Source organism: Mytilus galloprovincialis, chromosome 2 (assembly GCF_965363235.1).
Source record: "Mytilus galloprovincialis chromosome 2, xbMytGall1.hap1.1, whole genome shotgun sequence".
Taxonomy (NCBI): Eukaryota; Metazoa; Mollusca; class Bivalvia; order Mytilida; family Mytilidae; genus Mytilus; species Mytilus galloprovincialis.
The window spans coordinates 3,765,689-3,837,777 of NC_134839.1; the positions used below are offsets into that span (position 1 = coordinate 3,765,689).

At 31.3% G+C, this 72,089-nt stretch overlaps 1 protein-coding gene across 1 annotated transcript; it reads left to right on the forward strand.

The window, feature by feature from the left end:
• The first annotated feature begins 11,943 nt into the window (after positions 1-11,943).
• Positions 11,944-44,900, forward strand: LOC143062702 (uncharacterized). The gene is made up of 2 exons (XM_076234459.1): positions 11,944-12,586; positions 41,018-44,900. Exons 1-2 carry the CDS (start codon positions 12,094-12,096, stop codon positions 41,305-41,307), a joined length of 783 nt encoding a protein of 260 aa, XP_076090574.1. The 5' UTR covers positions 11,944-12,093; the 3' UTR covers positions 41,308-44,900.
• The last annotated feature ends 27,189 nt before the right edge of the window (positions 44,901-72,089 follow it).

Below are 72,089 nucleotides of genomic sequence, written 5' to 3' on the forward strand. Positions count from 1 at the left end.
TACAGTATCGCTAACATATTAACACTATTTTAAAGTTAAAGCTATTTTATGTTTAGTGTCTAGATTACTCAAAATTTATCTTGTAAATAGTCTTTTTTCCCCTTCGGGACGACACATTTGTACCCTGATTTCAGATGGTTATGTCATTTCAGAAATCTTTAATTTAACAAACTACAATATAATTTCACAGAAGTCTTCCTCTTTCTTGGTTAATAGAATATAGTTACAGCACTTGTTAGCTGCTACAAAGAGCAAAGCTGAGAGGCAGATAGATATTCCGTGTTAAATTTTCATGTATTTTTTATAACTACAAAAGTTCCCTTACTTCTTGCAACCTCTGTATTCCCAACGAATTTCAGCTAAATGTAGCCGTTTATATCGTTTGTAGATTTATGTAACGAGTACTTTGTATTGTCGTATTGTCGTAAGAGCATGTCCGGGGGCTTCCGGTATTTTTTTGCTAGCCGGGAAGATTGGAAACTTGAATTAAGTCAAATCCATCTTTTCGAAAACAAACTTGTTCCGACTAGATCGAGTTACATCAGATTCATACTTTAATTTTGAAAATTAAGTTGGAGGAAATATTTTATTTATATTATCGTTTTCGTTTTCTTCTTGTTCCTTCATCATACTTATTTCCACAGGAAAATTCTAAAACGAGTCCTACATGTATATATATATATATATATATTATACTAAAGAGAAAGTTTACCTCCCCTTCTAGGTGATTTGATTGGTTACTTTGGCGGATATATGAGCACATCACTGAATGTGAGCAAATACGAGTTTGATGTGATTATTAGTGGTGCTTTAGATCATATTCCCTGTCAGTAACCTAATCGCCTATTCTAATCGCCTGGCATCTCATTCGATGCTTTAGCATTGACAGAGAGTTATTTCCCATATACCAAGTAACATATTTATGCACCAGCACGAGATTGGAATAGATTGAATTGCATATATTTCATCCCTGTTCAGGACGAGAACATACAATAGGTAAGTTCTGTAATAGAGGTCGTCCGGATGAAGGTCGAGGAATTTGGACTACCACTGGAAAATGAGAGTATTTTAGATAATAACAGCCCTCTCCCCTAACATAGTTGATGCAAAGTTTCCTTACGTGCAAAAGAGCGTGTCATTCTATTTAAACGAGGCATCTGATTTAATGTCTCCATTCTGATAGGTCGTGGCTGTGTGCTTGGTCATCCCGTACAGTCAAACGGACGCCACACTGCCAGTCGGTAGACCAAAGTGACGTTATTATAATCCACAGTCACCGTTGAGATCTTTTTGTATACAAGTACTCACAGTATTATGTTCAAGATTATGACCAGTAGATGACACCATACCGCTTCCTGTTCAGATTTTATGAATTCAAGATCATTCAAACGTTTTACATCTTACTAAACTCAGTATGTTTTATGAAGATTAATATATTAAGTATCTTATGTTCTTACTCATTTGAATCAGGGGATCTCAATGGGACAACTAATGTCAGTGTTAATCATTGTATCTCTTACAAAATAATATCCAGAAATGTTTAAAACGTAACATTTAATTGGTTGTTTTTCGTCCTGACTTTAATACAACTCTTCTTCTGCTATACATGCTATATATTCGATAAATTTAAGCTGTGTATTATCCAGATATCATCGAAGTTTAAGGGAACATCATATTAAGTTGGATAGTGTTCTGGAATACGAACAATTATTGGTTCTTTGTGCCTTCAAATTATTAGATACTGTCTTAAAGTGTAATAACAGCAGTTGGTCTGATTTTATTCAGGCACTTAAAAAATTCAAGAATTCATACATCAATAATATTTTTTTTTCTTTTACATTAAATAAAAATTGACTCAACAGTCTGTGTGGTATCACCGTCCTTCAAAAATTCTTTGCTATACCTAGTTGATATATATATATATTGGTGAGTTGTCCTTAATTGTAATATCCATGTACTTCCGAACATTTTGGTCAGTGATAAGTAATTTTGATGAAAGATAAGCAACAAATATTTCGAAAACAATCAAAGTATCTTTAATGTCAATACAAAAATAGGGAGATGTGGTATGATTGCCAGTGAGACCACTATCCACCAGAGTTCAAATGAAATGGATATAAACAATTATAGACAACCATGCGTCATCCCGCTGGTACTTTTCTGCCTAATTAATATTATTGGAATCTTGCCATTTGTTTACCACTTAATGTTCATACGGTTGAGACTGGAAACGGGGAATGTTTCAAAGAGGCAACAACCTGACCAAAAAGCAGAACACAGCCTAAGGCCACCAATTAATTGGTCTTTAACATGGGCGAAAAAAATCCGCATCCGGAGGCGAGCATCAGTTGGTCCCTAAACAAAAATCCTTTTTACAGCGGATGACCGTGAGGCCATTCCGGTGTATTGCTATCGTCTGTATTTCCATTACGTAATATTCGTTTTGGTTTTTTAACCGATCTATAAACATGATGAATACGTAGACATCACCAAGTCCAAACTACAATTACTTATCGCTTGTAATAAATTCATTTCTTCAATGAATACTCATCAAATACCTTTTAAAGAAGATAAATTATAAAATTAAAATGTTATGTTATATGTATATACATATAAGTAAAAAATCATTAATATCTTTGCACACGCATGCGAAGAATATCTCAAGAAGGTTTGCAATATAAAGGAACGATAGCTTTGCATGGATGATTAAATATTTTTGCAGGAAAATACGAATGCCTACTCAAATCCACTCTGTTAGAAAAATCGAATTATTACAGAAGAGTGACGAATCCATCATGCACTTGCATTGCACTATTATTAATATAGTAGAATAGAATGATATACAATTGCATGAAAATTATATATACCTGTAACTGTAGTATATAAGTATTAATATAATATGTAACAATAAACCAGATTATTCTGATTTGTATCACTACAATATAATAGTCATTACGGTGAGGATGAATTCCCTGTCAATAATTTATCACCCACACACGAAATTGCCCCAGAAAAAATTATATCTTTACACTAACCTCACTTGCAGGTATAAGATATTTGGTTTTTTTCTGGGACAAGTGCTTGTCGGACCATCCACAAGAACTTGCGGTCATCCGATGTTCAGTACTTCAGTACTTTGATTTTTAACGTAAAAAGCGTCATCGATGGGTTAACAATTTTACGTACGTGCAGGTTTCTTCGTCTTTTAAATTCAAAATACAATAATCGTTGACTGACACAAATTAGATAGCGGTGAATGTTATAAAGGGACATAATAAGGTCTAATAATGGTATGAGTGATGCTATCTGAATTTACATTTGATCAGAGTTTTGTGGTAATACGCATCATGTATGAGTTTCAAAACATTTGGTTGAGGAAAACTTAAGTTAGAAAACGGAAGAGAAAAATTCATCAATTTTCCCATTTGTTCAGGGGCATAACTGTAGAACGATAAACGTAACTATATTCACTCTAAAAATTGTGTTTAGGCCTTGCATGAACACTTTTTGTAACATGTTATACCTAAATATGTATAGGATAATGTTGTAATCCTGTACACATAAAATAGGTACACGTGCTATGGCTAAACATGTTTATCCTCAGAACATGATAGGGGATTAGTGTGAAGGATTAGAACATGTATAAATCATACATGTATCTATCCCTGATAGGGGATTAGTGTGAAGGATTAGAACATGTATAAATCATACATGTATCTATCAGATCTATAATAGTAACACCACCTATTTCAAATTACATCTTTTGTGTGTGGTAATAAGCATTGTGGATAAGTTTCATAATATTTGTTTGATGCAAATTATGTTAGAAAACGGATTGAAAAATTCAGCATGTTTTTCCATTTGTAAAGGGCATTATAGATCAAGAACGGTAAAAGTGACACCAACAAGAAATAAATTTGTTCTGGGTTTTGTGGTACATTGTGTTTAAGCTTCATAACATTTTGTAGAGGAAAACTAAAGTAAGCGAACGAAACCAATTGTGGGACGTACGTACAGACAGACGGACAAAATTACAGGTTAATGTGCCCTGCTCTACGGCGGGGGCTTTAAACTAAACTGACAAAATATTATTGATTTGGATATATTGATGAACTCCTGGTGTATGTAATCGACATTTTAACGAGCATTATTAAACCAGTACGCGTTATATCGGTGCCTTTTATAGTACACTAGACGGTATGAATTTTTCTCATTGTTGAAGGCAGTCGAATCTGATTTAATGATTTTTCAAGGGACTTAACTCTTATTTATTTAAACGGATACTAACTTAATTAGAAGTCAAAATATATAAGTTTTTTTTAGGTTTACAAATTAGTTTTCTTTCTATATAGTATTTAACAAACTTGTATTACATTCTAACTGCATATACTGGCTATGTTTTTTTTTATAAATGTGTGTTCATGCATTACATTAATTGTTTATGATGTTTATATTTTTACTAGCATGCTTCGTGTGATGTCTTAAGTTATGGAAAAGTTAACAAAGTTTCTAACCGCAAAAACTGAATTTAATTCTCTTTTTTTTATGTTTTTTCAGTATAAGCCTATTCATATTCCATACTTTTCGAACAACATTTTTTTTTGAATTTGAATAAAGTGCTCTGTTACAACTTAAAATACATTTAACATTTGACCAGAATATTGAATATAAACATGGGTCCGTCTTGAAACAAATACAGCCAATTCATATTTACCAATTTATTTAAACAAACGGAACCCACTGGTCAGACTGGTGGCTGAATTGGCAATAAAGAACAAGAAACATTTTTTTAATCTGAGTAAAAACATGAAGATTGGATATTCAAAGAATTTCTTTACTTTATTGTATCGGAAATGTAGAATTTCGATAAGAAACCTCTCTAAGTATTTTATTTTTAAATTGTTCCAAAAAGTTTTTTTGTCTGCAGTTACATGTGAACGCACTACCCTGTATCGCCCTGCTGATCCTTTGACTTTTATACAGAACTATATCATAAATAGCAAAGCTTAGAAATAGTAAAAAAAAATTGAAGATTTTACACACGATTTTGGGAGACAGATAACGTCATCAAAATACTGTATCAGGTTTTTAATTAATATTGGCGAAAAAAATGCCAAAATATGAAGCCTTGTATAACATAAACAATTCTATATCATTCATTTTTACTGACTTATCTATTACTTTTATCAAAATATAATATTTCTTTTAATAAATCTTTGTACAGTGTATTATGATGATCACACCTACTTGTAAATATGAGATTGTTGAAATACCGCCTGATTGCCCCGAGGCGAAATTAGTATTCTCAATACACATTTTGAGGTCTGTAATACATTTGTGTGGCCTTTGGTTTGGCCTGTGGGAGATCCACAAGAATTTATTCATGACTTGAAAATTAAAACAACAGAATAAGTTTCATTTTACATAACATTACCTTGAAATAAAGATCAATTCATCAAATTTCCGTTTGTTTTATTAATTTTTTACGATCATTGCATATTTTTCTTGAATCACAGCTAAAGTAATGAATAGCCAACGGGCTCTTATTGAAGAAGCACTTATTTCCCGATCGGTTTTAGCTTATTTATCTTTATTTTTGGGAGAAAGAGTGACCCTTTTCTTCTGTGGGAGGGTGTTAATGACAGCAAAATGAGTTACATTTTACATGTCATGCATTGTTCTGATATAAATACGAATTCATCAAATGTTCGTTTGTTTTATTCAATTTTTACAATATTTTGGTATACTTTTCTGTTAAAGTATTTGAATATCAAACGATCTTTTATTGAACAAAAATCGCTTTCGAAGATTTGTTTTAACTGGCAAAATCAGTTGTTTGAAATACAAAAAAAAGCTTGACAAGTATGCTTTATTTTGTTTGGATGGAGGGAGAAAGAAAAAGGGGAGGGGAACTTTGCCTGTTTTGGAGTATAGATATACACGATTCCTACATGACTTGAAATCATTATTATACATAATAAGACTTTTCTAAAATTGGAATGCTTTGTAATGCAGATGAATTAATCACATTTCCGTCGACATTGATATTTTTTTATCATTTTGAGTACTTCTTTTTTCTTTAAAGCTAACAGTAAACAGGATAGATATTGTAGAAACGATACTTTGCTTTTTGTAGATTTGCTTTAATACATGTACAGTTAAGTCTAGTGTTTACAATCAAATCAAAGAACTTTTAGAAGAGAGTAAGAAAGAGAAAGGGTTTCAAAGAGTTAAAGTTGTTTTTGTACTGTACCTTTTAAACAGAGTTACAATTTGAATGTGTATATGTAGTTTTGGAGGAAATATTTAAACAAAATTTTAACATGGATAGTTTTTTTTTCAAATCTGTTATAAACTACAGTTTTAATACATATTTCATACTATGTTTACAAAGGCGACAGAGGATACAAAAATCATTGTATCAAAATAAAATCTTACTTTTTGGAGAATTAAGAAAATGGAAGGTAAAAACGATTTTTGTAGTACCATTTAAGAAATTAATCTTTAGAATAATTAATATCAATAGAATAACTAGAAATTTGTGATAGAATTTTCGCCATATAGAAAAAGTATCTTGCTTCATATTGTTTACCAAGACCCATTTATACGAGTGTTAATTATGTTATCATATTAATAAAGTTGATTTTCATTAAAAAAGGCACTTTGAAAAAAAAGTGTTTTGCTGAGTTCTCTTGCTTAATTTTATTGAAAATATTGTATAAAATAAAAAAAAAAAAAAAAAAAAATAAAAATAAAAGCGGTTTTGTTAGCATTAAAGCCATATCTTGGAATAAGATTTATCAAGATGTATACACATTTTATTTTAACGTGAATCCATAATAAATAATTGAAGTTAGACATTCAAGAATATTTTAAATAAATTTCAATCCATTACAACAATGAAATAAATACTTATAAATTTATTTATTTTAACCGAAAAATCATCAACCAATTATTGAATTTACAAATTAAATCCATATGCAATTATCATGAAAGAAAATAAAATATTAAATTTTCATTTGATATCGACAGCGTATGAATACAATCTGCCGAACTCGTTAACCAATATGATTGTGTGTGTTCTTCTTTATTCAACGTGGTATGTCATCGTGTTTATGAATACATTGTTGGAATTTGTCCTAAATAAACATCATAATGGCTACCTGGCGAAAAGGTGAATTATCAATAATGTTCCGAGTTTATTAAGATAAATTGTATTTATATTAAGATATACTTAATCGGCAAAGTATCCAAATGGCTTATAAACGAGGCAATCATTACATATAAGATTAATGTGAAGTTCGCGAGCTCTCCGCAGTAGCGAGTGACCCCAGTAGTGGCGTTATGACTTTTTCTTTATACATTTTGTACAATTGAGTAATTTCTTTGTGCAAAACGTGTAATAAAGGGTTCGACCTTAATCTCTAAAACCATAGCGTGTTACAAACTTCAAAACATACTTTGTCATTCGGTTATAATTATGAAATAAAGCGTTACTACCTACAAGATACGTACTAACATGTATCAATAATTTTATTTGATCTTTTGTTTCAAATGTCACGAACCTTTAACTCTTTTAAAATTATGATATACGTATATTTAATTTGACTAATTTCTTTGATCTTTTTAAAAATTTGACTACTGGTATCGTCTTAATCAAAATGTTTATTATATTTTATTTTGTTTATAAGTAATAAATAATATAATTTTAACCTTGTCAAAGTTCTTTGTCTGTGTCTAACAATCGTATAGGAATTAATGTTTTATATGATATTTTAATCTATTATTTACACATCTTTAGTGTTTGATTTATTCATTTAAATTACATATTTTATTTACATGTTTAATACTGTGTCCGATCTTTTTCCATTTTACCCTTTTGAACATCTTACTAATATTTTAGCCAATTTTAATTTTGAAAGCTTCCGATTTCATATTTTTATTACTTAAAGTACTTAAAAAGTAAATAAAAATATGACTTTGCAAGCTAATCAAAATTAAAATAAATATAAAATAAAATACTTTTTATTTATACTCCAAAAAAGCAGTTATAATACCAAACTATGGACGCATGTTTGTTTGTTCATTTTACAACCCACTCCACTGAAGGAGCTGATTGAAAAATATTCTATAAACATAGTTCAAACATCATTTACAAATAATATACAACAGGCATTTGTTGAAAGAAAAACCAAATTACTTGTAAACTTCTTCAATATAATAAAAATTCTCAATAAAGACATTAAATAAATATGTTTAATGATATATATATATAAAGCCGACATAAAAAAATATACATATTTATTTTTTATTTGTTGACCCATTTGAACTCATTGATTTACTTGTGAAAGAAGACAAAAAAGAAGCGAAGGTGTGTAAAAATATATTCGTTTTTAATATATGCGTAGGTTCCTATTAACCAAGTTCATCAAATACTTATATACATGCATTTATTCAGCAATTATTGAATATACCTCCTGATTTCACTTTAACATTAGAAAATCCTTTTTCTTTCAATCCTTCTTAAATCTCCATAAAAGTAGAATGAATACTCATAAATCCGAACGGTCAATTCATTTTTCCCACACATCTTGAAGAGAATCAAGGAAAGATATTTTTTAAGCACACTGAAACAGGTAAAACAAAATATGAAAATGATTTTGAAAACAACAAGCCGCCATATTTAAATCCATTTCAATCTTCCGGACCACCACAAGAGGGAAGGTATAAGTAATTTCTATGTACACAAAAACACAGAAACAAACAAATATTCCTTGGATTAGAAGACAAAATAAAAATGAAGAGGGATTTTCACTCTACACAGTATAAAATCGTTCTGAGGGCAGGTGCGTTCGTTTTCTTCTTATATCTACCGCAGACAAAGTTTTATTACTCTTTCATTCTTGTATCCTGACCCGTTTTTGTCGTAAAGACATAAACTTTCTAGTCGGCTCACATAATTATGGAAATATAACCTTCCTTTTAATTCTAAGCTCTTAAAACGAAACAACAAACGAATCTTGATACTAAACCACTTTAATTTTACAAAATTACGACTTTCTTTAGGGGGATATGACCACGCAGGGATGTTTTATTGTTATACATATACTTGGTTTATAGCCTTTCTGGTTATTTGCTGTTTTGTACCAAAAAGCATAAAAAACTTGGCATAGTCATTTGAACAAACTTGAGGCGTTTCACATTGCTAGCAAAATAAGAAGAAAATATGGCTTTTTCCACCGAGATGCATAATTTCAAGTCAATTTTATGAGTATTTATGTGTATCAAGATGAATAAATCAGACTTGGTTTATTGTCTTCGTTGAGCTGAAGTCTTCACAACCAATTGTGATCTTTATTAAAGAAGGTATTAGGCTTAATCTTTCTACCATTAAATTCTCCATTTTGTTCCACCACGTGCAGGGCTGTAACTCAAACAATGACAGTAAAACTTGGAACAATCTCACAAACTGATTTCACTCAAGAAGCCATATTTTTATCATTAATTTTGGATAAAAGAATGATCTTTTTCATTTTGTTTGGTTTAAAATGTACATTTGCTGTGAAATTAGTTTTTTGTTGCGTATCAAAATTCTCATTTCTCCTCAATTAGTAGAAAGCTTATTTATGGCGCAACAGAAGTTATCCATTGTTTTGATTTATTATAATTGAGTTTCTCTCCTTTTCTTTGTGTTTGAGGTGTGGTCTATGTCAAGAAATCTTTTGGGTTTTGTATTTTTTCACAGAAAAAAGCGATATAGGATAAATCCAGCAACTATACGAAACTAATTGAAGGTATAATGTATCAAAACTGTTTGTACTCCCCCGTTTGATTTTTATATCGACATTGTTCTTTCTTATTTATTTAAGGAGAGGGGTGCAAGCTTTTTTAATAGTATCTAATGTGCTTATTGATAAATTTTATCATAGACAAGGTTTTTTTTAATTTGAAACATGCATAGATATTCAAACTATAGCCTAATACTTGTGTGGAGAAACTGAAACTTTCTGTCACCAAGAAGATGTGGGTGCTATTTAAGACAAAACTTTCTACGACAAACCCATTGAAATTTTAAAAGAAATTATTTTTCTTTTGTTGTAAAGAGCCTTTGAGAGAAAAGTCTAGTCTGCCAACGAAGCGTGCCTAACAATTAAGAACAATTAGTTTTTCACTGAATGGATTTGGTTACTCAATCCACAACTATTAGTCCTAGATAAATGTCCCTCATATCCTGTCCAGCAACGCATTAATTATAGAATGATATTAAACAAATATCTCTTCGACCCTTTGACCAATAGATAAAATTATACATCAAATAATACATAGAGGAAACAGTCTATGTAAGGACATGACAGGCTCCGGACAAAACTAAATCAAAAACTTATTGAACCCTCTAATTTGTACGTATTATCTGCTAAGATTTATTTCTAATATAAAATACCAGGTGTTGCATTAAATTACTGTCTCTTAAATGAAAAGAAAACTATACATGAACTTATCCATGTCTTAATTATAGACAAGAAATTCATATAGACTTTCAACCTAGTGAAAAGATATTTTCAAACTGGTTTGGATGTCAAAAGGAGTGAGGTTTTAAATTTTCTTGGCTTGTCAACCTTCTAAAACATAGTTTGTTCTGTAATAATAGGGTTGTAGCATCTTTGTGACAAAGTAATTGTCCACGAAGTCATTTTAGAATGGTTCCCAGTTGAGTACACAATACCCACAGGTTCCTCGAATTTCAATGTTTATACATAAGCAATTTCGGTGAAGAAAAACGTACAGGATTGGCTGGGGTGCTGGGTAATCGTTCCCTAAATCAATCTGTTAATATCATACGAAATTAATATGTTTTCTTTTCACATTAAGAAACACATTTATTTTTTTCGCTAAATTTGTTTCGTCAATGGTATAATGTGTGTTCTAAATTGTGTGGTCTTCCACAAAAGACATTTATATTAATTTGAGCTGTTTCATTTTATTTTGATATATTTACTAGGTCCCGTTACTAAATTAACACGTGTTATATTGGAAAAATATGGAAAATAACTCGTAGGGTTATGTGGAATTAAATTAACATAAATAGGTTTCTGATATTGTTTATGCGGTATTTCAATTAATTAATACATTTCCCATTATTTCGCATATTCTGTTCTTGTTGTAGCACTTAATGTTGCTATCTGAAAAATATAATCAAGTGAAAAATATTAATTAAATGAATATAATTTACATTATTTTCCATAAAATTCTACCATTACAGAAAAAAAAACTATATTTTCAAGAATAAGGTGCAATAAAAATATACAATTTTTTATTAGTATTTTTTTCTCTCGGCTGAATATTTTTTTTTATAGTTTTGTTTATTCGTCATGACAAACGCCGATAAAATCCTAAATTAACCAGATTTCTTTATCAAAAAGGTTTGTATATTTGGTTCATTTCTCTCTTCGCCACCTGAACAAAGATTAAAATAAAGAAGCCATAAACACACCATTATTCTTTTGTAATTAGGACGGTAACAGAACCCAATCATATTTCAATTCCGTCAGACAAGGCCTTAGCTTGTATCTATTTATCACTTATATAAATTTACTCAGTGCAAAGAAAGATCTCTTTGACTTAATCCATGTATTTACAGAAAAACAGATTGAAAAATATCTTTGACAGAATTTTTGAAAAATTTCTAAATAATGGGATATGTAGAGATAAGTGCCTTTGATCTTGTTATTAGACTTTTTAAACAAATTACAGTGATAGTGAACACCTTCTTTCTCACTTACCCAAATATTTACAACGCTCCGATGAATTAATTTAGAATAAGTTTCACTAAGCTATTTGTTTATATAATCAACATAATTTAAAAATATAAACAGGCGGGTTGTTCAAATCATCTATGCAACGAAAACCGAGGAACTGCTTTACGCAGCGGAGGAAATCCAGACTCAAAGCTGTGAAGAATTAGGGTCACCAGAGGTCAAAACCGTTGAAATGTGATTGGTTGAGTATTAAATGTGTCAGTTATCTGTTGAAAGGGCTACAGGGTCCCTGAGACATCTCAAACAAATTTCTGGAACTGAAATAATATTTTCGTAGATGGTGTCCTCACAACAAAACACTGTGAACGGCTCTCACACTTACAAACATTTTGGAATGAGCTCGTATTTGCCCTTACGACATACGGCGTCGACAAGAGGTGATGATCTACATGGTACAACAGAAAATTCATCATACATGGATCATTTTTTGAACATCCCCGATATTTGTCCAACAGGGGCTGATTATAGGTCCCAACGGTACTATATGGGATATAACCAGGCCGAAGCATGTCGTATGGAGGCTCTACAACGGACTCATGATCTCAGCCAAAGAATGGGTATGCACGCGGGACGTCCATCGTTTTATCCCAATATGAGTGTTTCTGGGAATTTACGTTATAGGGAAACTTGTCCGGAAAATATTCCTACAAGTAATAATATAAATAATGGAACCAGTAAAGATCCAATTAGTCCGTTGACACCAGGGACCCCATCTGGAAATGAGGACGGGGAGCCACCACCACCGTTCTATCCGTGGATGTCAATTGTAGGTTAGTAGCCTTGTTTTATTTCATTTTACAAATAAAATACACATAAAACTAATGATTGGGCAGTAAAAATGGATATATGACCCCTCATCTGGGAGATTGTTTGTCCAATATAGTTATAGAAACTTATTAATACAAATGTCAAAATGTATTATTTATTAGTGTCCGGAAAATAATAATAAAGATTTTTTAACCACACAGAACATCAATTTTATCTTGCGGCATTTTATAAATAAATTTTTCTAGTGCATACTGATTTAAGGATAAACATGTATTTATTTTTACGATATGTTTACGTCCTTAAATTTATTGCTTGCATTTGATATTGAAAAATTTCCCTATTTTATTACAAAATTTATTACTAAGTAACGCTAGGTTTCAGATATCAAATTCATTTCTGTTTGACATTTAGAACTTGTTCTATAAGCACAAGCATTTTCTTTTGCCATAACATTTTCTTTTTATTTCTTTTGCCCTTAGAAACCCTCAGATACTCGGCAATAAAAATGCAATACAGGCATTAAATCAACGAACACTGTTGGTTTTATAGTTTTGAGAAATTTGTTCTCGTTTACAAGATAAAATTGTTTCTTGCTACTTTTATCAAGAGTAAAAAATAAACAATGAAACAAATTAGTTGAATATATTCTTTAAAAATTTAATTGTTGTAAATTAAAGGTATTGAAAATGTAAATTAAAAATTACTGATTGTAGAAATTTCCCCCTAAATCATTTTGTAAATTGAGCAATGTTTCAGGGCAATAAAATATATGATCACTATGAATATTTAATAGAAATTGTACCCGCATGTAACAAAAATAGCAATTAATTGTTGAAAATGGCGAGAATGATCAACTTAAGTGTTGTATCATCATTTCAACAAATTTTAAAATTCAAATTTAATAATAAAGACATTTTAATGACAGAAATTACAAACGACGCTTCATTGTTAAACGTGTACTGCCTGTTAACCGAGAACTTCACAATGAGTAACAAAAACATATAAAAATGAGATAAATTTCAAAATTAATTTTAGTCAAAATAACCTAGTACAATTGAACAAGTTATTTTCTGTAACTTGTTAATAACATTGCAAGTGAAATAGGATACTTAATATTTCATGAAGTCTCGAACGGTTTTTTTCTCTTTTAAAAATGACAAAGAATATTTTTTGTTTTTTCTGCAGTAATTATAAAACAATAATTAAATCTGATAACGACCAAAATGATTCAGCTTTTCACTCACGAGTTGTTTCCCTTTTATTGTAATTTTTATCGGTTATAACATTTGAACATCAAACTTTTTTTTGGCGAATTGCCTGATCAAAATAAAGATAAAATCACACGAAAAGTTAAAATTAAAAACAATTAACGCCTTTATTAAATTATAATGACAAAGTTTAAAAGGTAAAATAGTTGACCCTTTCAAATTAGAACATTGAACAAAATCGTTGTTTTATAAAGCAGCAATAATTATTTGGATTTAGTAAATATAGGCTAAAAGATATTTCAGTCAGACAAAAAAGTAACAAAAAATCCCCGAAGTTTCAGAAGTTGAGTCTAGACAGATAGCTATGGATTAATTCATTTTGTGATGTAAAAGTTCAACTGCATATTTTTGAGATTAAAATGTTTAATTGCCCTTACGTTGCTCGCAGTCAAATATCTTTTATCAAAAGCGATCTTTCTGCAAATTTCATAACATAAAAAAAGAATGAAATGATCATTGAAGTTTCTTGTATAAAAAATGCTTAAATGTAAAAAATGAAACATTCAAAAAAAGGAAAAACGTACAGTTTTATCAACACTATTCAGAAAAAATAAATTTTGAATTGAATATACACATCTATATTTTTTGTATCTTGCCCGACAAGGGCCCATGATTGGTTTAATAAAATAATGTCTATATTAGTTCATAAATGCTATCTATAGGATAAGTTATAAAAAGGGTTATGCATTCCCTTCAAATTAAAGCATACAAATTGTCTCATGTTTTAAAAAATAGTTCGATGTGTACATGTATATGTAAAAAAAACAAGATTTAAAATTATCCTTACACAAAATATCAATTAGATCTTATTCACCCTTTTACAAGTCATTATGGCCATTGACAAGAAATACAAAATGTCATTCAAATAATTTTTGAACTTGAAAAAACCACAAAGAAAATATTGTTGAAAGTTTGAATAGGGTTATACAAACGTGATAATCCGTGACGTATTATGGCTGTCCAACAAAATGAGAAAATAATCAACTGTTTAATAGGTAGTGCTGTTCAAATCCCAAAGATCCACAACCAAAACTATTAAATAGTCATTATTCCTGTCAGGATTTGATGGCGGATCAAACTAATTCATAAAAATACAAACCATCATTAAACACAATTATATTAATGTCAGATCACAATACATTTATTTGTATTAGCTGCTTTGTGATACCTCAAAAGTATTTTGGGTATGTTTGATTTTTGTTCCTGAAATTGACCACTTTGCTGATATCCATTTGTTTCATTTCAATTGGAAATCATAAATATTTATTGTTAAAATCAGCCTCTCGTCAAACTTTATAAAATCAATTTGCAAATAAATGAACATTAAAGTTTTTACATTTTTTTAAAATTTAAGATATTGTACAAAATATATGGGAGCAAAGAGACAGCTTACCGTTAAAAGATTAAAAGAAGTAGAAATGAATAAATATTCTAGATTTGTGTGTGTCATTAGGTTGCTGTCACTTTGACACATACCGACAAAATCTTTTTATTCATATATTTAAAGATTGTTCATTGATACTAAGGTTGGTAAAAATATAACTCTAACGTGAAATACTTTACAAAATAAGAATTATAAATTTTTATAAATTATTACAAAATTTATTGCGACTTCTCTATACAAGAAAATAAAAATATATGTAACTGGAGATTATTTTTACCTTAAGCTTTTCTTCCTTTTTGGGAAAGAAGCTCGGTTGAATCATTTTGTAAACACAAGACTGAACCAATTTGGATCTTGACATACTGTGTGGTCACTTGTCTATTGTTGAAAACCGCATGTTGACCTTATGATGTTTTAGTTGCTTGGTTGCTGTAATTTGGCGTTTACCTCACACCTTTTAGTGTATAATAGGTAGAACCTTCAGACATGATACACAATTTAAATGCAAAAGATGGACAATTCTCCATTGTTGTCAAATCATACATAACAGCGAAAAGAAGACTAGATACATTCTTATTATAATGTATATAATTTAAGGGTTTTTAAGCATCAATAGATTATCTATCTTTTTAAGCGCGAATTTTGTCAACTTTTATTGTTTGTTTGGTTGTTGCCGAAGACTTACCAAGACTGCTTTATGAACTTGCTTTATGAACTTTTTGAAAGTAAATAATGTGAATTTCCTTGTACCGTATACCATACTAAGCGATCCTTAGAAACGAATTGTCAAAAGAAACACTGATACTAAAGTATTTGAATCGCGATCAAGTTCAAAAGCACAAACATTTTACAGGTTTGCCTAAAATGGGGATTACATGTTTAAAATTCTTCAAGACGATTCTTTTCATCAAACGTTAGATAGTCAAATCAACTATTGAGTTTTGCGTAACGATTAAAACAAATCCATGAATTTCCACAGGAAATTTAGACTAAATAATATCATACACATTCCCCATTTATTTTATATCAGATTTGAAATTATACATAGCTCCTGTAAAGGCTCTTATTTCATTTTCGTCCGATTCAATGTAAGTAAAATCATATATTTTTCAGAATAAATAAGAGTAAAATAATTTATTATTACCTCCATGGTCGCATTCTTGGATATAGAAGGAAATCGAATTGTACCCTCATTAAAAAGTTTAATCTTAAATAATATGAATTCATTCGATTTTTAAGACATATATGTAAAACTTTTCTTATTCGGTCACCATGGTTTGAAATCTTTATATTGAAAAGAGAAACAACAGTATATAAGTTCCGTCCGATGCGCTTTTCTGGATTTACAATCATCATAAACGTTCTAAGCCGAATATCAGAAAGCAAAGGATGAACAAGTACCGAAACAGTAGATAGGCTATAAGACCAAAACGGCCTTTAAAAAGGCATATCCATTAAATGTCAATTTTGCCCGATGGAGTTGAAACCTCATTTTGTAGAGAATCAAAATTTAAGAAATAGTTATAAGCGCAACTATGAAAGTTATATTGTGCCTTCTAATGCAACTTTTCACATGATTATTAATGAAATGATAGAGTATAAAGAAGGGATCATCTGATATTAAACATTTATTTCCGATTATACAATCTTTGTATGTTGTTTTTCAATCTTTCCTTGTCTTTGTGTCTGCCTTGTGCTATTTTTTAAAAATTAAACTATGTTAATATTATCAAAGTTCTTGTTAACTTAGAGTAACTTCTAGCGAATAATGTGATACAATATGCTCATCGTCAGAACGACTTGTTAACCTTTGTGTAGTTCCATGTACAGCTTAATGTGCAATAGAATTCTTGATTATTTAATCAGACTGCAAACTTGGTTTGCAGAAATATTTAGACTCCCCGGGCCTTAAAAAAATCCACTCTTAAAGATGTTTGGTTGTGCGGTATATATATGACTGATCAAGATAACTAATATTCCGAGTATTAAGAAATTCATCGCCTCTGCATTATAAGAGCATTTTTATTCAAATTTGAAATTATACAAAACCCTTATGTTATAAGGCTTTGATTTCACACCCTTCTGATTCAATGTAAGTAAAATCGTCTGCCTGTCCAGAGTAAATAAAATTGATTAATTTCACACTTTCATATAACTAGATTTGGCATTAACTCGACCTGGCATTAACTTGACCCGCAACGGTGATAAACATCGCATATCGATACGTCTATTAATCGACCAATTTCTTAGTTACCAGTAATCAACTTATCAAGCAAGCTTGCAATTCATCTGTCCTCTCTGAATAATTTCATGAAACATTTCTATATGTTATATTACCATTATTGCAATTGTTGGTTCTCTTCTCCCTCCACCAATAAGAAGTGATCTCCACGAATAAGCATAATAGTGCTGTTAGTTGTGTTTAAAAAAAAACATTTAACCAATCAATCAGTCAATTATTGCAAACACTTTGCTCAAACTGATTTCAAATTAAATAAAATATTTATCATTTTAATGCTAGTTGGTTAGTATTTCATGAACAGTGTGTGTTCATTGAACTAGTATCTGGTGGACATGAGCACAGAAATTAGATAAGGTGTATGACGACTTTCTACGTTTCAGTACTATTAACTATAAACAGTGAAACGGGTATAATCACAGAGAAACATATTGTGCTCTTTGGTGAGCTTTCTGGTATAGAACATTATTTTTGGTTTTAAATGTTTAGGAGCTTCTGTCTATACCTCTCGCTCTATGACTTCCTTCGTTGTGCTAAAAGATTTTTAAATGCAAGTGTTCTCAGTCTTTTCCACATTCAGTTCCTATGAACATTTTTTTCATCGGTACATAAATGCCAGAAAGTTTTGATTGTTTAGATCTTTCTGTTATGTCTGGACTTCCGTTTCCTTTGGTTCAGCTTTCAACCAACTTGTCTTTAAACATTTTGTGTAACTTGACTTTTAATAACCATCTGTTTCATTACCATGTTTTAATCTCAATATATATATAAACATCAACGTCTCAGCATATATAAGAGTGATAAGACCTCTAAAGTCCTTGGGATAACACAAGGCAGACACAACTGAAAAAAACAAGGAAAGATTGAAAAACAACATACAACTGTTTTCTTCTCTTTGGTCAGGTAGTTGTCTCATTGACACATTTCCCATTAAAGATTTCTATTCTCAATTTTAACAATAGAAAAAAGTACATGTAGGCAAATAACAATGAAAACCAAAGCATTGTCAATATGAAGTCGTGTCATGTGATCCGGAAGGGCTATCATAGTCTCTTAAAATTGACCATAACACTTCCTGTTTCTTCTGAACAGTTGTTTTAGCTTGGTTTTCCAGAAATTTCTTATACGTTATATGCTTAGCCATCAGATACATGAGTCATTCTTGAAATTGTAAGCAAGAAAAAGCTTTTGACTTGTATGTGTCAATTAACTGTCAAGCGTCGTGTAACTGTTTTGTGTTTCATTCATAGAGATGAAGTAATTTGACATCCGTTTTAAACGTAGTGAGAATGGCGTTTTAGGCAAATAGATAATTATATGGATTGCATCTTTTTTCTATGAAAGATATCGTAACCATAGAGATAATTTAGAAAATATGCCTAGAGGATAGTGTTCAATATTTTCCTAAAGAAAATTAGGTTTTCGAAGCTAAAAATGCAAACTGAGCTTAAGAATTGTAATTATGATTTACCGTGATGTTTTAGTAAAAAAGCTAAATTCATCCAAACAAGGTTGAGAAAGCATTTTCTTGAAAACTGATATTGTTTTAAAATGAAATGCATAATTAATAATTATAGTTTTCCTGAAATCTTACAAATCAAATCAAACATTTTATACCATAAAATATGTCTATGATTTCCTTTCGTTAGATTTATAAAAAGAAAACAAGTCGAAATCCATGTCCACGAACAAACAATACCAAATAATATATTTTATTAGGGATGTAAAATCCATCTGGGGTTGTTGAGACATTTTGGGGTCTGTTTTGGTCTTCTTATAGTCTTTATAGGTGATCATTAAGGTCTATCTATTTTTCTTACTTTTATTGCAATCCTATGCAGTTTTCAGCATACTGGCAATCGCTTTAACCAGTACATTTGTTAAAAGGGGTTAAAAAAGAAAAAAATAATGATAAGAAATGGACATGAAAGAAAACTAAAATTAGCTAAAAAGACTCGCACATAAAGTTGCTTTCAAATTGTTTGATATATTTTGCTTTGTTATGCAATATGAAATGTTAGCAATATAGTTTTTACTTTTTCGATATTTCTTAAGATGATCTGAATGTCAACGGTTGTACGTTTACTTTTTCGGAATTTTGTTAGATCTGAATGTCAGCTGTTATATGTAGGCCACCAGTCAAGATGCTTCTATGTTGGTAAAACAGTAAATCAGATCCAATATCCATAATTGCGTTTTATAAAGCAAGAAAAGCCTTCGGCGACAACAAGGAACTATACTCCTGTACACATTTTTTGTCCATAAATCTGAGAGATCAAAACTAATGCCCGCATGACAAGTCTTTTCCAATATATTTCTTCGGAATTGACACAAACGCAAGATGAATACAACGGAAAATCATAAAGATTTCGTAATATTTTTGATTTACTAGGCTAGAATGTATATTGATTGTACAAGAAATGAGAACAGGAGAAAGCTAGAAAATTGACCACAACATAATATTTATTGACAAATGATTATAAATCATGTACATATGGCGAGGAATGAATATTTAACTGATTGCTGCAACGACGGACAGAATATTGACAATTCTTTTTTTCAACGGTTAGCTTCCCACGTTTTGAAGATCGTTTGCAGATTTGTTTGTCTAATTTTAATGAAGTATTCAAACTTATTTATTTTTTAATTGTTGTTCCTGAAAGTATTACAACCCAAAACAATTTACTTCAAAGTTGCAACATATTCATGTTGAAGATTTCGTAGTTTCTTTCCTGTTAAATGTGTAAATATGTTTCTGCAAGTCTAAATTGCCTCCGGTTATGTATTTTTGAAACATTAGTTTGTGTTCAGGAGTAATAGTTTAATTATAGAATAAGTCTAAACTTGACTTTTGAGCAATATAGTTTAATCTAATGGATGCCGTAATTGTTTAAACTGAAAAACGAAGTCGGGATTCAACCGATTTTACGAGCCTGATGAGATCATTGTTATATCTAACTAAGAACTTCAAACAATTTTACTGCGGACAGGTGTGAACAAACAGGTGTGCTCTAATAGCAGTTTTATGCCTTAGTTTACGAGTAGCTTATTTCGTCAAGTATATTTTTATGTCCCATTCTCGCATATTTCTCACTAGTAACTGTAATGACCGCCATAATAATTACAATCACTTATGCATTCTTAAGATTAGAAATATGCAAGAATTGGACAACCATTATCTCTAAAATGAATATGTTTTTCGTTATTCCTATTATCATCGGAGAAGTACATCAAACTTTATTGCTCGAGTGACCATAAAAAGGACATAAAGGGACTTAATCCGGTCACAATTCCGGTATCTGTAATCCAAAAGTAAACAAGTTTGTCATTCCTCGATTTCCATACGTCATGCTTGTGTAATGTGTTGGCATAATTCGACCATTTGTCACCGTCAAAAGTCCGAGTAACCCACACGTGCAGGTGTGAAAAAGGTCGTTGCTTTCAATAAGGTCAATTTAGATAATCTTGAGGAACAAATCTTAAAAATACATTGAAGGAACGGAGGGTGAAATTTTTAAACTTTCAATCAGAACATTTATAAAACCGTTACTAGTGACTAACCTCATAGTCTCGCGATATTTTTAATGAAAATGTTTAGATTTTGAGTGTGTGGGGGAGGTAAAAGAGAAAACATTTATCTTTACACTTCGAGTGACAAGTCTTTTTATTTGTGTGTTACTGGTATATTTCATCTACAAACTTATTGCTTTAGGCATGTAGAATAAAACCAGAACATCCTGCGACACCATCATTTCGAGATGGTCAATAGCAACAAACATTAACCAGTCCATTTTCTCAAATTCCAATCGTTTACAACACTTTTGCTTTTCCAAAGAAAATTACAATTTACCATGAAGAACATGGACAGACAAAACAATGTAATGAATAAAAGATGTGAGGTTTACATCAATGTCACAGCAACCCAACGAAAAAAATAAACAAAAAACAGTGTTACATGATACAAGCAATTACAATATTACCGACTTAAGGACAGGGTAAAAAGAGATGACAAGGTTCCTTACTTAGGATACAATTAAAACAGTTACATAGTTATATGACATTCATGGACCTAAATCCATATTCAGTCATCTTTGCTTAAGGGAGTTAAAATAGCTATTGAGATATGATTTAAACTTGCATATTTATTTTGACTTCAATTTTCTATAGTATTGAAATACCCATGAGTTTAGCACAATTGAATTCAGTATATATCTTATAGAAAAGATCTTTTTGTCGAATATTCACAAGTCAGTAATAAACTCTTTATAGTACCGACTTGTATGCAAGCAGGCATGGTAAAACACGTTTTGCAATAATTATTTCTAAAACTAAAGGAATTACAAAAAATGTCCAGCGAGAGATATCTAATGCATATTCAAGACGATGTTATAATATGCACCTAAGTGCACAAAGTGTTAATCTTTAAGGCAACATTTCGATGACGACGAACACGTTTTGTTCTAAATTTTTGGCATGAGAATTTAGATCATCAATGTTAACAAAAATATGTATTGGATATACGTGACTGTCTAAAAAATACTGAAAATGGAAGGAGTTCAGCCTTTTTTGACCTGAATATCCCTGAAACTGAAATGCCATTCAGAAGGCAACCATTAAACGAATTTAGGATCTATGCTGTATTAATTACTAGTATGTCCTTCGACGAAAAAGAAGAAACGAAGGAGAAAAGAGCGAACTGAAAAGTCGGTCACTCAGAATTCAAACGAGTCTAAAGAAAGTAGAGTACACATAAGTAGGAGTTTATTGGTATGTGAAATGTTATAATAGAAATCTGGTCTATATTAACAGTTCGTGATTTTATGGCTCGTAACAATAAGGATCTTTTCCGAAGTTTTTTTATCCATTGATGAACGATTAAACAACTAAATGCATGGCCCTTGAAACCTTCTTTGATGCTCAAGAAGTATATTCATAACCAAGTAAAAATTAAGAAATTCAATTTCCCCATAATACCAAAGTACAAGTATCAACGAAGAAGCTAAGAATTATGAATTTCAGTTGAACTTTTTCTTGATGATTATTCAAAACTTGATAAATATAATAGTTTTCTTCAGGGAATGTTGTAGGAAGTTATAGATCTAAAATTAATTTTCGATCTTAATGATGGCACATTATATTGTGAAAATTGCAAAATAGATGTAATCATGTGCATCAAGGCATAAAACAATGCACTCCAATAACTACTTTGATATTTTCTACCATCACACAACGTTTAATCATCTGTAAGATATTAGAAAGACCTTCAATGTCACAATTTTGTTCAAGAAAGTAATACCGGAACATTACTCTTGAGGTGCAAGATACGAAAAGCCTAGTACATAAATATATCGGAACAGTACTCTTCAGGTGAAAGATACGAAAAGCCTACATACAAAAATGTAGAAGAAAAATAGTTCTTGTGCAAATTTTAATCATGATTTAAAAAGATCGTGTTCATCAAGACTCCTTATACTATGTTAACTTCATAAATGAATGTGGCTTAAGGTATTCAAACAAATTTAAAATACCTTGTGGTAAATTTGAGAGAAAATAGTTCATATTTATCATATATAGGCCCTAAATTTTAATGTGATATCTTTAAAATCTGATTACGGGTGTTAACAGTTTTAACATTGAAAGTTAAGAGAAACCTTGAACTCCAAACACGCCTGACTTTGTTTAAATAATACAGAAAATAATTGTATATTGTAGATAGTTTTTATCTTACACCTTATTTGAACCAATTGACCGTGTAGGCACATAATTAAAGACCTTAAAGTCACTTTACTTTTTATTCATATTGTCCCTCGCTTTAAATTTAATGTTTAAGTAGAAGAAATAAACAGATATTGGGGAAATCCGGCATTAAGATATATTTGAAATCATAGGATATCTAAACCGAGGTTCAGTCTTTACCGGTCTTCATTGTCTTCGCCAAAGACGGTACAAATTCGTGCCACGAAACAAGCTGAATAAATGACCTCGTAGGGTATAGAAGATCTTTTACATTGATACTATATTTATAGGCTGTTGGTAACTTTATAGTATCATTACTTATTATTCTGCATATATTTATTAATTGTTTATATGTTCATATTACATTCTTTTTGCATTACTGCATTTAAACAAATCAAGAAATTTATTTCAGTTTATTTGCCTTTGTCTAATCTGGACTTTTTTACTTCGTAGTTTTCGTTGTCTAGTGGCATTTGTTGATGAATATTGAAATCTCTCGGAGCTTATTACTATATACTAGAGCCTGTTTTAGAAAAGCTCTCGGTCAGCAAATCTTTGAAGACCATGATAAGATCTTCTATGGATCATATTTATAATTTTCTCAATGTTTCATTGACATCTACTTTACATATTCTATCAAGCTGTTTAATTCATTCACACACATGACAAATGAGATATTCCAATTGTAAACAAATAATGGACATTATTTTGGCATAAATACACACAAAATTTGTTCATAATGAGATTAACTATTTTTTTTCATTTTTCTATTGAACATTGAACATTACATACTCCCTCACATTTGCACACATTAATATTATTGGCAAGACATACATTACACAAACCTTTTACTACAAGGTTAATTTTAATATGACATTAATACATGCATAGTCATACCATACATTTGTTTTTAACCGCATATATGGTAAAATATGATTCAACTATAAATATTACTTTTGTTATAAAACATTTCTACAGCAAATACCACAAATGTCAAACATATTTTTCTAAGAGATTCGACCTTACGTAAAACAGGGTTATCTACCTTTTCGTGGCAAATTGTGTGGACTCGAGGTCAACTAAAATTTTGTAAAAAAAACTAAATAATGAGCACACGAATGCGGCATCACTGAACAGTGGATTATATAATTAAAACGGCTATAATTTATTCTTATAATTGACATATGAAAAATATTGTCATTTTAAAGTTGTCTTTCGTGTTGGAGTTTGTGTTTTGTTTTGTCATGCACAGGTCATTTGGTCATGATTCTCATTTGAACATTTACATTCTGTTTGAATAGGTTTTTACTTCTCTGTAAAGACCACATTGTTCTCTACAGTTTCTTAAATCCTCATCTGTTCGTCTGTATTGGATATATAGTTTTCTACTGATTGACAATCATACCACATCTTCTAGTTGTTGTATTAATCGGGCTCTGTTCATGGCAATTCAAAAACTATCGTGAGTGATATATATATATATATATATATATATATATATATATATAGTCATTCGCTGTAGACTACATATCAATTTAAAGACGCGATAATCTTAAATTGTTGGTTTGCTGTCCTATTTACATTCACCCGACTTATATTTTCTTCAGTTTATTTTAAACATTACCTTATCTGTTATCAAAAACTCAGTATAGAGTTTCATAATTGTGAAACGTGTAACACAGTAAGCTTGATGATTTGTGTATTTATGATATGTGTGATTAAAATTAACACAATCAGGTACACGAAATATGAACCCATTTTAAAAAGTAGGTGTCACGTGATCTACATCGAGTCTCTACTGTATTTAAAATTTTAATTTTCGACTTACGCAAATATATATAATGTTCATTTACCAAGAACACGAACAAAGTATTTAATGGATTAAGAAAACGTTTGAAATATCTTCATACGAACTATTTTTTTTTCAAAATGTAGGTCTGTGTTTGATATTTAAAGCTTAAAAGAGTCACTATATCACTTCCAAATGATATGCAAATATATGTCTAAGACAAGGCTATAAATTTCTTTGAATAAGTAAAATTAGGTAACATCAAAGTGTACAGGTAAATTAATCAGTCTATAAAACACAGGTGTTTAGCAGCTTGATGTAGGTTCACAAATGACACAAGCGTTGAGAATTTTGGGAGGTCAAAGTTTGCGGTACAGCCATGCAGTAATTTATGTCGTCGTTTAAATTTTCGAAACTCTTCTAGCCTCTACCATAACCAAAGACTGCATGTTTAAGATATTCGGTTCTTCATATATATTTATTTACTGTTCCTAGCCATAAATAAGGATAATATCAATCCGTATAATCGCATTTGGCCTACATTATACGTCTAACGTTATTTGCTAAATTATGACTAAATATATATAAGTTTATATGTTTATTAAAGGAAATCGACTACAAATTGAATTAGCAATTGAGAACACATTCCTCATATACCAATATACAGCTATCTGTTTGCGACGATATGAAAATAATGAAAAATGAAAACAAAATAATACGTATAACCTTATTTGTTTCATAGATAAACCAACATACATAGAAACCACGAATTACCAAGGTTATTCCAGGACAATATATATAGTTATCAATACATCTTCATCAGATAACATAACTAGACCTTTTGATGTGTATTAAATTATGACAAATTGACCCATTATCAAATAAAAGGCGGTGAACACCTGAAGTGGCCTTCAGACAAAACATAAATAGAGTTGGTCATTGAGTACATGTCCAGTGGCACATGGCCTGTTCCGGTCTTCTGCTTATTTGGGACGTTTTTCCAAATATTACATTCCTTTTTATATATAACTTCAACTTAATGGCAATGTTTCAAATCAATTCTGCATTTTAAACTGGAAATAAGAAAATGAAAAATTATTTCTTCACACATATGAGTGGAAAATGCTATTTTAGACCGTTATACGGAACTCTTTATACTTATTCTTATTACATCTTCCACAAGACCGCAGGTGGGATCAACGAAATAAATACTTACAGGAAATAATGATTGATTAATTGATTTATTTATTGATCGATCGATTAATGAAGGTTTTTTTAACACCCAACATAGAATATGCATCCATGTTCAAGACGAAATCTTTGATATTAAGATGACAATATCTCATGCAGAATTATCGGTCCTTCCTTTCTGGACCGATAACTCTGCATAGGAGATTGTTTAAAATGGATAAATCTGTTTCTTATTGCATACAAATACACAAGCTTGCCATTCGTTCTCAGGCTGTCATTTGTATTTACACTATTTGCCAACTTGTATTTTCCGCCTTAATATGACGCATATTGTATTGCTCTAAATTTAGCAGTCTCTGTTTTGTCTTGCCGGTCAAGCATGCATGAACTATTTGGCACTGGTTTTATGTGTAATTTTGTTTGGACTGTTGTTGTCTTTTTAATTGATTTTCCTTTTTGGTTGCCACGTTGGTACTTTTCATTTTAGCAATTTATAAATTTTACAACAATCAAATTACGGAATACGCACCAAAAACAACAGACACGAAGTTTTATTACGAGTTACAAACATTTTGATTCTTTATTCATTAGTTATTTTGAAACTACTTTATGCCTTCAAAATAAATTCAACAACTCTAGGAACAAGTGCATATATAACTCGCTTATTTTAAATTTTATAATTCCGCATCACGCAAAAAAGTCTTAAAAATGGATGCGTCTCGACGTATTTCAAAATCAACTACATGTCTACCTAAAAACAAATAAAACTTATCAATATCAGTTTCATCCACTATATTACAATATTAATGGAAATATAGGTTTTTGCATTTCATTGATATGCATGCATGTTTTATCTGAATTGATGCGAATTATTAAGAAAACTAGAGGCTCAATCCTGGATCGCTCACATAATAATTTTGTAATATTTTGATGTTCTAACTACCAGTACTGTTTACAGCCGATTGCATTGAGTGTGTCGTCAAAGGTAATATCTTTGGTTAGCTAGCTTGCTAACTGAAATGTGAAGTCATTATTAGGTTAGGTAAACTACCCTCCTTTAAGAGTAGACTAATCCTATTCCCACTAGATCTTTCGGTTAGGTGAGCTTAAATGATATCCATTTTAAGGCATGTTAAAATGCATGCCAAGTTTTCAAAGTATCATTCACAAATATTGTTTGAGAAACTGCCAGAAGAAAATAAATGAACGAGTATATGTAAAGCTCAGACACAAATGCTAATCATAATATCAATGTCTGTGCTTGATTGTAAATCGTCTGAATATGTTGATTGAAATACCTGGCTGTTATATTTCTCAACGAAAAATACCACGATATTCGCAAGTTTTTTGGCGTCAGTCATCCGTCGTAGAAGACAGCTCATACTCATTGAGTGGAATCAAACGCATGTGATCGAGGGGTGACATGGGGTGATCATTTCCCAATTCCCACTTATTTTGTATCCCCCACTTCCAATTTGTTCTCTTCTTTTTCCCGTATCTTGCTATTCCCTTAACCCTTTTCCCCACATCCTCTCTTTTTTTATTATCATATCAAACATTCCCACATGTTTTAATCGCCCATGTCCAAAATCACATCAAGCATGTCACTCCCTCCTAAACAATTTGTGTAACGACTACGAAATATGAGAAATTTAAGAAGTAACAATAAGGAACTTGGGAGCAGATTAGAATATGTAACAGTACACCATCAGTCTTTTTTTGCAGAAAAAATGTTTTGCTATATTTAAAAGTTTAAGCAACACTTATTAAATCTCAATTTTTAAATTTCTGTGAATGACGTAAAACATCGTGTGTTCGATTCCAACCAGTAAACAAAACTAACGCCTCTGATACTAATTGGCAGCTCATTCATCAACATAGCGACACTGTTTTACCAACAATGTGGTCAATATATTATTGCAGTAAACTATTTGTTTCTAAATAAAGCAAATTTCCTTAAAATCAATGAAACCAAGTGTCAAATAACACAAGTTATTAATCGAATATGGCTTTAATGTAATGAGAATGAACTCGTTATGTTAACAAAAACCTTTTCTCAATGTTGTTGCTTTCAGTGAAACAAAAACTAATTTCAAAGGAAATCGATCTTTTAATGTGAAATCTCTGCAATGTTGTCTAATGTTCTAGTAGAGTCTAAGTCCCGAAAGTGACATGCAACTGAATACAATATTGGTAAAGATAACAATCGTTTCTTTTTTCACTTAACTAGTACAATGTCATGTTGTAGAGATCCAATAGATATAGTCACGAGCAGAACGTGCCTGTAAAGAACGATCGTAAAGTTGTTGTTATTTTTTCAAATGAAAAAGATTCCCAAACGTACAGTATACGAGAAGATTATATCACATCGTATTTTTGCAATACTTTTCCACATTAGTGATGTTTTTTGTTTGTTTTACAGATTGAAAGTAACGTATTCCTTCAGGCTATAAATAATCTGTCAACAGGGCTATACATAGTATTGTCAGCATCTTACAATGACCAATGGTATAACAACTGACATACTATTTTATATAAATATCTATATTAGGGTGGAATAAATTCAACATGGAAGTAAACACAGAATCCATAGCCTCCTTTTCATATAGCCCTATGCGTGTAAAAAAGCACAAAATATTTACTCTCCATGAGAGTTCAATGATTGCCCGTTTTAGACAAAATTTAAAGCTTCCAACTCAACGGTGTCCCTTTCTGTGTTAAGAATCGGATTCTTTCTATAAAAATTGTCCACCAAATTGAGATATTGTTTTTTGACATTTATATACCTTTATTATTGGAGTCGTAATATAAAGTAAACGATATGACTGTATCTGTTGGTTTGTTCACAAATTGTTGTCATTAAATGGAATTTTATGTGGAAATCATACAAGTGAGAGGTTTATCTAGCTATAAAACAAGGTTTAATTCACCATTTTCAACATAAGGATATGCCTGTACCATGACTTGCCGATTTGGATTTTCATTATAGTTCTTTTTTTCTAACTTTAATTTAAAGATAGAATGAAAAAACAAACGTTCACCTAAATTGTCCCAGTCAAAGGATGAATTTATCGTGTCAATCAATGGCCACAGCCACACTGTTTTGAATTTCATTCTAATATGTAGTTTTCCAAAACAAAATATCGATCTGAACAACAATAAATCTAGACCGAATTCTTCTGTCCCTATAATGCATATATTTCCTAATTTACATTTGCTTTTTATTGATTTTGCTATTTTCTATTTTTTTTTTTTTATTATAAAAAAAAAAAAAAAAAAATAGAAAATAGCAAAATCAATAAAAAGCAAATGTAAATTAGGAAATATATGCATTATAGGGACAGAAGAATTCGGTCTACAATCAATCAATCAATCAATCAATCAATACGTTATCCGAATTGAAACAAAATTACAACACACATGTGATATTGGTTAAAGCCAAAAGATACAACATGTATTATTTTTATTTATACACGAATAACATAAATTATAAACAAAAACTACTAAAAAGACAGAGGAAATTTATTTTGTGTCTTTCACATCTGAAGGCACGAGAAGAAACATGATATTGTTGTTGAGACCAAAACGTTGCAACATTTATCAAAACAAATACATGAACAAAAGCATTTAAACACACCAAACAAATTTGTTAACGTTCACATTTCACACTTATAGTTTCAACACTTTGCACATTTACATGAGAAATTATCTTTGTCACGATAAACACTACACGCAACTGTTACATGTATTATGTAATAAGTTCGTAGACACTTAAAATACATAGAACACCAAGAGAGAATTGTATAAAAATTGAGGAAATGAAATATAGCTATGATCGGTGAAATATTGATGTTAAAATTACGCTTTAAGCAAGATAGTTCATTAATAAAACATGTTCTTTTGTCATAAACTAGATGCAATTAACGAGTCATTAAAGCCAAACGATCCGTGTTGACAAACCATATGAAATGTTTACATTAATTTCTAGATATCACTGCGCTTCTGAATGTGCAAGTCGGTATTTCCGATTTAGATTTTTTAATCCACACCATTCCACCAGGACACACAATTATTTAATCAGAAATTAAATCACAAATTCTTGTCGAAATAAAGTGCAAGTATTGAACATACTTTCATTCATGCTATCAGTCTAGCCGTCTTATGAAATCACTGCTGACTTGCGAAATTTATACGCCCCGGAACAGTTTATATGATTCCTTATTTAGATTGGCTGACACCACTTCCAGTTTATATGCATTTCGATTAGCCAGAGTTGTTTGTTAATACATGTATCTTTTGTTTATCCTCATTTTTTGTTGTCAGTTGGTCTGATCTGAAAAAATAATAAGGTTTTATTTGCAATATGCATCACCAACAGTGTAATCTTGTTGATTTCAATGTTCGTTTCTTCATTTAGTTAGTAGCACAACTTTGAGTTTAAAATGTCATATATATATAGCTATCTACCAAAGGGCATGTACTAAAACGTGGAATGGAGTGGAGTGTTGGAGAGGAGTCATGGAGTGAAAAAATAAGCAAATTGCAAATGAATCATATAGAATCCAAGTGTTGTTATTCTTACAAAAGACTTTTGTCTATACTGTGCTTTTTGTATAAACTTGTAGTTTATAACTTTAAGTTAACTTTGCAAGTAAAATCATTCTCTCACTTAATAATTCAAAATTTGGTGAATATGTTGAACGCATCTATCCCATCGAACTTGAGATAAAGGATGCAACAGATACAGTTAAGTTTGCCTCATATCTTGGCGTACATCTAGAAATTGACAATGAGGGTTAGTAGAAAACTAAACTTTACGTCAACAGAGATGATTTCAGCTTCCCAATTGTGAACTTTCCATTTCTATGTAGCAACATTCCAACAGCGCCTGTATACGCAGTATATATCTCCAAGTTGATACGATATTCCAGGGTTGTATTTCCTATCATGATTTCCTTGATAGAGGGTTGCCGCTCACAAGGCAGCTATTAAACCAAGAGTTTCCAAGTGGTGAAGTTGAAATCATCCCTTCTTAGGTTTTAGAGGACGCCATCACGAGTTGATTGACCTCAAAGAAATATCCGTTTTCACATATGATAGCGGTATGTACCTAATGTCGTAACTACAATCCCGTCCCCTTTTCCCGAATGTGACCTACCGGGACTTATTTTCGGATTTGTACTAACATGAGCCACACGATGGGGGAAACAAAGTGGAGCAGGATCTGCTTACCCTTCTGGAACATCTGAGATCACCCCCAGTTTGTGTTGGGGTTCGTGTTGCTCAGTCTGTAGTTTTCTATGTTGTATTGTGTGTACTATTGTTTGTCTTTTTCTTTTTTAGCCATGGCGTTGTCAGTTTTTTCGACTTATGGGTTTGACTGTTCCTCTGGTATCTTCCACCTCTCTTTTACACCAGAATGTTGTTAACTAAGGTAAAATTGCTGAAAGACCCCCTCCTAAATTATAGAAATCTACCACTTAATCATAATATTTTGGGGTGTAAATTAAATACATTTACTAAACACCTACTCGGGCTAACGCCCTCTCGGTGCATCTTACAAATTTCAGGACATGTTAAAATGTGTGTGCGACATAGACCGATGTTTGGAGATGTAACCTTAAATCATACCCATGGCACATTCAAGGTGAATTATACTTGTAGAATGTACATGAATGCAGTTGGAAGTTGTTGAGACTAAACATCCAGATTCATTCTATGATTTTTTAAAGCTAAAAAAAAATATCTTATAAATTGGTTCAATTTTAAAACTATTGACCCAACAACTCAACTACACTCAATTTATCAACTCCATGTTTTCACTCCACGACTCCACTTCAACACTCCAGCACTCCAACACTCCACCACTCCACTCCACTCCACTCAACGTTTTAGTACATGCCCTACCAAAGCGACATTAATAGATAATGCAAGCTAACCCAGAGTGCTTGATTTTCAAGCATCCGATAATTTTCTTTTTCTTTTTGCTATTTTGTTATACGGCTACATTCGAGTGTTGAGAATCAAGGATAATAAATCAAAATGGAAGAAGTAAATTAGTTAGGCTGTTAGTTTTCACGTTTGAATTGTTTTACATTTGTCATACATGGGCCTTTTATCACGGACTCTGCCAATGAGCTAGTCCGCTTTGCTCATTGCTGAAAGCCGTACGGTGACCCATACTTGTTAATTTCTGTATAACGCAGTCTCTTGTGAAGAGTTGTCTCATTGGTAATCATATCACATTTTTTATAGTTAATAATAAACCCAGGAGTGCAAGAAACATTAAAGCTCAAGACAAACGCTTTAAGATGATCAACAGCAATAAAAGATCTGTTCAATTGCATTTTGTCGGGTTTTTTGGTGCGCGTGTACTGATTTAATGTCATGGAAAGATACTCCATATTCTTTCTTTTCTAGTATATTATGTATGCATCAAAAGTAAAAAGACTGAAGAAGTTAGAATATTTGTTAACAGTTAAATAGGAATCCATCTTTTTTTTTTCAAAATTCCGCTATTTTAAAATATAATACACAGAGAGATACCGACATCATGATATGTTAGAAAATATCTTCACCTGACAAGAGATAATATACAACACGTGTGAAAAATTTAGTGTTGGCAAATGTACCTATTTCACCTTAGATAATAATCCATCATAACATCTTTCACTCAACTAAATAAAACGATATCATAAGCATAAAAAAGCAGCAAGTCACTCATGTGAAAACATTATCATATTTTGTAACATAAAAATGTGAATAGCTGAGTACACCAATCATTCAAATGGGCCATTAGTAGCTACGCCGTTGTAGGTTAATGTTTGCTACTTGCCTGTGGTATCAAACAACCAGATGCATCGAAGCTAAGGGCGGTCCGACTGCTTAAGCTGTGTGGCTTCATCCCAAGAAGATTTTTCATATGTTATCTAAAGTGGGCTTTTGATGGAAGCAAAAATTAAACAAGATTCATAATGGAAATATAATTTAGTCGAATGGCTTTTCTTTAATTTGAAGGTTGTGAAAGATGTTTTCTTCACACACAAGAAATAGAAGGTCACCGTAGGTCATCGAGTGCTCCTATAAATTGTGTATTTAGGTCAAATTTGACTTTTAAGATGGAATATTTAATTAGCGTATGAATTAAACATGCATTTGTTTCCTGTCGAAATAATTATCTTAAATATGCGTTCAATTTTGATTTATTTAACTGTCTTTGAATGGTTATATAACTCTTATTTGTTAGATTTATTAGTAAACGGAGACACAGTTCATACGTCAATACGACAGCAAACGACCAACACAAAAGTAAAAAAAATAAACATATAAAACGCTCTTCAACAAAAGACTTATGTCTATACAGTATGTCAACCTCTAAATCGTCCTTTTTCTAACACAGTTAGAAATTTTAAAAGGGCCTATCAAATATGCCACCAACCCCAAAATCTCAAAACATAATAATATAACTCGACAGTAAGGATTCTTACTTGTTTTGGGTTTAATTTAGATTTATTTGTGATGTCTATCGCCCCAGTTTTTAATCTGAATTTGTTCTAAATAATAATTAACGTACCAAATATGTAACAATTTCACATATCTCCCCACTCTGGGTGGTGGTCTCACTACGGTCTTTACCAATGTGTAATGTATGTGGGAGGTTTCAGACTTTCGCCCATCTTGACAGTATTTCAAAGAACTATGTTTAAAAATTGTCATTGAGTTCTATAGTCCATATTATAAAAAAAAACACTGTATTTAAAAGACTTCATCACACTAGAGTCCCTTACACCTGTTAATGTTTAAAAAAGAAATAATGTTTTCTTTCGTAATGTAATTTATAGAGTGAATAAAAATGTAAAAATATCGCTTCAGCCATTATCTAAATAGTTCTAATGTTCATATACGTTATTTATGGCATCTAATGGACGTATACCTCACACATTTACATGTCAAATTTTCCACCTTTTCAAATTTAGATTGGAGAAATGGAATATGATTTTTATAAACAATGTCGCGGGACAATACAAACAGTAGCGGCGGAGTGATTTATGTATATGGGTAAAGTGTTTTCGTTTTTTCCTTAGTAAATAATTCATCAAGTATGCCGATGAAGCATAAATTATATTTTTCATAATAATATGTGATATGCTTATTAATTTGACACCCAAGAAATACGATGTGATTTCCTGCCATTCAAAGCCCTCCCTGTTAAAAATTCTCAATAAATTGAACTATTTTGAACCGTTGAAGCAAGAATGAGCATTTTTTGCCATACTTTTTTTAAATATAAAAATCATATTCATCTAAACTATAAAGCAGTGTATTTCAAACCCCTGGGCCAGTATTAGCATGAATAAGATAGAAAAATATTATATTGTTTTGATTGTTGTCTGCCCTAGTTGTTTTGTCATAAATCAAGCAGTTTTTATACGACCGCAAAAATTGAAAATCGTTGTCGTCGTCGTCGTCCGAAGACATTTGGTTTTTGCACTCTTACTTTTGTAAAAGTAAATAGAAATCTATGAAATTTAAACACAATGTTTATGACCATAAAAGGAAGGTTGGGATTGATTTTGGGAGTTGAGGTCCCAACAGTTAAGAAATTAGGGGCAAAAAACAGGTCCCAAATAAGCATTTTTCTTGGTTTTTGCACAATAACTTTAGTATAGTTTATAGAAATCTATGAAATTTTAACACAAGGTTTACGACCACAACAGGAAGGTTTGGATTGATTTTGGGAGTTTTGGTCCCAAAGAATTAGGGACCAAAAGGGTCCAAAATTAAACTTTGTTTGATTTCAGCAAAAAATGAATTATTTGGGTTCTTTGATATGCCAAATCTAACCGTGTATTCAGATTCTTAATTTTTGGTCCTGTTTTCAAATAAGTCTACATTAAGGTCCAAAGCGTCCAAAATTAAACTTAGCTTGATTTTAACAAAAAATGAATTCTTGGGGTTCTTTGATATGCTGAATCTAAACATGTACTTAGATTTTTGATTATGGGCCCAGTTTTAAAGTTGGTCCAAATCGGGGTACACCATTATTATAATATGAGGCAGGCATTACCTGTGAATGGGGACGAAGTTTGTTTAAATTATTTTTTTTGTATTTTAAATATTTGTTAAAAAAAAGATACGGAAATACCGTAACGTTTCCGATTTTGGTTCTGTTGTTAGGGATTTTACTTGTGACGTTATGTAAGTTATGACGTCATGTTCAATGTAAACAAAGAAACGCAATGCATCAGGTAGGCCTAACGTTTATTCATACCAAAGACAAAGAATGATTAAAAATGAAATATTGGTATTGTGTTCCTTGAGTTCCTATATTTTACTAGACTAATCAAAGTCTCACGACAACAAGACCGGAAGAAGGAAGTAGAGTTATGTGTTCTGCGCAGATCCGGAAATTAAAAATTACGACAAAAGACAAAAAAAAATTGAACGATTTTGAGTTCATTAGTACAATGAAAAATTCGGGAAATTTTCCCGATTTTTTTTTTTTTTTTTTTTTTTTTATTGAATTTTCTACTGTAATAGGGGACTTCGTCCCCATAATATGAGGCAGGCATTACCTGTAAATGGGGACGAAGTCTGTATGAATTATTTTTTTGTAACTTAATTATTTGTCAAAAAAAAAAGAAACGGAAATACCATAACGTTTCCGAGTTTGGTTCTGTTGTTAGGGATTTTAGTTGTGACGTTATTTAAATTATGACGTCATATGCAATGTAAACAAAGAAACGCTATCATTAGGTAACGTTTTTTCATATCAAGGAATTATTAAAAATGAAATTGGTATTGCGCGTTTCTTCCTATTTTATACTAGACTGATAAATATATATTTTACTCAAAGTTTCATACAAACGAGACCGGAAAAAGGAAGTATATTGTACATTTCTGCGCAGGTCCGGGATTTCAAAACATGACATAAAAAAAATTGAACGATTTTGAGTTCATTAGTACAATGAAAAATTCGGGAAATTTTCCCGAATTTATTTTTTTTATTGAATTTTCTACTGTTATTGGGGACTTCGTCCCCATATTAAGTATTGTGCAATAGCAAGAAATTTTCAATTGCACAGTATTGCTCAATAGCAAGAAATCTTAAATTGCACAGTATTGTGCAATACCAAAAATCTTCAATTGCACAGTATTGCGCAATATTAAGAAATATCTAATTGCACAAAATTGCGCAAAAGCAAGAAATTTTCAATTGCACAGTTTTTGTGAAATATTCTTTGAAAATTGGAGTTATCTTTCTTTGTCCAGAATAGTAATTGAATCAACTTAAATCATTGTTTTATACAATATACAATGTATATTCACTTTTACTACCAACTAATAAATTAAAACAATCTTTACCATTCAGTGATTACACGCACTTTTTTACATTTTAATATTTTATGATGTATTTAAATGAGTAGTTATTGTTGAAAACTCCATTAGAAATTTGAATTGAGCTAAGTTTTGGGAGGGGGATGTGAGAAAAAAAAATTGGGGGGGGAGGGGGTGTTCAATTGTTCTCATTTCAGATTTCATAAATAAAAAGAAAATTTCTTCAAACATTTTTTGAGAGAATTAATATTCAACAGCATAGCGAATTGCTCAAAGGCAAAAAAAAAAAAATATTTTAAGTTCATTAGACCACATTCATTCTGTGTCAGAAACCTATGCTGTGTCAACTATTTAATCACAATCCAAATTTAGAGCTGAATCCAGCTTGAATGTTGTGTCCATACTTGACCCAACTGTTCAGGGTGCAACCTCTGTGGTCGTATAAAGCTGCGTCCTGCGGAGCATCTGTTTTTTTTTTTAAATTGTTTCACTTATTTCGTGCTAAGGCCTTTTATAGTTTCATATATACAGTATGGTATTTGCTCATCGTTGAAGGTCGTACGATAACCTATTGGTGCTTAAATCCACGTAATATGGACTCTGGTGGATAGATGTCTCATTTACAATGATATCACATTTTCTATTTTTTTAAATAAATATTTAATGTAATAGATATCGGGATAACTATATGTTTATTTTAAAAGTCTGGATCATTTTTCAGACTCGTTGTCTTTTAATTGAATGACCCAAACCAAAAAGCTTCCTCATAACAGAGTGTACAAATGTTTTTACCATCAGCTCTTTCTTGTTTTTGTATCGATATTCGAAGCAACAACAGGATTCAGTTCATGTCAGTTTATCCTATGCCTAAGATGAAGACACTAACAGGTTCTGGTCTTTTCCCGGCAAGCTTTTCCTCAGTTTTGAAATTTCATTTTGAGACTGTTGAATAAAAAGACCCCAATTGTTGAAAAACAAAACACAAAACATGCAAAGACAAGACATGAAAGATATAAACTTATTAAGTATCTCATGTAACTGATTATGAACAAACGGGGTTATGAGGTATACCTCATTCAGACAAAAACCCAACAACAAAATACATCTTGATGTAGACCTCCGGTCATCAACAAAAATACAGACATCTGTATAAAAAACAAGGATCTATACACACGGATACTTTAAGCATGGAAAGCTATATTTATAATATTCGTAATAAGTATTTTATTTGCATGCATGTGACATGCATTTGTAAGTACATGGTACTATTCAACAAATGTCAAGAAAAACATCAAACAGTGTTATAATACATGTATAAGATTGCACAATGTAATTCTAGTCAAGAAAGACTAAATTACTAAATTTTAAAAATTGCATAGTTAAATCTATTGATAAAACTTCAAAGATAAATGTGAAATTTGATAGGTGTCATTTTAGGTAAGTAAAGTGGGACCTTTTTGACCTTTGTTATATATAATTGACTCTTCGACTTAATGCACAAATGTTGTTTTTATTGACCCGATTCTTTGCTTTTTAAGTTCGTTTTTAATTATTTAAGATTGGAGTAGTCGGTACCAGTTAGATCATTTGCAATCATTTAAACTGCATGAGTGCAAATTACGTCTCTTAACTATTACTAATAAAAGGTGCATGTTTTTCATTGTATCATGAAAGGCAAGATTATATTTAGTTTTTTTTTTTATTTATTAAAACAGGGTTATTGAATTTATTAATTTATTTAACATAGGCCACACCATAACCAATGAAAAAATGTTGTTGTTCTCCTGTTTTCAAGTCGGCCTTAATAAGGTGCGACGGTTTAGCATTTATTCCTCAATAGATCGAATGTACATTAACATTCCAAAATGTGTCTAATTTGCTTTAAAAAAATACATTTTAACAATAATATATGTAAGAACACTACCCAGAACACCAAATTGTAGAAAAACGAGAAAATCTCCATGTTTACCCTGTGAAATTCCATATATGAAATTTGGGAGGAATCTTCTCTTTTGTTTTAACGAAATCTATGTGATTGGCTGACACGAAATTTATTTTGAAAAAACACAAAAAGTTAAAACTTACTTACACACAAAACAATGATAGAAATAAAAGGAATAAAATATTTCATTTTAAAGTTTTGTTTTCTCCATTTGAATGACCGTACATTCCATCAATGATTTAGATAAAGGTATAATTCAAGATAATTATTTCTCGATCCTTTGATCTTTGATTTGTTGATAGTGGAAACATTAAAAAGCATTTTTAGAACTTAAGTATTGAAAATTAGAGGCCATCAGAAAGAAAGATTAATAATATTTTTGTACCTTTCGACCTTTGGAAACCATTGTTGTTTTTTTTTTTTCGTTATTTTTAACGGTGCTAACTCCAGATGTGGAGTTTAGGGACCATTTTGACCAAAAATTTCAAGATTATAATAAATAAAAAAAAGAAATATGACTGACAATCTTGAACATTTCTTTGTTACTTAAACTCTTCCTATTTTTATTTTGTTTTGTGTAATAAACTTAAAAAGAAACAGTACTGATTCGATACAGCCATAAAAACCAATTATAGGTTCAAGCAGGTATTCCGTTTTGTGTGTGAAATACATAGTGAATATAAATGTATTGAACACCGGAGTTATCTCTCTATTCCTAATTTACCTCTGCCTAGACGTTAGTAAAACACTAAAAAAAATAAACCTACTGTTCATCATTGATCTGTTTTAAAAGAAAACCGGTGCTTCAGTGTCAGAAAGTGAAATAACTTGTTATGAAGTCGACATATTTTTTTCTAGGAAACAACTATGAACCTATACAGTCTTACAACTAAGCCCGAGAAATCACATCAAAATGATGTTGGGCTTATCATCTGCACCACTTAGGAAAACACCATAATTTCAAATTAAACTGTCACTCCAATTAAAATTTGTAAGATGACAGGAAGCACATGTTATTTTATCCTGATCCACAAGTGGTAATTGTTGCATACTAGTAAATGGATTAAAAGTAAAAATACACGACACTGCCTCCCCCTTTTTTGAGAGGTTTTATATAAAAATGACCCTCCTTTTCATAACATACTATATTAAAATGCAATTACATTTTGATAACTATATATTGATTTGGGGTATGTATGATCTTCATTTCATATAAGAATATGCTATTCAGAATCTTAAAATTATAATATACTAAATTAAACTAATATATGAATTAATATGTTCACCTTCAGAATAAGTTCCAAATGTCCCCCCTTTTTTTCATGGGAAAAATTTGGTTCATTATTTAGGGAATCACTGATGACTAGAGTGGCCCCCTATTAGGTCAGTCGGAGCCCCCCCCCCCCCCATTTTACAAAAAGTTCTGGATCTGCTCCTGACTATAGGTGCTGAACGTTATGTTACATGTATATTAAAATTGATACATTTTTTAGGCCAGAATGGCACACCCCTACCATAAAAATATTTAGGTATCATTTAGTATCAATGGGATCTATAAATATATCCCCTAGATGAGAAAAGACCTAATTGTTCTTCTTATATTCTTTTTTTTTTCTTCTTAACATCTTTTGACAATCTATCAATACATGCAATAAGAGGGTGTGGCTGAGCTCTCATAGTATTTTAGTAACAACAAATTAATGTATATATATATATGTAATGAACTTAATTAAGCTGTTTAAATTTACTGAAATTTACCATATTAAAGATTCAAAGCTTAAATATAACATATAAAACTATGAAAAATAATACATTATTCAAAACTCGTGCTTCTTCTTTTTAATATCTGATGAGGTACATGTAAAACTAAATCAGAATATTTACTTTTTACTTTGTAATTTCTTTACTTGAGGGTTTATCAAAAATTTACACACTCAGTTTTTGTTTTAAACATCTGTTTTATGTAATATCATCTGTCCCCTAATCAGTAGTGGATGACATATTTATACCTCTACTTAACCATTTTATAATTGAGAGAAGATATGAAATTTTCACTCTGAAGGGCTTAGTAGGAAGACTGTATAATAAGATATGTAGTTTTTTTGTTGGTATAGCGACAAGTCGAACTTTTAAAATCTTTATTTAATACGTTCTTCGTACACTTATAATCAATTATTGAAAGCAACACTTTGGAAATTTATTGTGTCCTAATTGGACAAATAAATACTGCTGTGAAATAATTGGATTCGGACATTGATATCTCTTGATTTTCCCTTGATTTCTGTAGGCGTACACATATTCGCAAATATCCTATGACTATTTTAAAATTTAATTTAAAAACTAAATTTCAATCAGGAGTTTCCTCCCATTGAATGCTTTAAAGTTGAAATAATTTTTAAGATATATTAAATTCGTTAATACTTTTAAATTAAGTAGGTAAAACAATCGTTTTAGAGTGAAAATAACAAAAAGACACCGCAGAAGTATAGCTGATGTTTGAACTATCTAAATATTAAATATAATAAATTTTATTTTTTTCATTTCAGGACCAAACTCAAACCAGAGAAGAAGAGGTAGACAAACATATACAAGGTTTCAAACATTAGAACTAGAAAAAGAATTCAAATTCAATAGGTACCTCACGAGACGGAGACGAATAGAACTTTCTCATATGTTGTGTTTGACTGAAAGACAAATTAAAATTTGGTTTCAAAATAGAAGAATGAAAGAAAAGAAAGAACTACAAGCAATAAAAGAAATAAACGATCAGAATAAATCTCCAGAAAAAAATGCTAAACCGGTATCACCTGTGTCTTCAGGCGATGTATCAAGCTGAGAAATTATGTGTTCTTAGGTTCCTACCTCCACGGACTGAAGAGCTCATTCCCGAACATCCGGTATTTCCTACACAAGAAGACTGAAACGAGAACTTTTACTTAAATTATACGTTTATCAGTAGAAAAATTAGAATTATTATTTCACATTATAGGATGACGGATACTGGAGCCCGACATTTGGTACAGCCCTAATAAACGAGAATGGACTACCTATTAACGAGAATTTACGTGAATACGAAAGCGTTTCCAAGTGGCCTGCCATTTAAAATGGCGGATGCAAGTAGAGTGGAGATATCATTTACTTTTAAAACCTTTTCATTTATCATCGCTATCGTCGCAAATGTTCATCGTCATAAATGTTTATAGTGCTATTATGTGTATATTTTCATGTATGTACATTAACTTGTTGAATTTATATATAAAAATATACTGCTCAAAATAATGTACTTTACATGTGAAAATTTCATGTTTGCTTTATATAAATCCGAATTCAAAGTTCGAAACATAATTTGATACGACTGAATTTTCTTGCCGTAAATTATAGTGCAATATAGGAGAAAAATACATTTACATGTTTTGTATTAGTATAATTACTTTTCAAACAAAAATCAGAAAGTTGGAAGGAAAATTCAGATTAAATATGAGCAGTTTCTGCGATAAGGGTTACAATACTGCATTGTCCCTTTTCCACGGCTTTGATATATATGTTTTCATTTCATAAAATGTATAATTTAAATTCATAATTTAAAGGACTCAAATTAATTTACATAGAAGACGAGTAAAGAGGGAATGATAACCATGATTTAGCTGTTTGATGTAGCTTAATTAGAATATAGTACTTAATTCGTTTTAATCATTTATGCTGCTAATTCTGTAAACCTAACTGCAATATGCAAAGATAAAGATAGAGCAAGTTCTTATCGACTCTCTTGATAGTTTTGATCTTTTGATTTTGCCATTTGGTTAGGATTTTTCCGTTTAGAATATTCCTCGGAGTTTAGTATTTTTGTTATTTTATCTTTTTCTGATACGTTTCTAATAAATAAAAATACAAATTTAAGCAGTTTATTCCAGGGAAACTTCTGAAATACATGGAGCTTATTTTATAAATAAATATCGGTATTTATTGTTTAAACTCAAAACAAAAGTTAGAATGGAATGGCGATAGATTATCCTGTGACAATTGACTGGAGTGAGCCAATAAAATAAGTTAACCACTAATGTATTAGATAAAAAAAACTACCATTTTGTGTGGTCCCGGCAGTATCCATATATGTTGTTGTATTGAACTAAATTATGACAAATTTTAAATCAATGATATTAATAATGTATAATTATGAACGATCTCTACTTTAACTTCTGAAACGGTAAATTTCTATACTTGTGAATTTTTCTATAGGTCGTATTATTACAATTAACAGTTTTTCTACAAAGAGAAATGATGAGCTGTAAAAGATTAACTTTAACAATTGAAAATAATATTTTTTTTTGGTAACTTATACATATGGCTTCATCTTGCAGTTAGGTTTTCAGACACAGCAACATTTACAAAAAATATGTAGATATCTGATAAATAGTTATATCGAAGCTTTGTAGTTTATTTAATTTGTCACAGCAGTCATGATGACTGAATTTTTCCTCAGGTTTTAATTTTGCGTTTTTACATTTGATTTTATATATATGTGTATTTTTTCATCACTCTTAGGTGCTAAACGTAGATTGAAACTGCCTTTCAACATCTGTATTTTATTTTGCTCTGATGTCGTTTCATTTATAGACATTCAAACCCTACCGGTCACATATTCAGTTAGAAAAAAAATCATCATTTTTATTTCTAAAAGATGTAAACCTTTTCATTTTTTTTTCGCATTTCCATTAATTCTATTTTCTTAAAACTGAAAATTCACAACTCTAAACACAGCCCATAAGTCAGCTTCATTTCACGTGAGATATTAATCTGTAAAAGTAAAAATATACAAGATGGTATCTGAATAGAAACTAGCGTACAACTAACATATTCTTTAGTTGATTAAATATTCTTTTTACAGTTAGCCAATCAATACCATTGCATTCTATGTTAAAATAATTGAACGGAATTCTTCTTAGTGCGTTAAATCATATAATATCTGAAATCAAATTCCCACACACATTTCGACTGACAAATTTTGTTGGTCAGTCATTTTTTGTATCTTTAAAATATCAGGAAAAAAGTTATTAACAATGCAGCTCTTCAAATATTTCCCTAGAAACGAGATGATATTTTATATTCACCTTTATAAGATAGGCAGAGATCCCTTAATTTTAAAACTATGTATTTATAATTTCATAACGAGAATATTAGAATTAGCAAAGAAACAAATTCCAAGTTTTGATTATGTTTTATCCTTTTAAAAAATAATTGTTTTTATGTTTCTCGATGGTATACATGTAGTTAGTTTTCAGATCAGTAGGAGTGTGAAGAGCATTTGGGCATCCAACTTTTACAGCATTCGAGCAAAATTATTTTAAGTATTCAAACACACGATATTTTAAGTATTCAAGCACCTGAATAATACATAATATACCTTGTCAGTTTGCAATCGATCATTTAGCAAAATAACAAATAGGTTAGAAAAAAATAAGACCAAATAGTCCCCAGTAGGAACATTTTTCAAGCCTGTATAAAGTTTTAAATATCAAAATATTAACATGAATTTTGATATTTAATGTTTGATTGAACGCAGATTGCTAATTATAATTAGTATAATACGTATTTTAACAAATTTTGCTACGTCACATGTTTTCATATACTATAAAACGCATTCAATTGAAACGACATTTTTCAGTTTCTCACATGCTCTTCATGCTTAGCGTATTTGCATTTGTGTATTTCTCAACACTTTACAATAGTTGCCATCTACATATTTAGAAGCTAGTCAGAGCCTAGGTTGTTATGTAAAACTGTATAATTAAATCCATTTACAAAAAATCATTTCAGTAATCAGAAATCTCTGTTAAAATAATGGTCGAGAGGAAATTGTTTTAATATTTGGGAATTTGGAAGTAACAAGAAAACTAAAATGAAAAATATTTCTTCCTTTGATTTAATGCCAAACACTTATTCTACTTCCAAATATGACATATAATTTTCGAGTACTATTCCGAAATGAGTTTCGGGAAAAGGCTATACCTTAACATTGGATAAATAATCGTATCGAAATTCTCATATTTTTATTTTTAAAGCAAACCATGCGCAATTACAAATGCACTAATTTCATCCCATATTCTTCTTTGACAGACATTTGAAAATGTTAATTCAAAAGAAAATGTACAGTTGTTTCCTAAGTAACAACAACATATGATTTTCTTATGGTTATTTATGCTATGACTTGTTCCTTATATATCAACAGACATATTGTATATATATGTATATGTCATATTTGTTTTTCTTGAGAAAATACCTTTTTATTAAACGATGGGGTAAATGAACATCATGTTCTACAATTGTATATTTATGTATCACTGTAAGTTAGTCTTTTTTTGAAAACCATAACGAGAAACGCAATAAATGACTATTGTTGATTTTTTATATAAAATATATGTGTTTATTCATTTTTGTCAAATTAATGAACGTGTTGGCCCAAGTAGTTATCAAACGTATCAGGCTTTTAATTTAATACGCCAAACGCGAGTTTCTTCTACATAAATTCATTAGTGACGCTCAGATCAAAATAGTTAGAAAGCCAAAACAAGTACAAAGTTTTAGAGCATTGAAGCCCAAAATACCAAAACGTTATGCCAAATACGGATAAGATAATCTATGCATGAGATAAGAAAATCCTTAGTATTTCGAATAATCCATACTTTTGCAACAGGAAATTTATAAAAATTACCATATAATTGATATTTATGTCAACACCGAAGTGCTGACTACTGGGCTGGTGATACCCCAGGGACGAAACGTTCACCAGCAGTGGGATCGACCCTGTGGTGTAAATAGTTATCAAAAGTACCAGGATTATAATCTAATACACCAGACGCGCGTTTCGTTTTCATAAGACTCATCAGTGACTCTCAGAAAAAAAAGGTTAAAAAGCCAAAACAAGTACAACGTTAAAGACCATCGAGGACCCAAGTGCATTCATTATCATACTAATTTTATTTCTCGGTTGTCCTCCAAGATCTTAACATCTTTTCAATGGATTAAAATACATATATCCCCTATCCAAGCTTTGTTTAAAAGACTCTTAAAACGTATCGGTTTTACGACACTTTTGGATCCTCTAGTTGAGTTTGATTAATACTCACCGCCACAAATTTGAAAGCCGTAAATAACAAGAACATAAAGTAAAATGGAGCTTTGTTAGATCTCGAACACATGATCTGTATTTTACTCAGATTGACACTTTTGTGAATAACAGCAGTCATAACAATAAAAAACCCATTTGAGACGACTAATTCCCAACAGAAGTACAAGTACAAGGGCTCATCACACAATCATTTTTAATGTACAAGTTAGTTAGAATATTAGGCTAAAATACTATGATAAAGAACGAAATGTTTAGATAAACACATAGACAACTTTGAAATAATGCAAACGAATACAATACTTGTTGTTGTTATCATGATTAGTACATTTATCGAACAGAGAACACGAGAGAAAAAAAAAACGAAAGTCGTATTTTACGACATACAAAAGTGAGAAAGTGTTGGGTATTGTACACGAGACACAACGTTCATAATATTATAGGGCTTCATGGCATTTACTGTGTTTTCTACAAAGCAAACATACTCAAGATGCAGTCAAGTGAGATACAAAATAGAGTATTAATCCAATTCATCCCACAATCTTGAAAAGTGAAAAAATAAGAAAAACACATTAACAGTGAAAGTAAGACAAATGGGTATAACTAAATAAAAGCAACAGTAGTATACCGCTATTTGAAATTCATAAATCGATTTAGAGAAGAAAAAAAACAAAAAACAAATCCGGATTACAAACTTAAACTGAGAGAAACACATCAAATATAAGAGGAGACAACGACACAACCGAAACACAACACTTAAACGTAGGACACAGAGAAAAGAATTATAATATAACAATGGCCTTTTTCCTGACTTGGTACAGGACATTTTAAGAAAGAAATGGTGGGTTGAACCTGGTTTTGTGGTTAGCCGAACATCTCGCTTTTATGGCAATGTTAAATATAACATCAAAATGACAACATTACATGACAGGACTACACTACAAATAAATGGGAGAACATATAGGACAGAGAAACACACACATAATAGCTATCAAAAGGTACCAGGTTTGTAAATTAATACGCCAGCCGCGTGTCTCGTCCACACAAGACTAACCAGTGACGTCCAGATAAAACAGTTCGAAAGCCAAACCAAGTATACAGTTAAAGAGCACTGAGGACCAAAAGTTCTAAAAAGTAGTGCCTAACACGGCAAAGGTTTTCTGCCTGGGATAACAACATTCTTTTTATTTAGAATAATTCATACTATTGCAAACAGTAAATTCATAAAAAAATGCCTATATAATAGATATACATGACAACACCGAACTAGTTACTACGATTACATGAAACAACCTATACCAGAACATTAATTGTCACAGCAGAATCAAGAAGAGATCAACGCACAACGTGATGTCATATTTGAATAACTAAAAAATTTCCCCAAAATAGGATAGAATTACGATAGAATTCAAGATTAGATATGTAATACTGATTTAACATTTATTACTAAAGAAAATTACAATACTGATATAAAATTGGCCTAGGATTGTTTTAAAAGTTTTTATTAAACCCTTTGGTTTTAATTCTCGAGACTTTCTCGGAATTTTGTTTCCAAATCGTTTGGTTTCGGGTGTATGAAATATAAAGTGTTTCAACAGCACGTGTCGAACATACTAAAATGGTATCATATATTCACTAAATCAGATGATCAAAACTGATTATTCAATTAGAGGAAGCAATAGTCAACCAATATATAAAGGTCATACATACATTACATAGAAGATACGAATCACGGTTAAAACAGAAGGAATCACATCAAAACTAATAGGATCAACATCTATAGGGAAAGCGTTTTCTGTTATACACATTCCTTCTTGCCTGTTTATCAAGAAAAGGGATATATATGGTAACTTAATACGACTTTAAAAAAATAATAACAGTTGCAAAAAATACGAGACGTAAAAAAAAAACTAATTATACCAACCAATAAGTATTGGACCTACACACAAACAAATCAGAACGGAATACATATGGTCCAGATTGCTTCTTTCAGGTAAAAATAGTTCGATAACTTACGAATCTCTACAGAAAACTATTTAGATCATGATGTTTCATTCGTATTTATTTGTATTCTCTCCACTGTGATACCCACCAACCTTGTAGCTCAATTTGTTTTATTGTATTCACTAGAAAAGTAAAATAACAAAAATACCAAACTCAGAGGAAAATTAAGAACGGACTTTCTGTAATCAAATGGCAAAATTAAAAGCCCAAACACATCAAACAATGGATTACAACTTTCTTATACCTGACTTGGTACAGGCATTTTCTTTAGAAGAAAATGGCGGATTAAACCTGATTTAATAGCAAGCTTAACCTCTCATCTTGAAGATACGTTAAAGTTATATTTTGTCTTAAATTAGAAGGACTGGTGCTAGGTCAGTATAATCTGAACTGGTCCTTTTATACATTATAGCATATTAATCTCGTCAAAAGTCCATAATTGATAAATATTTAAAGGATAACTTTCATTCTTTGTAACACTGTAGCATCACAACTGCTGGTGGAGTCTCTTAACCCGAGGGTTATATCAGCTTAGAAGTAAGTTCTTCGGTATTGACATGATTTATCTTTGTAGGTCGCACAGCACTTCCTCTGTTCCGGTACGTACATATTTTTGGCCTTCGTACATTTGCCATTGACTGTTTCCGATGAAGGTAATCCCACATTTGGACTTCAAAATAAAATTTCGTTTCGTTTTTGTCAGACGGCATTTTGCTTGATTTGGTCGTTTTATTTCATATCATTTCGATAAAACTGCCAAATTAAAGCAATACGTATTGTCATTTATTTTTTCGATTTTGCAGATATTTACATAAGTTTGATGTTAGAAATTCATTTAAATGGGGGAAACTGCACACTTTTCAATATACAGAAAGAAAACCTTTTCGGAACCTGGTAAAATATTTCGCGTGAAAATATTTACACTATTTGTTCAAAAAAGAATACAAGTTGTACTATAGCACGAACACGTTAAATGGTATCGACTGTGTGGTATTTGTAAAAAATCATCAATATTGACGAAACATCTACAGTAAGGTTATAAATAGAACACCTAAAAATGAAGATTTATGAATTAATAATAAAATAACATATATGTATGAACATTCACAAAAATGACTACCTACAGCAAAACGAAATCTTGAATATATATAGATATAAATTTCTGAAGGCACATTTTTTCTTCATGTCTGTACGATCCAATGCTCTTCAACTTCATAATTTGTTTAGCCTTTGATTATTCTTATTCAAGCGTCATTGATGAGTATTTTGTAGACAAACCTAGGATTAGGCCTTCAAAATTGTAAACCTTGTATCTTTGATAAGTTAACTCACCTGGTACAGTACGATACCCGAGCGCTTCATTCCAGTCTGATGTAGAAGAGCATACTTATTAGGTTGGTATATTTTATGATTAATTGTTTTGTAATATGGACAAAACGTTGAACAGTCAGTGCATACAATTGAAATACATAGTGGCAATTTTATCCATATTGGCTTCTTATATGATAATTTACATAACAAAAAGCAGATATTGACATTACAGAGTCGGTATACACTGAATTTAAATACAAATTTAAAGTTCTTTTTAGCATAAATAATTCGAAAAGTAATTATGGCATACTAGCTTATAAGCCTGATGTCTTTGATATTTCTGCAGCAAGTTTTGTTCCCGATGATACCACAAGCCTGATGAAATGGTCACATTATGTAAATCATTTGCAACTGTTTTTAAAGTGTGTTAATCCTACTAAACTCTCAGATGTTTTTACTCATGTGTATAGATGGCTGTAGCAAAAGTAAACTATCAAAATACCAAAATCCTATGGAAAATTTAAATTGGAAAGTCACTTATTTAATGGCAAAATAAAAAGTTCTATCACATCAAATGAACGGAAAAAAAACTTTCATATTTCGTATGTAAAAATGGTTGAGTAAAACCTGTTTTATAGCTAACTCGACGTTTCACTTGCATGACAGTCGCATACAATTCCATTATAGTGGCAGGAACATTTGAGAAAAACCAAACAAACATAACAGGTAAAATGTTGAATATAGGGGTAAAGCAGGCAACATTGTATTATGATTTTTAAACACCGTAAAACAAAACAATATGTCAGCAAAGAAAAACAAAATTGCAAATAGATAAAACATATGAGCAAAAATGAAACAGTAGAAGACAAAAAGCTACCACAACGCAAATTATTGGCGGAATGAATAAGTACCGATCATCGCCAATCATCGCCGATCATCGCCTAAATGATGTTACCAAAAATGGACTTTACAGTTAAGGTATACAATTTACATAGACAAATAAAAGAACACTATAATACTTAATTAAAATGACAAACAATAAGCAAGACAGACACTTTTTTATACATGTACTTTGCAGTGTTCCTCATCTACTGATTTAAACATTTCGAAAATGTATTACGTAGGCGATACGAACCTTTTTACGTGCTGTATTGTACGACTGGTATTTTTGGAATTTTTAGTACGGAGGAAGTTAAAACGCCGAATATATATTGGAAATATCTAGTATCAATTAGATTAGTCTTTGCTTTTATTATGCTAACTGGGAGTAAATATATAACTTTATCATTTGAATGAGGAATTTACTTGGATTATTGTCACTCTTTAGGAGAACATTTCAATATCACTTGGTCAATATTTTCCAGGGCAACGTCGATGAATTCGATTAATATTTGGTTTTTGGGAGAAATATCTTAAACCATTAACCTTATTTTTCCTGGAAGAGGCAATCAGTATTGATATAATCTACGGAAATTTAGGATATAAGAAAACTTTGGTTTCCGGGTTTGTTTTCACTCATATCTTCTAATGTGGTTACATTATTTATTATTTGTTTGATACCACTTTTCGTGGAATTCGTTGGTATAGGTGTTCCACGAATTTCAGTGTTAAAGGAAGTACTAGTTTGAGATATGCTGGTGAACCACGAAATTAAATATGTCACGAAAGTACAATTTTTCTTCAATCCACCAAATTTTTTCAGGCGGAAATAAATGAATCCACAGTATATTAAATAAGACAGTTGGCTTAGTCCTACCTTACGTGACTAGGTTTGGGGTTGAGATCAACAGATATAAATATAAGAAATTGGGCTGTGATACAGCTTTAATATACGTCCCTAATCAAACTTCGTGCTCACTGGTCAAGATCATAATCAGTAAGTTGCCGAAAATGTTTGTTTTGACCAAATCGATTAACAATATTCAAATGATTGTGAAAACTAAATACATATTTGAAAGGTTCGATCTACGTCTACGTCTGGTACCTTTGAAATTGTTCTTTTCTAATACGATGGATTGCTTTGGGAGTGTATTTTTCTTGTCCGTTAGTAAAATTCAACGATACATTCATAAAAGTCATATTGCACAGTTTAATATTCTTTCGAACAGAATTATCGAGAAAATAAATTAAAAAATATGGATCAAAGATCTCAAAGAGTTCGGGATGCGTTAACTATAAGACTCAAATTAAAGTTTCAATACAGGAGGATTTTCAATGTATTGAAATTAAACCGTCTTGTGCTTTTAACGAATTATATAAAAACTTGACCATAAATAACAGACAATTGGCAAGAAGTAACTTCCAAAGTGTTGTTTATTAATAGACTATAAAGGAAGAAAGGCAATTACAAACAAACGATGAAGCAAGACATTAAGCATAAGAACATGATGACAACAGTTTGTAAATTTGACATAGAAAAAAAATGCTTTTTGGCAAACAACAAGTAAACTGTACAACAGAATGCAATATTGTTTCCACGATACATTTGTTTTAAGCTAAAAAAATAGCATTGTTCATTATGAAGAACATAAACAATATTATTGATGTATTGTTCCAGATTTAGTTTGTATTCATTCCTGTCGACGTATTTTGCTAGATTTTCTAACCTTGGACAATGGAAACTATTTTTTTTCCTGATTTGCTTATATCATCAAAGTTGTGTTTTAATTTTTGAATATTTTCAAAGAAAATGTTGTTTTAGTCAATCATGTGCTTAATCTTTCCAAAAGAAAAAATGAAAACATCTTGCAAAGTTCTTTGGTTTCACATGCAGATATAAGATAACTCAATAACCCACATATCAGTGAGTGCTTGCATGTCAAATATTCCAGTGCATTTGAGATGAAGGATACTGCAATACTGGAAGGTATGTTTCACATCTTGATCTCATCTTCGAATTTACATATATGGACCACTTTATACTAAAGTCTTTTAAAAGACGTGTTTAATTCTTTTGTTTTCCAATTGTCAACTTCCCAATTTTCTGCAGTAACAACCGGCCCCATTGTGTGTGGTAGTATCTCAGTTGATTCGTGCTGTACTTGCACAAAAACTGCTCTAACAAAGTAAAAAGAAAAAGAAAAAAAAAAAAAAAACCAACTGAAACTGCCACAACATAAATTTTACATTTACCATGACGCATATATTGACCAACAAGACATGCCTTTGTCTCAACTCACTGGCGCCATTTTTGCTATGATAAGGTGTTTTTTTTTATCAGACTAGTCGTTTTATCTTGGAGTATATATATTGAGTCATATTCCAAATTGTGACATTTGGCTGTGTGTGGATTTGCATGGTGATTGTTGCATGTTAAAAACAAGACGCATACCATATCGACGTAACTGTCTTGCTTCTTTTGAAGTTCCTGTGATTCCCTTAATTTTTGATTTGTTACTCTGATTTTCCGTCTTAATCTATTTATGAGATTGAAATTCGGTACACTACTGTTGCTGGGGAGTTTGATGCGACTGTCATATAAAAGAGGTTTTGCTAGCTATAAAAACAGGTTTAATCCTACATTTTCTACATTAGAATAAAGTCAGGCATATAAAGTTGTTATCCATTCATTTGATGTGTTTGAGCTTTTGAGTTTGCCATTTGATTAGGGACTTTCATTTTTGATTTTTCCTTGGAGTTATTTTAGTATTTTTGGGAGTTTACTTTTCCCAAAAGATTTGTATTGGATATATCAATGATATTTTATTTGGCGCATTCTTTAGATTTCTATGTAGTTATTTGTGGCATTTGTTTTACTTTTCGTCGTTCTTCATATTTTGTCATGGCATTGTCTGCTTCTGTTGACTCATGAGTTTTGATTTTCCCTGAGTATCGTTCGCCATTTCCTTTAGGATGTATTCTTCTGCCGTTTCAGCCTCGTTGAAATCTCGTTCTGGAATTATTTTCAAAACATGTGATACAAGTGGAAAATATCAATGAATTCTAAAAACATTATAATCAAACATAACTCTGTGAAAAATTTGGTATTTACAATGAATAGTTTTTGAGTAATCCAGTTTTCAAATTTTACGACCAATCAAGTCAGTCTTATGAGCTAAAATTTTGAGATAATGGGTGAGGGTATAAAAATGATTTTGCAAGAGTCATGTACATCCCATACCATTTTTGTCTTTTCACAGTTCTTATATATGTATTTTTTCAATCATTTATAAAAAAAAAAATTTAAAACAATATGCAGTTTGTTCTTAAAACTGAGAAAAATCACAAATTTACAAAATTGACAGCATAGTAAATTTGACACAAAAAAGCATCAAAATATGATAAAACTTTCTTAGATTAACACCTACCTATAGTTTTTTCAAGTTAAATTTATTCAGATCGATCCGCTTCATCTTTATTGAAATTATAAAAAAAATAAAATTGTGGAACTGTGATTATTCTCACGATAATAGCCCGAAAATAGGTAAACGTTGATGAAAGATGGGAAAATCATTAAAATTTGCTATTTGAAAGGGCCGTAGCAAAAATGGAAGTGCACCACCATATGATTTGTTTTTCACTAATTATTTTTTACAGTCATGTTAACCCTAAAATCAGGTTAAGAAAAAAGTTTAATTCTAGACATTTGTGGCTCCTCAGAGGTGTACATCCTTAACAAGAGTTGTCTTGGTAACAGAAATACATTTAGTGAAGCTATTTAAGTCACTCGTGTATCATTTGTGTATAGAATAGAATTGTGGAGGGTGAAAGATCACGACCAAACATACTATCTGTATTCCATATCAAAAAGACCACAAGACGTTTTCAAATCTTTAAGTCTGAAAATATTAAAGTAGAACCTTTTCACCAGATGCCAACAAGAAGAAATAGCCAACACTATAATGATCAGATACTGGAGACTGATTGGTCAGATCCTACGGAGTGAGAAAAAGAGTATTGCAAAGACTGTACTAAACTGGACCAAAGAAGGAAGACGAAACGGAGGAATGTCTAGAATAACACGTAGGCGAACTGTAGAGGCAGAAGCAATGGCAACATCAACAAACATCAGACATTCTACAGAAAATTACAAACGACCGACAAAGGTAGAAGGAAAGTAATTGAGACAATTGTGTTGTTCTCTTTTTCAATGGTCGCACTAAGTTTACAGGCCTGAGGCAATAATGTAGGTGTAATTTCAGAATACATCATCATTGATAACTCACAGGTTATTTTGGTTGTAATCGGAATGATGGTGATTGAGGGTGAGAATTTTTATTTTTTTTTGCATTCAAAGGACCTTGAGTAGATAGATCATCGTCCACATATTTCATTGCTATGGATACATATGCTGAGACTATATGTATATGGACAACTGGCAATCGTAGTTTATTAAGATTGGTGCCAGTGCACCTGCCATGTGCCATGTGCGGGATTCAAACTCACAACATCTGTGTTGACTGGTGAATGATCATTATCGCACCGCGGTTAAACGTACGTTTTGATTGGCTTAAAGTGACGCGGTGATCCCTATTAATCCGTACGGGGGGGAGGGGGGGGGTAGTATAATTTCATAGGTGGTTCTATTGTAAATAGTTACGTCATCTATTAATGTTTTGTGTTTCATTATTTATATTTCAACAAAACGAAGCAGAAAAAAAGTCAAGCGTGCGATAAGTTCGTTATACGGTTAACTTCTAACCCCCTACGGTCCATAGAGGGTGAATAAAATCCATAGGTGATTCGGCCTCCGTCCTCACTTCCTATGGATTTTACTTACTCTTTATGGATCCGGATTTATAATAGTTCGACTAATTAGACTTCTCTACCATCGAGAGCCCTTTTTTTAAACGAAAGATTCATAGATTTGGAACATTGTCGTTTTTTACACCTGTGATAGCAGTTCTGATGTTGTGTGTTTAACAGGAATGCATTTGTTTTACCTTGGTTGTAAATTAATGGTCGTTCCTTGAAATGAATAGGAGTATTCTTATTGTGCATTCATGTATTTTTTTCTGATTTAAAGGTTTACGAACAGCTAATTTGCAAAAAATACAGTATGTATTATATATAATCCCAAAAGGAGTCGATGCATATTGGTCTGTGTTAAGGATGATCTAAGGTGAAATTAAATAAATCAAGAATTCAAAATTGATACTTTAAGCTGGAAGAGTATTAGTTAAGGATCAAAATAAGCTAAAAATATTGATAGGTCATCAAGCTCCTTTTCAAGATATTTGATTTTAATAATATGGCGGGAAAAGGCTGACTTGGACTTTTACCTTTTATTTGCATTGGTATTATTTGGGTCTCAAATCAAAAGGAAGAAAATCAAGAATCTGCTAAAATTTTGTTAAATGGCCTTTTGAGAACTATTAAGTCTTATGTTAAAAGATAAATAGGTGTTATGGGGCAAACTATTTTACCTTGTATCGTATGGAAAAACACCAAGGAGTCCACACATTTGACACTTATTCCAAAACCTCACCTAAGTACATCCTTAAAACATACGCCAGCAGAGATAAATAATTTGTTTTTAAAGTTACACAAGTATAAATAACTACCCATGGCAGTTTTCGGGTTTTAATGTTTTTCAACTGAGTTTTTGATTGGCCATCAAACTGTTTTGATTCGAGTACCACCGAAATTTGGTATGTATAGTCGAGGTGCGCGTCTGTCGTAACTAATAATATATGCCTTGATTTTTACACCAGTTTATACGTATACGTTTATTGAATAATGCACAGTTATACCCCAATAGTGTTGAATGTATACATTAATCAATTAAATAAGTTTACAATACATCCTTACAATAAAAAAATAAACATTATATACATATGTATCTATCATGCAGTAGATGAGTCCATCCTTCTCGGAGACCATGACTGTTTAACAAATGGAGCAGCATACTGCGTAATTGACGAACACGAAAGACATGAAGCCAACTTATCAAAATTATATATATGATCTATATCAGACTAGGTATTTTTTTAACTGTCTGTATCAAATCTTCATTTTTTTGGTGTGTTGCATTGTCTTTTGGTTTTTGTTGTACTTTAGGTTTTCTGTTGTTTCGTTGTTTTCCTCTTATATTTGATGTGTTTCCCTCAGTTTTAGTTTGTAACCTGTTTGTTTTCTCTAAATCGATTTATGACTTTCGAAAAGCGGTATACCACTGTTTCCTTTATTTGTACATATTAATATAAATGTTCTTCCTCATCTATTTTTAAAATATTTAATATATATATATATATATATATAGGGGTTCATGTTGCAATGAAGTCATTTCATACAAAAATGCAAATTTCACATTTATTTGTCTAGTTTTGCATTGAAGGGGATCGCTAACCAAATTGAATAAATTGGTATCTTAAAGACAATATATAGTATAACTTTCAATTTAATGTTGGTTTTGGTTAAGATTTGAGCATCTGTTAATGTTTGAAATACAAAAATACTTTACCTAACTTATTTTTATGTCAGGAGGCAAGTAGCTTTTTTTGGGGTCCAATACAAGCTCGAAATTAAGATATGAAAACAACACATTATATATTTCATGCGTCCGAGGCGTTTTAATTTTATTGACCTTCATCAGGAACGTCCAAAGCCAAATTTTTGAAAGCCAAAGATGTTAATGAACCGAAACAGTTGAAAAGCTAAAAGAATAAAGAAACCTAAAAATAGCCAAATCCATATTAGGTCACCTTTGCTAATGGATTTGGATCCCCAAAGACTCCTTATAATTCAAAATTTGTAAATGGACATTAAAACTGTTTGTTATTTATCATGTCAGTACCGAAGTACTGACTACTGAGCAGATGATACCCTCTGGAACTGATAGTCGACAAGCAGAGGTATCGACACAGTGATGTAAATAATGAAGGCAACACTTAAACATTTCCTTTTTCAACTAAGAAACGTTCGGGAAACTTAAAATCATAACAACATCAAAACCTTCGAAGATCCTTTTTGCCCCAGAAATTGCATGCTTAGTTTTGAATAAGAAAATAGGCAGACAAAATTTATTATTTAAATAATGACAATACTCACGCGTTATGGCGATAGGGGGATGATAAGCCTGTGGTAAAATAGTCCATTAAAAGCAACATCATATTAATGTTATTACGAAAATTTTGAAACGCTCGAGAACAAATTTTTGGAAAGGCCGAGGTATAAAAAAGTTTAGCAATAAAATCAAAAATTGCTTTCATAACGAAATGGCTGTCTCAAATCAGGAATATACCAATTGTTTGTACATTCGTTTGATGTGTTTGAGCTTTGAATTTTGCCATTTGATAAAGGATTTACCAATATAAATTCTTTTGGAGATTGGCATTTTTGTTATTTTACTTTTTACAATAAACACAAATATTTGTGGGGATAAATTTTGACTGAGGTAGTAGCAGTCTTATTTTCAGGACAATCAAATGATACTACCAAAAAATATTAAACGAAACGAATTGAAAGTTTATCTTTAAGTATTTTTTGAACGTAAAGTGTTTCATAATTAAAAGATTTGAGGCAATTTATTGGAAATGCAGCTCCATTTACGATAGTTGTTCATTGTAATAATAATTTTTAGCGTTGCTTGCTTTTCTTCTCAATTGAAATATTAAAAAGAAGAAAGTTAAAGGTGTTTCATTTCGAATTACGTAAACATAAAGACGAAATTACCTAACATACAACCACATTAAAAGATTTTTTTAAAAAGAACTTCAAAGTATTTTATTTAGAAAGTATTTTATCAAATGCATTGCTTACATTTGTTTTTTATCTAGTTATCTATGTCGTGTTTTCCAGGTCTGAGTTTTTAATTTTAAAGGTTTATTCAGTCCTATGGTATCTTGTGAATTATGATTTTCAACATGCACCACAATCGCTTGGCTACTAACCGTTATGGCATCGGACTTGTAATAAGCAAAGCCTTTCGTAATTATGAGTTATAAATGTTTTTGAATTTTGTAGTATATTTGGTCATTTTGACGTTTGATTCGAGCGCCATTGATGAGTTTTGTAGACAAAAGGCGGGCCTGGCTTACAATATTGTAAGCTAGAGTTTTATGGCGAGTATATTACCAATTAGTCAAAAACTATCCCATAAAACTTATATAGAAAAAGTCCTAAAACAAATCTTCATGCCACATTCTGTCGTCTGATATCACACAAATTCTGTTCATTTACATCTTTTCCACAATAATAAATAACGATAGAAAAATATCAAATAAATATTTAAATAGTTTTTTATTTTTAACTTTCCGTGTAAAATTTAAATCGCAAATATGACTTTTCATATTGTAACTCCTCTTGTTTTCAATATTAATCATATGTATCAATATGAAATGTTAATCATGTATATTTTAGAAATAATGATGTTGTAACATGATTGACATTTTTATATTCAACATCTTACAAGAGGAAATGCATATTCTAGAAATTTCTTAAAATGTCAAAAATATTGTCATAGATACTACAGATATTAAAAATGACATCCGTCAATACGAAGAAAAGTGGCGTCACAAAAGAAAGCATATTTTGAGAAATGGAAATTCATTATTCTGTCGTAAATGGAAATTACTTTTTGTTTACTTTTCTTGAATTTTTATTTTTAATAAATTTACCATTTCATAATAAAATGACATGTTACACCATACAACAATAGTGATTATTTGTTTTTAAGTATATATTTGAAAAATGATTCATGATTTCTTAACGATCGGAAATTGAAAAAGACAAATTTGACACATGATCTAAGCATTAATTAATTAATCATTGTTTCCAGTTACGCGAATTAAACTATTGAATAACCTCCGTCTTAAGATTGCAACTTTTTTTGTCGTTTGTCGGATAATCAAGGTACGGTTATTTAAGGGCTTCGTGTGGGGTATAGCTTTTTGTTATAAAGCTTTGATTCTTTAATTCTTGGACACAGAATTTCTGGTTACCATAAAATTTCAGAGGGAAAAATTGATGGAATTTTTTATGAAAAAATCCTCAATTTAACTGTTTCGAACAAGTCTAAATCATGTCCGTCTATTGAAAGATATCCCATAGACCAACGCAAAAGATAAATGATCATAATTTCGCTCTCAACTTTTAATTCTTCACATTGTCTCTGCAATCGATCAATCTCCTCGCTACGCTCACAAAGTGCAATTTTTATTATTCTATTCATTTTATATTTGTCTTGAATTTCCTCTTCGATACCTTCCTTTCTAACTTGCAACTCTTCATATGATTTTAACTTTTCGTTTAATTCTGTGTTTTGTCTTTTATATTACGGACTTCAATTTTCAGCTCCTGAACTTTCTTGTACTGTTCGTTCAGTTGTTTTCTTACCATTGATTGCTGAGTTTTTAATCTGTCATTTTCCAATTTCAGTTCTTCTAAAGTTTTCTCCTTTACATATAGTTCATAATTTGACTATTCCTCTCCCTCCTCTTCAATTGTGGGCAATACCTTCTATAACGTTAGATTTTGATAATTATAAAGCTAAAAATGTCGTATAAACAAAATAGTTATGGGGAAAACAAAAATATGTTTTAAAAAAGTACAAAGTTTTATTTTAAAAACAAGGAGATCTGGTCAATAAATCATTTATTTCTATGTAAATTTTTAATTTGAAACATTGTGTGAATCATATTCAAAGCTACATGTAAATCCACAATTAGTAATGAGTTCATAACATCTTTCGGTCAAACTGACTTCTAAGAAACGGACAAACCACAGAATAAGCATGTCATGAAAATTATAGTATATCGGGTTTCTTTTCACTCTTCTCCTAATCTGGCCATTTTGGTAAAGGAGACAGACTTATATAAGTTCTTCTTGTTTCCGAATCCCTGTATTTCTATTTGATAGTTGTAATTTGTTTTATTAAAAAAAAAAAGAATATTGTTAAAACTAAACAAGATAGAGAACAAGTTTGTTATCTACTTTTCTAATATAGCAAAAAGTAAAATCACAAAAAATACTGAACTCCGAGATAGAAGTCAAATAGGAAAGTCCCTAATCAACTAGCAAAATCTAAAGATCAAACGCATCAAACGAATGGACAACAACTGTCATATCCCTGGCTTGTTACATGCATTTTCTTGTGTAGTTAAACTTGGCTTTAAAGCTAGCTAAACCTCTCACTGGTATGACAGTCGTATATTGACAACGATGTAAGAAAAAAAAATAAAACATTCTGTGGATAAAACAGCCTGTTCTGTTTTGTTTATTTTTGCATTCCATTTATGTTTATATTTTCATTACTTTTAAACTGAAATTATTGTTTTTTATCTTATTATAGACTATAGATCTAGGTTTGTTTGCTTGAATTTTTAAGGCACTTTACTTCGCAATCATAGGGAAAATCAGTGAGCCAATAATTTACATCTAATTGTGCTTATTTTTTTGGTATACGTTTTTCCTTAACAAAAGTTAAATTAAGCAACATACTTTTGTCTCTCTCTCTTTCATAGTTACCCCTTAAATTACAACTTAAAGAAACTGAAAACGAACGTATTTTATCGGATCCTTTTTTTTCACGTGTAACTTTTTTCAGCCTTATAATCGATGTTTAATGTTATTGATAATCTATCTTTATTAGTGTATTTATATTAAAGGAGATATATATTCAAACTAATGGAGACGATTTATATTCGCGTTATATCTTTAATTCGCTAAAGTCGTGAATACGAATTATTTGCCAAAAAAAATGGTTGGTATTGAATAATTTGTACGTTACTGTCAAAGGAAACAGTACCATATATATAGTGTTGGTCTTTCATAATTTAAAAAGTGTTATTCAATTTTCAACGGCGTCTTTGCAACTTTGTAACGCTACAATAAGGTACATATTCCTACCTAAACATAATGAAATTAATTTAACAATGATTAAATAGACTGTTTTTGTCACCTTTCTCAAACTGCATCGAAGACAATATATATTGTTTTAAAAAGAAAGACCATTGACGACCTCGTTTAAAGTTAATGTATTACTAGACAAGAGATTTTATCTGGAGATAATGAGAATTACAAGATGTTCATATTTCAAGATTATGATTCTCATGTATATTATGCCAAGAAACTGTAAGATGCCGGTAGCACAATGTTCAGTCAGCCAAAATTGTAGAATAAACTCATCATAGATACCAGGACTAAATTTTGTATATACGCCAGACGCGCGTATGCATCACTTTGTGTTCAAAGCATGAACAAAGTCATGCCACCAAGTTATTGTTATATAAAGTGTTAATGACTGTGTTGTGTAATAATTTATCATAAACGAAACATTTATGTTGTTTAAATGACTTAAAAATCTTGACAAAACATATTTCTGGTATTTTAAAGATAAGAATATCCTTGCACATGTTACCAATTCATGACAAGGACCATGCGGAACTTTTATAGTTGTGTCAGCTGGCTATAAGAAATAGAGCTGGAACAAATGAAAAATACATGAAAAAAGGTGTTAACGTGTTTTATAGTAATGACAATGAACATGATGATGACGATGACAGAATTATGTGGAATCATATAAAAATGATGAAAAGGAGGCAATTAGCTCACTTCTCATAAATTTGAAAAAGACTATTATTTTTTACATCAGCAGATAGGAAATGCAAACAGATGTATTTCAATCCCAATCTCGTCCCGAAATATGCATGTAGTGTTTGCAACTGAGCGTTATCAGTCATCAACCTTTGACGGAAAAACTGTTCTCTTCGTATTGTTTTCTAAGAGATCTTGGCCTCATTCTGAGAAAATTTGACATTTAAATCAACATCAGCAAGTCAGAAGAGTATGAATTCTAGCAGGCACGTGGACATTGGTTGGTTTTTGGTAAAATGTACGTTATTGTGTAAAGAAACAATGCAATGGCATTGATTCTCATAATTTAAAAAGTGTAATTTTATTAACATAGTGTTTTCACAGCTTTGTTTCGCTACAGTACGTTAAATACTCTCACCTAATAGGAAATTATTTAACAATATTTAAAAATACAGCTTTTTGTCACCGTTCCCAAAATTCATATTCAATCCCTCAATGTTATGATAAGTATGCAAGTTTATGCCAAAAATCGTACGATAATGTAGTATAACGTTCAGTCGGTAAATAATGGAACATTGTGTAGCGCATCGCTTTGTGTTCAACTTAAGCAACAACTTCGATCCTTATGCAATGTGTTAATAAGTATATTGTGCAAAATTTATCCTAACTGAATCTTGTTCTTGTTCTGGTATTGTTTTATAAATCATAACATCGTGTTATTCCTGATTAATTTTTCGAACAACTTCATTTAGGTGTTGAGAACCTTTGTTGATCCCACAGTTTAAGTGTCTTTAACAAGTACATAGTGAGCAGTGGTCGTTACAGACATTTTTCACATAATCTGTCCCAGTCAATTGGATAATTTAGGTCGTCAATCAATGGCCACAGCCACACTGTTTTGAATATGATTCTAATTGTTAGTAAATTTTCAATTTACAAATAAAATCATCATAGAATTACCAGGACTAAAATTTTACACCCACGCCAGACTCGTGTTTCGTCTACAAAAGACTTATCAGTGACGCACGAATCAAAAAATATTTAAAATGCCAAATAAAGTATGAAGTTGAAGACACCAATAAAAGAGGGTTTGATATACAATTTCAATTCAATTACAATTGATATACAAATTAGGTATCATACAATAATATAGTCGAAAGTTATGATCACCTTAAGACACCTTAACTGGTGTCATTTAACTTAGGATCTAAAATCCTAAATTACGACATATCTGAAAGACCTATTTTGGACCAATATTTGTCCTTAAACAGTCTTTGGATATATCCTTACTCTAAATGTGCTTCCGGATTAATAACACTAATAGACAATGTTTATAATTTTCAGCTGTTGTTTTTACCTATTCACATCAACATTTTACTGAAACGTCTGAAAAGCTACTGAACGGTACTGTATTAACTGCAAGCGAATGTTTTGAGCAGTACTTAGTTTACCGCAGTGGATAGCCTAAATTAACTCATCAAATATACCAGAATTACATTTTGTACCGCAGACGCGCGTTTCGTCTGCAAAAGACTCATCAATGACGCCTAAAAATATATAAAACTACACATAGACCTGATTTGAAGAGCTTAAGGAACCGAAAACGTTTTGCCAAATAAAGTTAATGTAATCTATTCCCGGGGGAAAATATTTAGTATTTAAAAATTTCAAAAAATGATCGTAAGATATGACTGAAAAAACGTATTGGTAACCCCTTTCAGATGTTGTTAAGATTAAAATGACCGTTCCAAATCGAAATTGGTTACTAGTGTAATAATTGATTTCAAGGTTGGTTTATTTTTATCTTGGCACTTACATTTGGATATTATAAAAACGAAACAAAAGGGACAATAAAAAAATCACAAGTCGAAGAGATTTATAGAACATTCCTTGACCAAAAAAAAAAACCGTAAAAAATATAACACAAGTAAACAAACATTACCAAAAAAAAAAAATAAAATTAGGCTAAAAGAGGGGTGAAAGATACCAAAGGGACATTCAATCTCTCTCTCTCTCTCTCTCTCTCCCTTTTATACACTCACCTTACTTATGTTATTACTCACACTATCTCATTCACTCGAACACACAATTTTGTTTGCTCAATCAGTTGTTCTCCCTCTTCTTTTCTAACCGTCGTTTACATGCTCTCAAACTCAGTCACTCGTTCTTGTTCTATATTCACCTCCCTCGATCACACACTTATTTAGCTCCCTCAGTGAATTCTCTATTTACTTCCCGATTACTCAGTAATCAAAGAGAGCTATAATGGCTAAAACATAACTAGATGTATTACAATAAGAAGCAATTCAAAAACAGCCAATTGTTTTCTAATCCCAAGGTTAATTGCGGTTTGAATTAGGAATACCAACATATTCTGTCGACAGTATAGGACCCTGTTAAATAAGAAATATGTTTATATTTTATGGGATGTATTCATTTTTAAAAGGATCATCTTCTGGTTTGTTTCGTATTCAGGTTGCTGTTTAATTGATATATCAGGTACATCTGTTTTAGTAATAGCTAATTGCAATACACGTGTAAGGAGATTTCTACACTATATAGAAATAAGAAGATGTGATACTAGTGCCAATGATTGAGATAACTCTCTATCCGAATCATTATGTGTAAAAAGAAAAAAAATAGGTCATTGTACGGCCTTTGAGCACATTAAAGAATAAACGCAAAATCTCTGATTAATTTTAGGTCAATTATTGTATAGTGACATATCTAACTCTATACACAATACAGTTTTGTTTGATAATGGCAGTAAGAATTATTTGTCCGACTTTTTATGTATCACTTTAAACCCTACAAACTCATATATTGTGTACATTGTTATGATATTGTAATTATTGTATTTATTTATGTTGGCCTGATTTGTGTTGTGTGGCCTGATAGTTGTTTACAGAATAATCTTAGAACTGTGCAGTTTAGAAATCACTGGAACAATTACAGAATGATTGGAACTTTCCGGAATGATCCTAATAAAAGATGCGTTATATAAACTTCTACATTTTACTAGAAACTTCTGTTGTAACTTTCTAGGATGTTCCATTATAGACTGTTCTAGAATCTTCCATGACAACTATATATATACAGACACTAAAGTTAAAGACTCACTCTTGGACTTAGACTTAGACATCGATAGACATTAGTATTCACCGCATTTGGATTGACACTTTAATTCTACAAACAACATCATACTGGATTTTGACCTTAGTAGTGAACGTAATATTCAGATTGGATTCCGAAAGATATCCGGATACAGATAAAGATAAAAGATTGGACTCATATTTTGACAGTTAAGTTGACAGTACTATTTGTGTAATACTTCTTGTAAACTTTTGTATAATAAATCTTGTTAATTTTTATACTTGATTTGTGTCTTTTGTTGGCTACAATTTAAAGGCGATTTCTGGCCGTAACAGAAATTGGGGGCTCGTCCGGGATTACGAAAATATCTTATTCAAAATTTATTCAGTATTTTGATTATAACTAGCCAACAAAATTCTACAAAATGGCATTGGATGCCGGTAAATTTTTGAAAATGCCAGACCTGGAGGGGTTTGATAATTTAAAGAAGGAGGAATTAGTGTTGCTTGCTAAACATCTGAAATTGAATGTTAAGATATCTATGAGAAAACAAATTATAAAAAACTTGGTAATAGACAAATTAATTGACGCAAACATTTTAGGTGAAGAGGCTCTTGAACTTAAGGTCGAAAATGTTGACGCTTTAAATTAAAACAGCTTGAATTAGAACATGAACTTAAATTAAAAGAACTGGAAATGAAGGAGATGGAGAAAATAAAAGTAAAAGACCTTGAAATGAAGGAAAGATTGGAAATGGATAAAAAGGAAAAAGAAGATGAATTTAAATTAAAAGAACTGGAAATGAAGGAGAGGGAGAAAATAAAAGAAGATGAGTTAAAATTAAAAGAACTTGAAATGAGAGAAAGGCTAGAGATGGAAAAACTGAAAATTGAAATGGTCAAAGAAGAAAGCAACTCTAAAGTCCAGTCGAAATCAGATTATTTTGATGCAGCAAAAAATATACGTTTGGTTCCAATATTTTGTGAAAAAACAGTCAATAAATATTTCCCACAGTTTGAGAAAATCGCTCGTAATTTGAATTGGCCAAAGCCGTATTGGACTACAATGCTACAAAGTGTTTTTGAGGGTAAGGCCGCTGAAATATACTCCGCACTTTCATCAGAAAAAAGTTCTAATTATGACACGGTGAAACAGGAAGTTTTGAAAGCTTATGAGCTAGTACCAGAAGCATATAGACAGAAATTTAGATCTTATAAAAAGTTTGATTCACAAACCTATGTGGAATTTGCTCGGGAAAAAGAAGATCTATTTGATAAATGGCTTACGTCAAAGAAAACAGATAACAATTTTGATAACCTAAGACAATTGATGTTATTAGAAGAGTTCAAACAATGTGTTCATTTAGACTTAAAAACACATTTAGACGACAAAACTGTTGGGACAATACATGATGCAGCTGTAATTTCAGATAATTATACCCTTTCACATAAAAGAAGTTTCAAGGGTCAAAATGTTAATACTTCAAGTGGAAATTACAAAAATCAAAGCACTGAGCGTACTGATAGTAAGCCTGTTGCACAGAATAAGAGTCAGTCCAGTTATAATATGTCTAGTCCAAAATTTGATACTTTTGAGAAGTCACTGATTTGTGCTTATTGTAAGAAAAATGGTCACCTGATGGCTGATTGTTTTAGACTCCAGAAGAAGAATGAACGAGAAAATAAGCCGAAGTCCAGTGTTTGTACGACACCTTATATTACCAGTATGTTGGAATGTCCTGCGAGTCAGGCTTTTAAGTCCAGTTTTTGTGATTACATGGAGGAATATAAACCCTTTATGTCTGATGGGTTTATTTCTATTGTTGATGATACCACTCTTCAGCCTATTAAGATTTTACGGGACACTGGAGCTTCTCAGTCTTTATTGTTAGAAGGCGTGTTGCCTTTGTCCGAGAAGACTTCTGTTGGTGCCTCCGTTTTGTTACAAGGTGTAGAATTGGGTTGTATAGATGTTCCTCTCCATCGTATTTATCTGAAGTCAGATTTGATAACTGGACCAGTTATTGTGGGTGTTCGTCCTAATCTCCCTGTTGAGGGTGTTACATTATTGCTAGGAAATGATCTAGCTAGGAACAAAGTGGTTGCTGAACCAATTGTTACCAGTGAACCGGTGGTGGATGTTAAATTACCTGAAGATGATGCTGAATTGTATCCAGCTTGTGTTGTAACTAGGGCGATGGCTAGAAAACAACAAGATGAGGATTTGCAAGAAAACCAGTTTGATTACATGGACCTTTCTGACACTTTCCTAGCAGACATTGAAGGTCCTGGTAGCTCAGAAAAGGCCATGATAAGACCACCTAATGTCAACAAGAGTGTAATTATGCCATGGCCAGATGTAAACAGCCATTCATTAAACAGAAAGAACCTTTTGGAAGAACAAAATAAAGACCCTGAGGTTCTTCAGCTCCGCAAGAGGGCTCAACCACAGGAGGAAGCAGACAAAGTGGCGGAATGCTATTTCCATCAGGACGGCATTTTAATGAGGAAGTGGAGGCCTCCTGATGCTACCCCAGAGGTGGAATGGAGAGTGATATACCAAGTGGTGGTGCCTATAGTTTATAGGCAAGAAATTATTGGTCTTGCCCATGACACCCCTTTGGCTGGACACTTAGGTATAAAGAAGACTTGCCTTAAGATCTTGCAGCATTTCTACTGGCCAAGACTTAGAAATGATGTTGCAGAATATTGCAAATCATGTCATATATTCTAGGTTGGTGGTAAGCCTAACCAGAAAATACCACCAGCACCACTTATGCCTATTCCAGCCTTTGACGAACCTTTCAGCAGAGTTCTAATTGTCTGCGTTGGACCTTTACCAAAAACCAAAACTGGAAATGCGTATTTATTGACGATCATGTGTACATCTACTAGCTTTCCTGAGGCTATTCCGCTAAGAAATATCAAGGCACCTACTATAGTCAAAGCACTTATCAAATTTTTCACATTAGTAGGACTTCCTAAGTCTATACAGTCCGACCAAGGATCAAATTTCATGTCAGGATTATTTCAGCAAGTCGTGTACCAGTTAGGGATTGCTCAGTATAGATCAAGTGCGTACCATCCCGAATCTCAAGGTGCCTTAGAACGTTTTCATCAAACATTGAAGAACATGATTAGAACTGTTTGTCTTCAATTTGACAGAGACTGGGATGATGGAGTTCACTTTCTATTTTTTGCAGTCCGACAGGCTGTTCAAGAATCGCTTGGATTTAGTCCCTTTGAGTTGGTATTTTGCCATACTGTAAGGAGGCCGTTAAAATTGATTAAGGAAAAGTGGCTTACTGAACATACTGACTTGAATCTTTTAGACTATGTATCTAGATTTAAAGAAAAATTGTATACTGCTTGTCAAATTGCTCAGAAAAACTTAAAAAATGTACAGAACAAGATGAAAATATGGTATGATAAAGATGCCAGGGATAGAGTTTTTGAGCCTGGTGATAAGGTACTTGTATTTTTGCCAGTCCCTGGACATCCTTTACAGGCTAAATATTGTGGTCCTTATACAATAGAGAGTAAAATCAATGATTTGAATTATATTGTAAAAACTCCAGGTCGGCGTAAACAAAACAGAGTGTGTAATATTAATATGTTTAAAACCATATTTTGAGCGTACTAATGACTGTGAGAGTAAATCAGTTGCCACTTTAGGCATGGTTAAATTTGAGAACAATCATGACAAACAAGATGTAATTGAACCACCTTTTAGTTCTAAAACTATGGAAGAGACAGTTAGATTGAAAAATTCAGAAATTTTGTCAAATTTAGACTCAAAACTTGCACATCTGTCTTTTGAACGTAGAAAAGAAATAAAGACTTTGGTATTTTCTTTTAAAAATCTTTTTCCAGATGTGCCAAACAAAACCACTGCTGTTTGTCATGATGTTGATATAGGAGATGCTTCTCCAATTAGGCAACATCCTTACCGGCTCAATCCACTCAAACTTGAAGCTATGAGAAAAGAAATTAAAAATATGCTTGACAATGATATTATTGAGCCGAGTAACAGTGAATGGAGCTCTCCTTGTCTCCGTGTGCCAAAACCAGATAAAACCTTTCGTTTCGTGACTGATTTCAGAAAAGTAAATTCAGTCTCAAAATCTGATTCCTATCCGATTCCAAGGATAGACGATTGTATTGACAACATTGGTCAAGCAAAATGTGTGAGCAAATTTGATTTGTTGAAAGGTTATTGGCAAGTTTCATTGACACAGAGAGCTCGTGAAATATCAGCTTTTGTTACACCAGATGGCTTATTTCAATATATGCCGTTTGGCATGAAAAGTGCACCAGCTACATTTCAAAGAATGATCAATAATGTTATAAAAGATTTAAATTGTTGTTATGCTTATATTGATGATCTAATTGTATGTAGTGATAGCTGGGAACAGCATTTAACACATTTGTATGATACTTTTGATAGATTGTCACAATCAAATTTGACTGTTAATCTGGGTAAAAGTGAATTTTGTCAAGCCACTGTTGATTATTTAGGGCATACAGTTGGTCAAGGTCAAGTGAAACCTATTATGGCTAAAGTGGAAGCTATTTCCAAATTTCCTCCTCTTACAAATAGAAAACAACTTATGAGATATTTAGGCATGATTGGATTTTACAGAAAATTTTGTTCAAATTTTACTACTGTGGTTCAACCATTGACTGATCTTTTACGAAAAGATTCTAAATTTATCTAGAGCTTATTAAAACACTTTGTATATACTATGTATTTTTGTTCATATTATTCATGATAAGTTTTTGTTACACTAAAACTTCTTTTAAGGGGGGAGGTGTTATGATATTGTAATTATTGTATTTATTTATGTTGGCCTGATTTGTGTTGTGTGGCCTGATAGTTGTTTACAGAATAATCTTAGAACTGTGCAGTTTAGAAATCACTGGAACAATTACAGAATGATTGGAACTTTCCAGAATGATCCTAATAAAAGATGCGTTATATAAACTTCTACATTTTACTAGAAACTTCTGTTGTAACTTTCTAGGATGTTCCATTATAGACTGTTCTAGAATCTTCCATGACAACTATATATATACAGACACTAAAGTTAAAGACTCACTCTTGGACTTAGACTTAGACATCGATAGACATTAGTATTCACCGCATTTGGATTGACACTTTAATTCTACAAACAACATCATACTGGATTTTGACCTTAGTAGTGAACGTAATATTCAGATTGGATTCCGAAAGATATCCGGATACAGATAAAGATAAAAGATTGGACTCATATTTTGACAGTTAAGTTGACAGTACTATTTGTGTAATACTTCTTGTAAACTTTTGTATAATAAATCTTGTTAATTTTTATACTTGATTTGTGTCTTTTGTTGGCTACAATTTAAAGGCGATTTCTGGCCGTAACAACATGATCATGATTATTTAGAAAAATTGGTTGGTAAAAGTCTTACACCAACAACCAATATGTTTAACGCAAGTTGTCATAATAAATAAAAGACTGTGGACTTACCAAATTAACAGTCCTCCGTCTTGAATTTGACGGGAATTTCCAAACAATAACCGGGGAAACATCAATGCCGAATTGTTTGGCCAATAACGTTTGGAAAAAGTCGGGCTGAAAAGGACAATAATAGTCGAGTCATCGATGTTCAAGCATAGGATTAAAACGACAGTTCATTGGTCAAACGAAACATTAATTGACATACTTGCTACATGTGTATCCCAGATTTCACTTAATTTGACTAATAGCAATATGACAATATACTTGCTTCAAAATATGCTACTTTGCTCATTGTTGAAGGCCGTACGGTGACCTAAAGTTGTTTATTTCTGTGTCATTTTGGTCTCTTGCAGAGAGTTGTCTCATTGGCAATCATACCACATCCTCTTTTTTATATTTACCATCCCAGAGTATGTCCTATTGTACTTTTATGAATGTCCTGTGTTTTAATGATTCGTACTGAACTAAGTTTGTATTAAAAGTCAAGTAACTGCATGGTTATAGTACTATAAAATAGTCAATGTAGTCTTCAACATGGAACAAAAATATATCTTACCTTACTGCAACTTTGATATGGCCCTTATCACCGGTTTGAGTGGAATTCTTTGCAAAAAAATAATATTTGTTGACTCTGTTAAATGTTGCAAAACCATATCGTGCCCGTCAATAAGATTATATATATCAAATGTAAAAGATTGTTTGATTTTAATTAACAACAGGTTAGCCCATTATGTGTTGCATTATACTTAAGACTATCTTTTATAAGAGTCATTATGCTCGAAGAAAGAAAGCTTTTATATTACCAACTCTGTAACGAAAAGACATAAGGGTTGTCATCACAGACAGCAAGTCGAACATAAGACTTTATAAGAGATAATGGCTGAAACATAGAAAGGAAAATTACTTTTTCTAGCGCTTTTTATACTGTCAAAATAAACGAATTGATGTTATACCTCTAGTATAATGGCTCTCTCCACTTCTCAATGCATATTGTTTCTATTCTGTCCTCTTGAACCTGAAATGCCGAAACTTAACCTCTTAAAATATAACAGTCAATTTCACTAATGCATCCAATGTGACAAAGAAATATCTTTTAACATGAAATAATTGGTGTAACATTTCTTAATTAAGCTTTGTTAAACACCTCTTGAAGACTACGTAGTGACTCACATGCTTTCATTACGCGACTCCTCAGTAACTTTCGGAAATCGAAAAAAATCAATAAATTTGAATCCTGTAGAGTCATAAATCTCTAAAACGTATCCGGAATTTAATCAACATGAATAGCATCAGAAACTTGCTTTTCTTTGATGTCAGTATTGATATAGCTCGTATAAATCACCAGTACGGAAACTATTGCAATCCACCCGATCAAATAACGATTACGTTGTAGTATTTACACGATAGAACGTAGCTAATCTATGGCGGATTTGTAAAGGCCTGCACATATATATAACCTTGAAGTTGGAAACATTTAAGCAGGATTTGTCGATTTTACCTGATTTTAATAAAGATGGTAGCGGGGATCATGTTTTTATCTAAATTGAATGTGTTTCATTATTTAAAAAATACTTTAAACGGAATGAATGAAATTTATTAATGTTTTGGGAACTTTGAAGATAATATGAAGAAAAGACAGACGACATGCAATATGTAATTAATACATATAATTTTATATACACGAACTCGGACTAGTTCACGATAACAGTTAACAAAAAAATGTAGTCCGATTTTCACACAGAAGTAATAGAAATAATTTAACTCGAATAATTACAGTGCCCTCTTACGGTCATTGTCCTCCAGTTAACGGAGTGATCGTACTTCAACGACTGGATTATTCGGGTTAGAAATAATTTCACATCACAGATAAAAATGGCAGAGATGTCATTGTCAATCTACAACGAAAAATTAATGTCAATGGCAGTTTAATTCAGATATATGAATCGTGTGTACAAATATATAGAGCAACTCGTATTGTCACTTCCTCATTGTAACTAAAAAAATAATTAAGCATTTTCAGGGGCGGATCCAGAATATTTATAGGAGGGCAAGGAGGCGAAGTTCCATAAAACGAAGAATTTTTATATTTGGATGATTTCAAAATGCTAAAAAA

Coding starts and splice junctions, on each gene's coding strand:
- LOC143062702 (XM_076234459.1), top strand. CDS start 12,094: ATGGTGTCCTCACAACAAAACACTGTGAACGGCTCTCACACTTACAAA. Junction 12,587..41,017: donor TCCGTGGATGTCAATTGTAG/GTTAGTAGCCTT, acceptor TTTTCATTTCAG/GACCAAACTCAAACCAGAGA.